The sequence below is a fragment of the Pelobates fuscus genome, chromosome 4, assembly GCF_036172605.1.
Source record: "Pelobates fuscus isolate aPelFus1 chromosome 4, aPelFus1.pri, whole genome shotgun sequence".
Taxonomy (NCBI): Eukaryota; Metazoa; Chordata; class Amphibia; order Anura; family Pelobatidae; genus Pelobates; species Pelobates fuscus.
Window position 1 is genome coordinate 143171977 of NC_086320.1, and position 72089 is coordinate 143244065.

Below are 72089 nucleotides of genomic sequence, written 5' to 3' on the forward strand. Positions count from 1 at the left end.
AGCAATATGGCTGACAACAAGACAATGTCAGCTTCCACATAGTTCTTAATTCTTCTGTTTGCTGGATGTTCACCACAATGCTCTTTGCAACACCCCAATTGTTGAAAGGGTTAATACAGACATAGCGGCATTAGACAGCACTGCACCTTCAGGACTTTCCAAGTCCAGTCTATGTACTCATAAGTAAGCATTTTAGTTTCTTCGGCCAGCATGGATTTTGACCAAACAGATTTAATTGCAAAAAAAGGTAGGTAGGTAGGCAGGTAGGTCAGCCAGAGAGATTGGTGTGTAGTCCCAAATATCAGGCGGCACAAATACTCCAGTATGGTCTCTATAATCATACAAACACAAGGATCAGTACGACATCAATAACTTCATTATCTAGGCTAAACTCAAATTAGAGACTAAAGTTAAATCCTTAACTTGTGTAACATGTACTTCTCTTAGCTTTGCTTATATTTCCTTGCATTGTCCTTTATACAATTGTAATACATAATTTCCCTTTAGAATGCCTTTGCATGGATGAGAGAAGCACTCATTCTATATAAATGCTTGTTGAGTACTAAAACACTAACATATACATATTGGAATAATTCCTAATAAAATACTGTTCTTAAACTTAAACCTTAATTTGATAATCCCAATTAATTACTTTAATAGAATTGGAATGCTGAATTCTGTCAAAAATGTTGTGGACCCAGGTAACATTTTTTTAAACCAAAGCCTTTTATATATCCCGATGTCCAAAAAGCCACCAATTCTGTATGTGTGTGATCATGTTTAATACATGCTGGAACCTCCATAGAGTTATCCCACTTAAACAATATTTTTTTTTTCAGAACAACTAGGAATGAAATAGGAGAAACAAAATGAATTACTGTTGTTGCAAAGTGCTTTGTTTAATACAGAGTTGTCTTGCTTTGCTAAAATTGCAAGTGGCCTCTGATAAGGAAGGGGCAGCAAACTGTAGACATGTGTTATATTAAGTTGCCCTCACTTGTCAGGTCTTGTAAACTCACTTATTTTATTGCAGATGCCTCTATGATACCACGTTACAAATTGACTAAGCATACTTATTATTATCCTATTTTATTTTAGTTATTTCACATTGCGCAGCCTATGCAAACAATGTCTACATCTCAACTTCAGCTTATACTTTCCCTAAGAGCCAGCATTAATACTGTTTTATCTATATATAAAACATTAAGAACATGAACCATCTGTGTACTAGGCTGAGGTTATTGGGTGTGGGTATAGGTTGGAAGCTGTGGTTGGTATTGAGGAACCTGCCAGGGTGGGTCCAGGAGCACCACAGGCACCAGGGAAGCCAGAGGCACCAGGGAAGCCAGGGGCACCAGCAATACCAGGAGTACCAGTGGGGCCAGCTTGACCGGGTTCACCACGAGTACCTTGGGGTGAACCCCTGCTCTCCACAATTAAAACAATTAAAACAGTGCTGAAGTTGCCACCTCTACAAAAGTTAGACCCTTTGATAAAATTCTCTACCTCTGCCTCCAAAACTTGTCTGATTCAATCTCCTATCACCTCCCAAATGTCCTCGTCTCCCCTGCTTAAGATCACAATCCTTTGTGACCGATCCAACATACTTTTCCCTCTTTCTTTATATCAAAACAACCTGCTGTATCTTTCTCATGAAGCATATTCCATTTGCAGGTCGAGATTACCTAACTCACACCCCCTCTTTGTGTACACTTCTTAGTGTACCACACAGATATAATATTAATAAGCTTTTGAAGAATTAGTACATAAACAGTGAAAGCAGAGTCTTCCTACAGGGTTTGCAATACTGACAGTCTGGGTCATAGGTGTAATGCAGTTAGGTACTTTTCTATTGTTAGAATACATTGAAAACATATATTGCAAATATTAAAATCATATTGCATATCAAATATATTGCAAATATTGCAAATATTAAAATCATATTGCAGCCGTTTCCTACACCTATAAGGATATGGTTGTTATACTTCAATTGAGTTCAAATTGAGTATCAAAAGACTAACCACAAAAACTAAACTTTATATGCTTATCAAAAATGAGTTTAACCCCTTAGAGAGTTAATAGGGTGACTTCTTCCCATAGTATGGTTCCTTTTAGAATTATTATATTATTTATTCTCTTCTGGGTCTACAAAATGCTTTCAATATACCAATACAAATATAATACAGTAGTTTAGAATTGCCTCAAAATAAATTGTCTGATCTCTATTAAAAATACCATTTCATCATTTTGCTATAGTCAATGAGGCATATAAGATTAATCTTAATCTGGGAAAAAACTTATCCTATATATCCATTAATTTTTTTCTTGTTAAATAACCATATAACATAACAATTGTTTATGTTAAAGATAACGCTAAATACTCCCCTAATAATATGAAGAATGAGAGATCCACGATTTTGAGAAGCAGATTTTTTCCAGGGGCCCCTTTTTCGTGAGCTGATCAGCATTTAATCTGTTGTAAAAAGACACTAAAAGCTTGCGTTAATGACATGCAAATATTCTTTAAATAGTCTTCATACTCATTGTAATATCACACATGTCCTCTTATAACACAGAACACAACGAATGTAGCAGATATCCAGCAGACATCCCAACACAAAAACCCATTAATGGACAGGCAATTAACTCAATCCAAAATACATTATTAAATGTCACACCCAAAAGAAACACAGACATAATGTAGGTTTCCCTTGTTTGTGCATTCTGCAACTATGCAAGCAGTACTGCTTTAAGATCAGAAAACCTGGCAGCTGGACTAGAAAGTCGAATTTTGGCAAGAAGTCCATTATTACAACAGAATTTTGGAAAACAGCTAAAACTTAGCGTGTTTTTTTTTTCTTTAAGGATTACAACTCATATTGCTCTTGGACTAGTATTCAATAATAAATCAGTTATTTAATAGATTATTAGATTATTACGCTACCATTTCCAGCTGTATCAATACTGAGACAAATTTATTCAAATATAATTTAGAATAGCACAGCAAATTACCCATTAACATACATGACAATCAAACTGCATACTTTAAAATGAGTAACCAAAACACATTTATCACAATCACCATTTACACAGAATAAACTTTTAACAGCTGTATTCAGAACATATTATTGTATATTTTCTTTATTTTTATTTGATTTTATTATTTAGGAGTTCTGGTACCAATGGTTTTCTTATTAAAGAAGGGATCCCGTATGGCCATATAACGCGTTTAACTTAAACATTTGTATAACACTTGCATTAACCAGTTGCAACATATGTACCTTATCAATAGAATTTCTCTCCTATACGCTTATAGAACATTTGGACCAGATTACACAGACATGGTATCACCTGCATTTGTCAGAACTCTCAAACACTCAAAATATTTATACTACTCCATGTTAAAAGCATGGGAAATTTTGACCGGTCAATTTGAGTTCCCAAAAGTCATAAAAACACAGGTAAAAACCTTTGTCCATGGTTTCTGATCCTACATTCTATGACCAAAATTTCAAACCCACTTCTGCACAGGGGGTCCACCATTTGGGTCACAATCAATAAAATCTCTGCATCCCCAGACAACAATTTACAGATTTTCACAATTCTACAGAATACATACAATTTAAAGCATTTACAACATGTCAGGTACCTGTAGCAAGCAAGTTAGTTTACAGCACGAAATGAAGCATGTGCTGAAAATATAAATTTCATATTAATTTATAATCATCTACATTTACAACATGAATTTGTAGACCCCCTTAATGAACCTCTATTTTTTTCTTTTATTTATCATCACCTTTACATGTACTTTTGACATTCCCTCAATTATTTTATTCCCTTAATTCTCATACCTGGTTTGGACACCCTCAGGGCTTCAGAGGAGCTGCCAATCCTTTCTTCCTGGGCAGGTGGTAAAAGGGAGCTTTATGGAGCAGTGGGAACCCCTTGTTCCTGCTTGGGTAGGTCTAACTTATCACAGCAAGGATAGCACCCAAATCATTATTGTCTTTAGGGGACAGGCTGGGTATAATCAGGAGGGAGTAATGGTTTGGAGTTGTTAAAAACAGCCTCATTCCCATTTTATTTATCTTAACCCCCTTATCACAGACTTCATGCTTAAAATCAAAGTTGCACAGTCAAATAAAACAGCACATAAAGTAGCAAGCTTGAGTAATGCCAAACATCCATCATACAGGGTTAAAACCACTTTTTTTTTTTTTTTTTTTTTTTTTCGTTAATAAACTTTCTTTGCAAAAGTGACATGTACATAAACATGTACATAAACTGTTTGCAAAAGTTACATGTACATATACAACAACTCAGTCTGCCAAGACTGAAAACCAGTTTTACAACCTACAAAAGGCAACCCTTACAAAGAGGGACCATGGGACGTCTCCCATACACACTTTTACCACCTGCCAAAGGTGAACCCCTAACAAAGAGGAAAAGTCCAGATAATTGTGCACAAAACCGCCTGCCAAAGGCACTCCTCCTACCAAAGGAGTTAAACAAGTCTACCTGAGACTTAAAAAAACCATGTCTACTAAAGACATTATGCATTGAAAATCCCCTTTAAAAAATTAAAATAGTAAGAAACCCCAATAAATAACAAAGCAATGTGTGGGTGATAGGAGATGCAGGTAAAGAAGGTCTTCAAAGAACCCCTTACCTGACATCTCCACTCCGACCAATTGCCCCCAAAACTTCTGACACCAGTTTGTTGGGGATAAAATCAGCCCGGACCCTTTGTGGATGATGGATATTTGCCAACTCATTCAGAGCTCTGGAAATTGGAAATGAATAGCAGAGACTTGTTCAATAACCAATTCAAAGTTTATTATACAGTCATATGCATTTATACCCCACTCTCATGTCGGTGGGGGCCATGAGCATTAGTGACATAATTTGTTTTTCACAGATTATAAACAGCTGTTTCTAGTTATAATCTTTCGCAATATAACGCAATACATATTTGATTAAAACCAGATATTTACAAAATACCGATATCTTGGACAATTAACAAGAACATTTCGAAATCAGTACTTTTCCCGTAACTAGGATTTTATATAAATCCTATTTCCGAGAATATGAGATAAAATGCCAAACTTAATCTTGGTTCAAATTAACCCTTATATGAACAGCTAGGATAGATATCAAAATGGATATTTGCACCTACACACAGGAGTTCTAAAATTGTTACTGCTTCCTCTATGTTATGCATATCGTATGTTTTAAAATGCACTAACTCTTTGCTCCACTTTCTGTACTGTCTTATCAAATGCCTCAATAAAACAAAGATTGACAAAAAAAAAAAAATATTTACATTTCTGTTGAAATTTGTTAACAAAAAAGATTAAGAAAAATGAATCAGACAAACCAAAAAGGAAAATGGGCCAATCAGTGTAATGGGAAATATATACATACTATAAATATTTTTCGTGCATATATAAATATTATGTATATATTTTACAACACACAGATAAAGACTTTTGTTGTTATTTGCTTCACAGATCAAGAGATAAAAAGTAACCAATAGAGGGAAAAAAGAGGCGGAACAGTATATATTTATTACATATAATATAGAACTATATAAACATAGATTTTTTTTGCTTCTCCTGCTTTTTTCCCTTTAGTCACTTCTCACTTGAACTGTGAATAAAATCAACATTTAGTCACTGCCCCCTAGCCTTCAATTATCTTTTTTTCCCATCATTAATTTCTTTGTTTGACACCATGCATGGAATTAAGAATCACAGATCAAAACGAACATGCTAATCCATTGCGCATTTTGTTTGGCTTGTAATTTGGCTATATTTTGACTTACAGGTCAGGAATTCGACCACCCAAATTCAGATGAATTACAGTTCATAACAAAATTAATCTCCAAGTTTAATGGACATATTATCTGCCAAACACATGAATAAATCAGATTCATTTTAATCTACACCTGAACAAATTATTCATCCAGGAATTACCTGTGGAGTCTTATACCACAGGTAAATCCCAGACGGGTTGATTTATTGTGGTGTAGAAATTGTATTTGTTTGTGCAAGTTGAAAAACATTAATGTACAAGTCTAGTAACTGCTTGCAAACCACACTCATGACATGGATGTGCAGAGTTAGCAACAGCGGCGTACATACCGTGGTCGCAGGAGTCGCAGCTGCGACCGTGCCCGTCACTCCAGGGGGTCCGGCCGCCCTGCGGACCCCCGTGACCGGGTACCAGTTGCCACATTTTGCAGCCCCAGTCTGCGCGATAAACCATCGGGGGCCACATGTTAAAGGGTCCATTGGGTGGCCCATGCTGTTAGGGCCACGGGATGGATATGGATTATCAGAGGTCCCGGTCAGCGCTGGGGCTTTAACAGCGCAACCGGACCCCTTGTGATTACATCACATCTATCAGAGCCTGCGCGGGAGGAAGGAGGAGGAGGTAGTCAGAGTGGGAACTCTGACTCCCATCATGCTGAGCCCCCAATTGACCCCAGGGAAAGTCACAAAAGGTAGGAAACAGGAAACATTTTGTGTATGTGTGTGTCTCTGTATGTGTGTGTGTTTGTCTCTCTTTTATGCGTATCTGTGTCTCTGTATGTATGTGTGTGTGTCTGTGTCTCTGTATGTATCAGTGTGTCTCTGTATGTGTGTGTCTCTGTCTGTATGTGTGCGCGTGTCTCTGTGTGTGTGTGTCTGTATGTGTGTATGTATGTCTGTATGTGTGTATGTATGTGTCTGTCGGGGGGTGTCTGTCTGTGTGTATGTGTTTGTGTCTAAGTATGTGTCGGGGGGGCCCACGGATTAGGGGAGGGAAGGGTAAAGGGGCAGGGAGGGGGTTTTGCACCGGGACCCCATGGATTGTGTGTATGCCACTGGTTACCAAGTAAGGGCAGCGTAAAATGAAAACAAAACTGTGAAGCCTGGAACATCAAGTCCTTAGTGGATTGCATATAAATGTACAATATAATCAATGTATCATAACTATATAAAATTTTGAAGAAATTACATAATTACGATTAGCAATTTTCATTTTCTTACAATAACTGCTTCTATGATAACTCAGTTGGTTACTGTACCAACTATAAAATGTGCCTAATCCCAGAAGCACAGGATATATTATCAGCATGATCTATTCTCCTTGTTATGCTTCTTAGGTTGATAAAAAAAAATGGTACTGTTGAGTAATAATAGCATCTATAGTGCAATCATACTTGAGATTTCAAGGTAATCCTCTGGGCAAATCATCCTGGTTATTTAATATTTGTATTTAAAATTGACATATTTCTTTACATTCTCAGATCCCAGTGATAGAAAAAAAAACATGTTATTCTTATAATGTATATCACGAGTGAGGAGAGACATAATTAAACAAATAAAAGTAAAAACAAAAACTGTAGCAGAAGAAACACAGAAGGCACACTGATAAAGCAAACAGCATCCCAATAAGGTATACAAAGGTGGCACATTTTAACCTATTAATCCAAGTGATAAAGTTCAGCTTTTAGTCATATCTAAGCTGTAGTCAGAGGTAAGGCTGCAGCACAGAATTGTGATTAGGTAATTTGTGTCAATCTCATAATTTACACAATGTTTTTTGTTGTGTAGCAATATTTTCTATAATAAGATTGAGAAGACAATTATTTCATTTCCATTATTCATAATATCTTTAAATGTTTTCTTACTTCAGGCTGACCTTTACCACCCATTATATAGATAAATTAGAGATAGATAAAAAATTTTTTTTTTTAAATAATTTGTATTTTACGTTTAAAAACACCAAAGAAGTTGTTAAGAGACTCTTTATCAACCAGTTTTGGTGTATAGATCATGTCCATGCATTATCACTGCTCACTTCTCTGCCATTTATGAGTTAAATCACTTTGTTATACATCCCTAGTCACTGCCAGGGGAAGACAGACAGAACATTTGGCAATGGGACTGCAGGGGTATAATCTATACACCCAAACTACTCCATGTAGGTAAAGTTGTTTTGATGCTTTGATGCCTATAGTATCCCTTTAAATTAAGCCTACTAGAGCACGGAGAGAAGTCACGGACTGAGGCCCAAGATGGGGCACTCCAAAACCCTGAAAGCACTTCAGCTTGCTGAAGCTACTTATGTGTGAATAGAGCATCCTTTTTTTTTTCATTCTATAAAAAGCTTAGATTTAAATAGAAATTTCCACTTTTATACATTAACCTTGTTTCAATCCCTGTCAAGCGGAGAGCGATCCTGTTACTTCCTTGGAAAACGAGAACAATTCTCCTGCATGCACACATTAAACACATAATGTGTGCACATACACAGACATTCCATATAAATCCATCCTCACATATATTCATACCACCCCAGTTTCAGGGATATTTGCTTATGCATTTTTTCTTACCCCTTCCACCAGGGATCCGGAACAATTTTCATCCCGTATGACACCATAAAATCCATAAAACCATAAACAATATAAATGTGATTATTCAGTGTGGTGATACAGTGGAACCTCGGTTTACAAATTTAATGCGTTCTCCGGGACGTTTTGTACTGCGAAAAATTCGTAATCCGAAATGTGGTTTCCTATAGGAATGCATTGAAAACCAATTCATACGTTCTGGAGGTGAGATAAAAGTTAAAAAAAAAGTATTTTATCTTTATAAAGTGCACTTTAAAGGCATAAATACTTCACAGGGACATGATTAATCAAGCAATAACATTTCAAAAATCCAACTTTTAAAACATGGCATACTGCTGGTAACATAGTACAGTACACTTCAACTGTACATAAATCACATGGAAAATGTAAAACAATTTCAACACTTTTTGGAAGATGAGGAAGGGGGCAATTGGGCAGCACTAGCACAAGCAGGTTCTTCTTCATGTCTAGGCTGTTTTAGTAAGAACCTTTCCATTGTCTGCTGCCTCTGGCGCCTTTTAAGCATCCCTCGGAAAGGGGACATGATGTCTGTGTCAAAACTGATCACAAGTCTCTGGGCTAGAGCCTTATCTGGGTGGTGCTGCTTTACAAAAGACTGTAGGTTTACCCACATTTGGCATGCCTCCTTAATTTCCATGGAAGAGAGCTGTTCCTCACTCATTTCCTCCTCCTCCTCCTCAAGTGAGATCTGCTCCTCCATCGCTTCCTTCTGCAATTCCACCAGATCCTTGGTGGTCAGGTCACGATTGTGTTCCTCCACCAGCTCGTAGACATCCTCCTCAGTCACCTCCAGGCCCATGGTCCTCCCCAAGGAAACAATTTCCTCCAACACGGTTGACTCTGGTACAGGTGCAGAAGCACTGAAGGCAGGTTTCACAACAAAGTCTGACCACAGGTTGCGCCAAGCAGAATTTAGGTTTGTCTGGCTGACCCCGGCCCAGGCAATGGTGATAATCTGCAGACAGCTCACAATGTCCTAATGCTCTCTACAAAATTCATGGAGGGGGAGGCTTGATCGATCTGTCATCTTAAAGCATCGACGGAAAAGCTCCCTTGTGACCCACTTCACAAACAAGTGGCGTGTGACCCAAGCCTTTGGTTAGACTGCCACAAAACGCTCAACTGCTCCTTGTGTTTCTTGAAGGCCCATGGGTTCTCTGAATGGTAGACGAGCAGGGGCTTGATCTTAAGGTCCACACTGGCATTGGCTCAGAACAGGAGGGTGAGACGGTCCTTCATCGGCTTGTGGCCAGGCAATGAGGTCTCCTCTTCTGTGGTGAAGGGACGCTTTGGCATCCTCTTCCAGAAGAGTCCAGTCTCATCACAGTTGAAGACCTGCTGAGGAAGGTAGCCCTCTGAAACCATGACCTCCAGGAACTCCTTGGCAAATTCCTCAGCTGCAGCAACATCGAAACTTGTAGCCTCTCCATGCCTGACCACGCCGTGGATGCCAGATGTGGTCTTGAACCTTTCGAACCATCCCCTGCTGGCCTTGAAGCCTTCTGCATCTGCTGATGTTCCTGGCTGTTGGTTGAGGAGGTCAGCGTGCAAGGCCTTGGCTTTTTCGCAGATGATCGCCTTGGTCACTGAGTCCCCTGCTCGCTGCTTTTGTTCAATCCAGAGCAGAAGCAAATTCTCGACCTCCTCCAGAACAGGTAGCCATTGCTTGGAGACCCTGGTGACTCCCTTGGCTGCATCTCTCCCAGTTATCTTCTCATTCATCTTTAGGATTGTACCGATTGTGGATGCACTCCTTCCATACTCTTTGGCGAGGTCACTCAATTCCATTCCTCCTTCATGCTTCCTGATGATTTCTTTCTTGTCCTCAAGCAGAATCATCTCCTTTTTCCACTTCCCAGCTTCCGCTGCTTTCCTGGGTGCCATGACACCACCGTCAATAAGTGTGCAAAAAATAAAATAAAAATGCTTTACACCCACATGAGCTGGCATGGAAAACAACCCCACAATGCAAAACATACAGTAACCGGCATGCACAGCACATGAACTGTATCAGGCATGCACAGCACATGCGTTGGCATGGAAAACAACCACACAGTGCAAAACACACAGTAACAGGCATGCACAGTACATGAGCTGTATCAGGCATGCGCAGCACATGAGCTGGCATGGAAACCACAGTCAAAGCCATGCACAGCACATGAGCTGGTATGGAAATCACCCCACAATTCAGAACACACAGTAAAAGGCATGCAAACAACTAAGCTCAGCTCCCTACCTTTCCACCTCTTGAGATATGCACCAAAAAGGCTCCAAAACCTGCTGCAAATGGCTCAAAAACCTCTCCAACACCTCCACACTCCACACTCACATGCTACCCAGACTCCAATATGCAAGGGGCGGAGCTATAAACCGGGACACTTGCTTCATATTGCGAAAAAAAAATTGTAAACCAAGGAATTTTTGTTCATGGAATTTCATTCATAAACCAAATTTTTCGTTTGCCGAAGCATTTGTTAACCGAGGTTCCACTGTACTTTAATCTATTAACCATCCAGCTTCTTTCAATTCTATCGATATAATGAATCTAATAAGCGCACGTCTCTAAGGTAGACGCGAGAGTGGTTTTTGGCAAGTTAATAAACAAATATCACTGTGCAGTTGCTTCTATTAGTTTGCACAGCAGTCTCATTCATAACTTTTACATGAACACGTTGCCAGTAGTGCTTTAGTTAGCTTTGACTATGTTCTCTCATTTCCCTTCCTATGCAAAAGATTACCACTTAACCAAAATCATTGCCACTAACACTAAACACTTTTTGGTTAGTGAGGTTGTCACCTTTCACAGCCATTCAGTATGTCTTCTGTGTAACTAATTCATAGGCCATTTTGAGGCCTTCATCCCACCTTTGTTTAAGTTCACTCACCCATTAATGCAACTCATACATATCTTTTAACTTCCTACAACCTATCAATCACTTGCCTTATCAATCTTATTCTACCTTTATGATAACTGTTTTTCTACTTGAGATATGGCAAGATTACCATATCTGGATCGAACAGCATACTTTCATATACGTTCTATACATATGCACATATAGGTTACTTTCCCTCTAAAGTTACTGGACTTTCTTAAAGTATTTTTTGCTCTCTTAAGGCCCAGTTATGTGATCAGTTTATCAAAATCTCAATAACTTCTTATATTGAAATACCCATATGCACGCACCCCCCCCCCTCCACCCTGCCCCTCTTTTTTTTTGTATATTGTATCATGTATTTGTGCATCATTTTTAATGAAACATAAGTACAAGAATTCAACCTTTTATGGCTCAATTCACAACACAGTTAACTTAGTTCCTCATAACCACAGGACTTCTAAGAAGCCAATCTATATTTGGGTTTCTGAACAGGGTCGTTATTTGTTTGCATTTATAGAAACAAATCTCAACATGGCATCATGCAAAACAGATGCTATATCTGAGCCTGTGGCTGCAGCTCACTGCCTGCTTCTTCTTCAGATATCCTACTGCTATGGCAGCTGCTCAATAGGAAGATGTTGTATTCATATCATTTGTCATTGAACCAGAGTCTTAAAGCCAGCTGGCTGCTTCTCATGGGCATCTAGCACAAAAATAACTCCACTTCATTTTAACACTAAAAAATTAAAATATTAATATTTTAGAACCATAAAAGTTAGGAATATTTAGAATCAAAGAGAAACATTATTTTAAGGGCTGTTAAGAATTACGTAAAAACTAACAAAGGCCAACTGATATTGTATAGAGCTAATGACAATTATAATAATCAACTCAACTGTTAACGCTATAGATAGGAATGGCTTAAGTGTAATAACTCTGTACTCACTATTCAACCAAAAACATGCTTTACTCAGTGTTTTAAAAATGAAAAGCTTTTATTAAATGCACATGCATGAAATAATGAGAAATTGAGATCTTCGGTGAAATAGAACTACAATAATAATTTAAATATAATGAAATATTTCTTTTAACCAGTATAGCTACAATTAAGCTAAATAATCTCAGTACCAGCATTAAAAAAATAGCAAAAATAAATGTAATATTGCACAAAAGAAAATAGTATAATCTCAAAACATGGACACAGATCAATCAAATTTTTTTAAAAAAGGGGAGGAGTCACTGATGGAATGTGCTTGCTGGTTCTTCTGGTGTCCATGGTGATTGATTTGCCCCACTTTAGTTTTCCATTTTTAGAACATGTAATTCTCTAGAATAGATAAATATACATCTTCAGAATAGAACAGAACAAATAAAGATAAAGCTTGCCCAATGTATACAAAAATATTACCAATTAAATAATATTATATATATATATATATCAATCAAATAATAAGACTTTCGATGTATAAAATCAAAATCACAAATTAAATATCCATTCCTTAGGTGCACTTTTATGTTTTCCATTCAAAAGATTCTGACTAGTATACTGTTTGATTGGTTAGCTTTTTTTTTTACAACAATCTCTTGTTGGATACGCAGCTCCAAAAGTGCAGTAATTGATATTTTAATTTAAAGTGGAATAAAGTGTATTTTCCATAGTTGATACAATTTTATCGTAAATTGAAGAGAATCATATTCCTTAAATTATAGAGAATAACTGACCTCCTACCATAATATCAATCATTTCACTAGAAAGAAAAAAAAAAAAGAATGCAAACACATATTTTTGTAAAGGGAATTTACACAAAGTAAAGAAAACATTTTTAATCACTTAGAGCATGTGTATCCTTTATTTCATGACATACTCTGGTTTCTTTAAATTTCTATTAAAGATTTAGCTAATGTCATCACAAGTTAAGAACCCAGTTCAGACAAGGTAAAGTCAGGGCAAACATTGCAAATGAAGAGGGGGAATAGAATTTTTTTTTCGAAAATTGTCTCCTCTTCTTTGTATACTTTTCCTATGATGACTGTCAGATGTAAAAATTATATGATTGACAGGGAGGTAAGATGGAGGTTCCCAGTTGCAGGAAAAAGAGGTATGGAACTCTACATTTCATTTTACTATTCCTACCTTACAAATATGTATTTGTTAAAAAATAGAGATTAGTAAACATACTATTAGCTATTAACTCCTTCACAAAGTGTTCTGAAAAAGTAACGTTAAATTCTGTCATTGTTTTGATTGAATTTATTAAAATATTCTACAACGAATCAAAAATGTGATGGTTTTCATCATAGTAAATTCCACCCATTTTTTGTGAAATTTCTATTTCAGTAAAACACCAACTTTCCAGTTGCAGAATACAAAAATAATAAAAAATGAGACAGAACACTGTTCTGTCAAAAAGAAGCGTTAGTAAGATTGATAAATATGTTGTGCCACTGGAAACAAAATAGTGTACATTCAAAAATAGCAGAGGGAAACAGAAGCACTTGCAAAATAGAACAAAAAAAAACTGACATATTTGATACATTGGTCCTTGCCCATATTGCATAGGCCCTTATTCTCATGGCATGGGGCGTTGATGCCCAGATGCTAGATTTAATTGCATTGAGCAGTCGCTGCCTATTTACTGTTTAGTATATATACCTCCAGCTGAGGCATGGCAGGTGAGGGTTCAAAAACTCCCTTATACTAATATGGGGGTCATATTTTATGTATCTATTTGTTAACCGTTAAATGTGGAGCAGGCTAGCAAGTATTGCCTAGCCACCACGTGATTAAGCCTCACTCCGCCATGTTTTTTTTTTTTGGTTTTTTTTACTATTTGCCAACTGGCTGCTTGAGCAGCCAATAGGCATTTCAAAATTAAAATGATTTTTTTTTTTTTAAAGTTATATTAAAAGTTACACAAACTAGTATCTGTAGCAAATTGATTACTATAGCAAAGAAAAGTTAAAAAACATCCAAAAAGAAACACACAAATAGCAACAAGCATTGTATTTATTAGATAGGCTGAGCAATATACACACTGAAGGGCTGGCGTATCACTATAACTGTTGCTACTATTTACACGTCATCTGCGACTTTTAGCGAGCAGTGGCTGTTAAATGTCTGCAAATTTCATAAGTAGCACCAAGGAGTTACAGATAACCAATATTAAAAGCATATAATGAACAGCTCTCTTTGTTTATTAGGAGGAAAAAAACTTAGCAACTGTTTCCAATCACTTTTGCCACTTTTACCAGCTGCCACTAAGTCTCCAACTTGACTAATAATGTGTGTGAAATCTCGATGTTGGTAAAGTCCCTTGTCAGTTTCCCTTTATGAACATATGTGCTGGTCTGGTGTTTCTGATATTGCTGAAACTGAAGAATTTACACCAGGAAAACTAATAGTTATAGCAGTACAATTATTCTACTTTAATCTTCTTCCCAATCATGGCATGATGAAGTCGCCGCAATGCAGTTAGGTGGAGGTAAGTATTTTACTTGCCCACACTACTTAGTAAACCTCCGTTAAGACTGCAATAGCATTTAATGGGATGAAGAAATGAGGAACTGTCGCTTTTGGGAAGGGACAGTTACCCTTTAAATTGCCTCGTCAATTCTGTAACCATGATAAAGTTAAAGGGATTTTCGAGGCACCAAAACAACTTTATCTAGATGAAGTTGTTTTGGTGCCAGTAGGCCCCTAAAGCTACTCTTACCTCAAGTGGTTAGACTGTTCTTGAATGGTTTAACGCCAAAGTTGCCTCCAGAATCATTGTCCACTTGCCCCCTTGCTGCATCCGGCTACTGAATTTTACAATTCAGGAAGCGTTGAGTGTCGCTGAGCAGAAGCAAGGCTGATTGGTTGAGAGCAGACAGCTGATGCTCTCAGCCAGTCAGTGACTCTCTATTCACAAAGCTGGTTCGGAAAGAAACATACCTTTTCCAAGCTAGTTTATAATTGGGGAATCACTGACTGCCTAAGAACATGAGCTGACCACTCTCAGCCAATCAGCAGTGACCCTGCCTGGCGGCACTCAGTGCTAATGATTTGTAAATAAAATTACTTTATATTGTCACATGCAACAAGTAAATTAATTGTACAATGTAGATTTATCATTTACTAATAGTTTAATTTACCAATAATATATACCCAATATAGCATATATTATTTATTTAGTCAAAACCCAGATTTATATATGGATAAATACATTTTATTGCTGTTCTTAAGGACATATGACTACCTTAAATAAGTAATAAAGCTACATGTATAATGTGTATATTAAACAGTATGGAAAAATGTTCACTAAACACTGAATTGCTGTAAATTAGCTGCTGACTTGCAGTCTGTGATTTTTTTACATTCTACTATGTTAGGTACCGTAGTTTACAAAAATGACAGATTGCTGTTAACTCACATCAACACATTGCTTTGTGAATAAATCCCTCTATACACAATATATATTATTAGTTTTAGTTTTTTATTTCTAATGTATTTCTAATACAAGTATACATATCATTGTTTATTTTACTCCCCTTTCATTTCCTTTTTTTTTTTTTTCAAAATATGCTATATCACAAAGGCTTGCATTTTATATAATGCTCAGTCTCAATACAATTACAGGTGACTATAAAACAGCTAATTTTAAGTAAAACGTTGGTGTGTTACATTTATTTAAATCCTTGATGAGGTTTTACAATATGAATGGGGTCAATCAAGTGAGAAGTGAAAAATGTATTTGGATCAGGACTAGAGTGTCACTGGGATCATGAGATACAGATGACAATAAATCCATAGCCGGGTAGAGAGCTGACAGGGTGGAAAACAAGAGGCCCCGATGCTGAGTCTTTCTGCTCAGACGTCCAGAACGTAATTTCACAGCAATTATTACCCCAGCTGGCTCAAGTGCATATGAGCTACGGACCTGGTCTTGATACTGAATACACAGAACGTACATATATATATATATATATATATATATATATATAATTGGTTTGGTAAATGATTTCTGATAGGTACGTTCTGTGTATTCAGTATCAAGAATATATATATATATATATATATATATATATATATATATATATATATATATATATATATATATATATTACATGATATGATGAGATCCATGCAATAAGTTTCCAAAATGATAATATGATAATATGGGATAATTGTATGGGATAATTGTAATAACGCACAGATCACCTCTGGGAGTCTGCCCCGTGATTAATGGGAGTCATGTCACAGGCTGCCTGAGATTAGTGGCAGTTACTCTCTTGAGCAGCACTTCTCATTATTTTAATGGTGGCAGTCAAATAACATTTCAGCTGAGAATGTAACTCCCACTAACCTCAGACAGGACTGGAACATGTACATAAAGACCCAGAGTGCCGATATGAATTAGATTTTTATAAATAATATATTTTAGAAAACACATGACCACTTCCTGGATGCCTATCTTTAGCTTCACTCCAATCACCCTCAATCGTCTCCTGACTGAGGATGATAGCAGTTCATTAGAAAGTTTCATGAAATATGAAAAGCAACTGACCACTAGTTGAGCACGAAGTTGAAGAACGAGAAAATAATCATCATTATGTTAACTGCGAAAAAAAAAAATAATCAGCAAACAAGCAATAGGAAAAGCAGAGTTTTACTATACAGCATTAAACATAGAAGGAAATTAAAAGAGATTTTTATAGCAGGATGATTTTTTTTTCTTGTTTGTTGTTCACATGTTAAGTGCACTCTGTGGACCAGAGTGATGAGGGTCCCATTTCCAGCACAGCATGGAGTTGGTGATCTCCTCAACTGTAAAATGAAGCCATCAGAGCACAGCATGAAAATGTATTAGCAACAGTTAGATAAGGGAGACCTCAGCAAGGCGTATATACTTTAAATTGGTAAAATAATGCCTGTACAAATTGTTTTTGGTACATTAAGTACTTTTCACAGCCAAAATTACAAAAAAAATGAAAAAAAGGAGAAGAGGAAAAAAAAAACTGTTTTAAATGTTTGCACACAGGCTGATGTCAGTTTGAATGTAAAATAATCTTTTCTTACAGAAAGTCATATTATTACATTCTTCACATTAAAATAGTTTTGAATGAGTTGACAGAAATTGTGTACAATGATGAATGGCAAAACACTTCATAGGCTGTCATTGCATGCTGAGGAAAATCTCTAAAGGACCTGTCCTGTGATAATAAATATGCATTTATCTGAACTGAAGGTATTTGTAGCTGGTAAGCACAGTGGTCTAGCAAAACAGTACTAAACAGCAGCGAAGTGAAACTGAGAAAAGATTTATATGTTTGTACTAATCTGCCTGCACAGTGTTAGCTATGATAGAATGACAGGGAAACAAGGGATATGAAAAATGATCTGACAATATGCAACTGAATCTACGAATTTCACCACCATGACAAGCATTAACGTGCCAAAGCTGAGTGACTGGATAACTGACGGCCTTGATAAAACAAATACAAAATACATATGGAAATTACATGTTTATTGATAAATCACAGAAATGCAATGCTGCCAATTTAAAGAACAAACAAAAAAAAATTATCCTTAGATGTCTATTTTATTTTCTATTTTTTTAAAAAAAATCTATTCTAATTATATAGGTATCACACTTTGATTCCTCTCACAATTTACTTTACCAGACTTAAGCAGAGCAAAAAAAAAATGTGGTTTGGTCAATATGTGCCCCATTTTACTGTAAGGGAGGTATGTAAACCTTATATATGCCGGTACCAGTCATGCCATGGGTGGATGAATGTCTACTAAACAGTAGCCAGCAGTTGTTCACTTTAATAACACTATTGCTATTGCTGCCTAGTCACTAATAAATTACTTGGGGTTATGTCAATGATACTCATGGGCATTAGGTGGGTGCAGAAATTAAATAATGAGGGCTGGACAGCTGATTATCCACCCCTCTGCACTCACCCATGGTCTGCAGGTGGGGATACTTGCTAAAGTCCCTTCAACTCCTCCTGTGGGTAGAAGATGGAGCTAATAAAAGAAAAATAGAAGGACATACCATTGCTCACCTCTTTCCCCACCTGTGGATGTTGGGTGGAGCTATTATTTTATATTATTAGAGATAACATCCCGTCCGGCCCACAGTTACCACCCACAGGTAGCCGTTGGGGGCTATGTAAATATCAATTGGGGGTAGAGATTAACAGATTTTTTTCAGTTTACTTTTATACACACTGCATTTTATGTTCCCAATGTAAGTAATTTTGTTACATTGAGAACATAAAATACAGCTTGTATAAAAAAAATAAAAAAAAATGTTTAGCTCTTTTTGGCAGGGCCTTCTTCATCTAGTATTCCCATATATCAAACATGTTTTGTTTGAATGAATTGTTTGTCCTATTTCACCTATTATACAGCACTGCTATATATGTTCCTGCTATATAAATCATTGTGATTGTTACCGGCGGTAGTTCCGCCTCTGCCGTGAAGTAACACAGAATAGAAAGGAGGACAGATCAATATGGTATCTAGTGAGCCAAGGCTAATGAGATTAAAGAGAAATATTTGAATGTAAGATCTGATAGAACCCTGGAGTTGACCCAATTAACACTACCACTTGAAAGGTGCAAGAAGATACTCAATATAAACACCTTCCTGCTTGGACTGAACACAATTAAATACTGTATACCTCAGCATATATATACCTACTTTACTACCAAAGTATAAGAAACTGTTATAAATAGTCCAAAAATGTAAAAACTAATAAAGCTAAAGCTATTGTCTGGTTCTTACGTAACCAGCTCAAAATCCAACCATGCAACACCTACTCTTGTACTCAGTATGAAAGCTTCTAATCTGATACTTTGGCACATGGCAGCTGTGACAGAAATGCCTCTGCTACGTGTTCCTGGAGGGGCCTGCTGGCTAGCCTCCTGCCCAAAGACTATGGGCCCTGCAAAAAGCCTATTAAAAGACTGTGTTGCCATTTTTCTATGCTGTTCGGGAACCGAACAGGTGCACAAACCATGGACCACCCGGGAGCTTGTTAAACCCTATCATCACCTCTTAGCAATTCTAACTGTAGTGTTCTAATTGTTCATCTGGGTGGCCGCAATTCATATGAACGACCACGAGGTGGTGGCCATCTTGTTCGCATGAACGGAGGCAGCGGAGTTTTGTCATCAAGTTCATGGAACTCAAATTGGACACGGAAACTCCCGAACACCGCTGGACTTCCATCATCGTATGCATTCAAATTATACACCACCTCGAAGGGCCCTGTTCAGTGGAATTGTTCATCTAGATGAGGAGAACAAGCTCCATTGTATGACTATTGACTATGTTTGTTTATTTTTAAGCTACCGAACTTGACCAACCGTTAGCACTGATTTCATTGAACTGTTTTGGGCATAGGACCATGTGCACTGTCGGTCAAATTATGACTTCCATAGAAATCCTGAACCTCTAAACCGATCAGGGTGATTTTTGGACATGTTGGTCACCCAGATTGGGGCTATCAGGGGATATAACTTTTGTGGGGTTTTCATGTGTTTTGGGGGTATTTTTGGATGTTTTTCTGTACCTGGAAATAATTGAGTTTTTACAGTTCCTGACTCAATTATCTCTCAGGCACAGGGGAGGAGTGTGTGACTTGTGTACATTCTGTGGCTGTGCTCCCATTAAACAGACTACATCCCAGCATTAAGCCTTGGCTCATTATGTGAAGGGAATTACTATACTGCTCTTTGGATTACTATACCTGCTATACTCTCTTGGAGGAGAGGTCTTCCCACTGGGAGCTAGATCTAGGTTTTGGTCCAGGGTGGGAAGGGATGGCGAGACCCAGGGGAGGGCTGGCAGCCTTAGACCTGGGGGGCAAAACCAGTCAAGTGGCCCATTGCACCACCAAATCAGTGCACCATCCATGCCCACCTTTTCCTGGTTTTATAATGGATATTGATGTTATGCTAATCAGTAGCTCTTTGCCATACCCACTCCTTCACGGCTCTGACTTTCAATGTTGTCAGAGCACAGGCTGAGAATCTCTGAGCCTGTGCTCTGACTTATTAACTGAGCGCCGGAACCACGAGGGAGAGGATATGATCTGACTGCACCTACTGCTGGTGCGCACCAGTGGACCACCAGCGAATCGTTTCAATTGAATATGCTGGTGTCCCCAACTTGTGAGCTGTGTTGGCTACCGGGCGCCTCTGTTGCCATGGCACCCTGCGTGACCGCACAGCTTGCCCACCACAACGGCTGGCCCTGCTGACACACACTGACGTTACTACTTAGACATCCCTCAATATTAATACAGACATCAGAGTAAACACCGATAAACTGTGGAATCAGAGCTGATCCCTCCAAATTTATAAAGGTTTTTCTTAGAGGATTTATTGTAAGATTAAATCATGCCTCCTCCTCACTCTCTCCCATGCGCTGCTCTGTAGGCTGGGAGGAAGTGAAGAGTAATCACAGTCTCCCAGCACAACGTCACCTGTGGCTGTATGGGGAACAGCTGTTTAATGTAATGCTTGCAGGACGGCCAGCTGCCGCAGAACCTTTTTGTTCCCGTCTCTGCAAAGGGCTCCAGGCACTGCTTGCTGTGAGTGTGAGCCACTGTAAATTAGGGGCAGAGGGCACTTTTACTGCGGTAAAAACGGATCTGGGCAGGAGGAGAGTGCTGTGCAATCAGTGCACTCCCCTCCTGTGGGTCACCAGTAGACTGATGCACCTGCCCAGGATTTTTGCCGCCCTAGGCAAAGGAAAAATTTGCCGCCCCCCCCCCCATGTGACATCACAATGCCCCACCTATATGATCTGCCATATGAACTAATTCCAATGCTGCACACAGTGTGTGTTTACATTAAAAAGCCTGCAGGGACAGGCTATAGACACCAGAACCACTTCATTAAGCTGAAGTGGTTCTGGGGACTATAGTGTCCCTTTAATGTGAGGTAAATTATAGATTAGTGTCACTAATAATATCCTGGATTGCCTACTTACAATCAGATGAGGATGGTGATGGGCTGTAGTTTGGCTCCACTGGTCTGGTGTAGAACAGGATCTCTGGAGGCTGCTTGTAACTGTAGTCACAAAATTCAAAGTTCTAGTAGAATGGGAAGCAGCTCCATTTTTGGGGGGCCCCTTACACAGCTCAAGGTCTGGGCCCCAGGGCCTGACAGTGAGTATGCCCATAAGGCCCACCTAAAAGTCCACCTACATGTTCCACCCATGAGTTCGCTCACAGGGAGTGGAGTGTGTAGGGGATGTGTTATGTGTTATTGTAGAGGATCTAATATGTGTGCTTATGGTAGGTAGTGTATAGGGATACCAGTTTGTGTAGGTAATGCAGTGTATTTGTTTGTAGTGGAAGCAGTGTGTGTTTGTGTATAAGGGATGTATTGTGTGAATCTGTGTTTGTATGCATAAGGGATGCAAGGTGTGTGTCTGTAAGTGTGTGCATTGAGTGTGTGTAAGAAATGCATTGTGTTTCTGTGTATATGTAAGAGAAGCAGTGTGTGTGTTTGCATGTGTGTGTAAGGGTTTGCATTGTGTGTTTCTGTGTATGTGTGCAAAGGATGCATTGTCCTTGTGTGTAATGGATGCATTGTGTTTCTCTGTGTGTAAGGGAAGCATATTGTGTTTCTGTGTGTGTAGGGATGCATTGTGTGTTTCTGTGTACGAATAGGGATGCATTGTGTGTGTGTGTGCGCGTAGTGTGAAAGAGCTCCCTGTCCTGCCCCCTGTCCTATAGAGCTCTCCCCTGCCCCTTAGTGGTCTCTCCACCCCCCTCTCCACCCCCCTCTCCCCTAGCAGTCACTTTTCACACTCATCCACCCTCCCTGTGCTCTTCTCACCCCCCAACCTCCGGTGTTCTTTCCCCCCCCTCCCTCCCTGTGTTCTTCTCACTCCCCCCTCCATGTGTTCTCCTCACTCCCCTCCCGTTCTCCTCACTCCCCTCCGGTTCTCCTCACCTCCCCCCCATGTGATCTTACTCACTCCCCCCCAGTTTTCTACTCACTCCCCCCACCGTCCCTGTGTTCTTCTCACTCCCCCAACCTCCCTGTGTTCCCTCCTACTCCCCCACCCTCTCCCTGTGTTCTGCTCACTCCCCCACCCTCCCTGTGTTCTTCTTACTCTCCCCCCTCCTCTCTGTGTTCTTCTTACCCCCTGTGTTCTTCTTACTCCCCCCCGTTCTTCTTAATCCCCCTGTTCTTCTTAATCCCCCTGTTCTTCTTAATTCCCCCCCCTGTTCTTCTTAATCCCCCACCCCCCTGTTCTTCTTAATCCCCCACCCCCTGTTCTTCTTCTTAATCTCCCCACTCCCCCGGTTCTTCTTAATCTCCCCACTCCCCCTGTTCTTCTTAATCCCCCCACACTCCCTGTTCGTCTTAATACCCCCACCCCCCCTGTTCTTCTTAATCACCCCTCCCTGTTCTTCTTAATCACCCCCCGTTCTTCTTGATCCCCCACCCCCTGTTCTTCTTAATCCCTCCACCCTCCCCCACTGTTCTTCTTAATCCCCCCACCCCTCCTTCTTCTTAATCCCACCCACCCCTCCTTCTTAATTACCCCTCTTCTTATTAATCTCCCACCCCTCCCCCTTCTTCTTAATTCCCCCCTTCTTCTTAATCCCCCACCCTCCCCCCTTCTTAATCCCCCACCTCTCCCCCTTCTTCTTAATTCCCCTCTCTTCTTATTAATCCCCAACCCTCCCCGTTCTTCTTAATCCCCCTTCTTCTTAATCCCCCACCCTCCCCCTTCTTCTTAATCTCTCCCCCTTCTTCTTAATCTCTCCCCCTTCTTCTTAATTCCCCCCTCTTCTTCTTAATCCCCCACCCCTCCCCCTTCTTATTATTAATCCCCCACTCTCCCTCCTTCTTCTTAATTCCCCATCCCTCCCCTTCTTCTTAATCCCTCCCCTTCTTCTTAATCCCCCACCCCTCCCCCTTCTTCTTAATTCCCCCCTCTTCTTATTAATCCCCCACCCTCCCTCCTTCTTCTTAATTCCCCAACCCTCCCTCCTTCTTCTTAATTCCCCCCCTCTTCTTATTAATCCCCCACCCTCCCTCCTTCTTCTTAATTCCCCAACCCTCCCTCCTTCTTCTTAATTCCCCCCTCTTCTTATTAATCCCCCACCCTCCCTCCTTCTTTTTAATTCCCCACCCCTCCCTCCTTCTTCTTAATTCCCCCCCTCTTCTTATTAATCCCCCACCCTCCCTCCTTCTTCTTAATTCCCCACCCCTCCCCCTTCTTCTTAATTCCCCACCCCTCCCCCTTCTTCTTAACCCCCCCTCACCTCCCCTCCCCTGTAGCGTGGCCGAGCTCCTCTCCGGTCCGCGGTGGCCGGCCGGAGTGATAGGAAAGTTCACACTCAGTGTGCACCTTCCTGTCATTCCGGCCGGTTACAGGAAACAGAAACTCCTGTTCCGCGCGGAACAGGAGTTTCTGTTTCCTGTAACCGGCCGGACTGACAGGAAGGTGCACACTGAGTGTGAACTTTCCTATCACTCCGGCCGGCCACCGCACCGGAGAGGAGCTCGGCCACGCTACAGGGGAGGGGAGAAGATGTGCTGCAGCATTTAAAGGGCCGGCCCTGCAGCGGCCGGTCTTAAAATGGTTTGGGGCGGCCTGGGGGGCAATTGCCTCCCTGCCCCCCGGCCCAGCCCGCCCCTGGCGAGACCCCAGCCAAGCTGCGGCTGCTAGAGGGACTACAGTTGTTAATGTTGTCTGGTGCACTGCTTATGGTACTCAGTGAGCACTAGAAAGCATGATTGGCAGAGGTACCCAGTCGGGGTGCCACGTGGTCCACCCCAACAGCTATTCCAGATGCCTACATGATCCAAATTATGAGTGTCACCCTGAGTGTAATACCTCCTTTTGGCCAGCGCTGCTCCAGTCCCATTGTTCATGCTGTCGCAAGCTCTCCTCTACCGCAGTGTGCCGATGATAAATCAACATTGCACATGCACGCACCCGCACGCAGTGACAAGATAGGGGGCATGCGCCTTCATTGTCTTTGGGCCCTTTAAGGGGAAGTAACATATTTTACATCTGGGATAGCACTCAATATTTATCTGTTCAATTATTACCATAATTAGTTCCCTAGCCTATCAGCTCTCACTTAACCCTATTTATGCCTCCCTCTTACATCACTTGCCCTGTCGTGGTCTTTTGCAGCATGAGAGTGCTTTACTTTAGTGTGTCTTTTGTTGTATCTGGCTTCGGCTTGTTTCCTGTTTATCTGCTCTTCTGGTATCCTTGACCCTTGGCTTTGTCGAGGTTTTGTTACAATGCTTTTGAAGCCACTTGATTAATATGAAACCAATCCTAGTTTGTCATGTAATTGCAGGGATGTACCAAAGTCAGGGCATCATGGCCAACATAATGGTCAACCACCTACCTCATAATTAAGGTCATGTAACTATGAATATGCTAGCAAAAGGAAGATCAAGGTAGGGGCTAACAATGTTTAATCCCACCCTTAGTACATTACTATTGGTTACTGAATTGGAAGTTAAATAAAGTAACTGGAAGCTAAGCTTGGGTATGGGTAGGGCAGGTTGGACTATAGTATGCCCATTCTCTGAAGTGTCATTAATACACTCCACTTAATGTACCTCCACAGATGCTAGACAATGTAGCTGGTGAAAGGGGCCAGGTACAGAATGTTAAATCATGTTACTCTTTTTGTAAAGCCTAGCTGAACATTTAAATAGTCAGAATAGGAGCCACTTACCACAAACCTCAAACACATGTAAAAAATGGGAGATACACGAACAACCAAAATGAAGTGCTGTTATGTTTTTAGTCAAAAGCAAGACAGATAAGTCATCATCTGAAGTACTGATAATTCTGTACATGTGTCAGATATCTTACTGCTTAATACTAATTTATAAACAAGCATTCATACTTTACAATAAATTGCATGCATGTATATTTATGTGTATAATAAATGTATAAAAATATCAGTCGGTAAAAGAATATATCCAAAATTAACAACAATATTATTTTGTTTATTTTGTATATATTCTTTTGTGCACTTTGATATTTTATATATTGTTGGGATTGTCTGTGTTTTTTGAGCAAACTGTTTCTTTAAAGTGCTGCATGTACAGAATCTGCATGCACGCTATTGTACATTTTTCCCGAAGTGCCACTGAACTGCAAAATTATTTTTGTAAATGTATGAAAAAAATCAGAAATATTACAAATGGTTGACCTGACTGGCTAATTAAATGAAAATATAAAAGGTTTTGGGTTTGCTATTTTTTCAGATGCAAGAATACATTTCAATTCATTTCCTAGAAAGACATGTGAATTTGTATAAATGAAGGACTCCCTTTGTTGGAGTCATATCATATTTACAATTTCCGTGATACTATTAAACCTGTGTGCTATTTTAAGGAAAAAAACAACATTGTTCAGACAGAAGGGCTGTGGTTTTAACTCTAACTCTAATTTCATGAACTATTTGAAGATTTCTATAGGGATAAACATTAAGGAAAATTATTTTTCATAGTATAATAAATAAAAAAATAATTTAAGGCTCCATCTATTTTGGATTAGTATTTAGATAACTACACCATAAAATAGTGTTTGGTGCATGTAACCATTGCACTATGGAGATCTTGGAAAGTATTACTGAACTTAAAAAATTATATATGTTTTGAAACGTAAAGTTATTAATTATTTAAAACTTGGAATTTGGTATTGCTGTCATTTGTCTTTGCAACGTGGATCTCTTTTTTTTTTTAAATTCTTTATTTTTGCACCGTCAGACAGGTAGTATATCAATAAAGAGGGCTTACGCAGAAGCCAAATTACTAACTGTTTGCATAGGTTGGGTTACAGAAAGGAAGGTTGGATAGTTAGTAGGTAGAACATACAGTGTTGTTGTTACATTTGGTGGCTTGGGCAAAAGCCATCAATCACAGTGGGGTCACACGCTGTCTGGCAGAGTTTTTGTTTTTAAGTACTGTGGATATGACAGCATACATGGGGTTCATGCAGAGACAGGAGCGATGCGTAAGTACATTTGATGATACAGTGAAGGTTTCCATACATACAAAACATGGGCATGTTACCTTGTACCTTTTTAGCAGCTAGAATACATACAGATCTTAATGTGCTATTAGTTGTTCTCGTGGTGCAATCTAAGAGTGACCTAAGTTGGGGTCTGTGATTATCCTTCGTTATGACTATGTCTCGCCATTATTTGTTGCGTCTGGCAAGCACCTTTTTTTTTTTTTTTTACTGGCACGTCTATGTATTCAATATGTCTATATGTTTAGTAGAGAAGAGAGAGGAACAGTAAAGATAGTAGGAGGAAAAACTAGAGGGAGAAGGGGTAAAGAGAGGGGGTGGGTGTGTCCCCTGAGGAGGAGAGGAGTGCTGTTGTCTCGTTGTTTGTACGTCGGATGTCCGGGGTTAACTGTTTTGGTCGTGTGTGTCCGGGGTTTTCAGCGGTTGGTATAATCTTCCCATGGTTCCCAAGTTTTGAGGAATAGCTGATAAGTGTCTCTAAGTTGCGCAGTCAGTTTGTCCATTAAGTGGGTGTCTTTTATGTAGTGTATGACCATCTCTATGTTTGGCATGTCAGCGTGTAGCCATGTTTTTGCCATGGCCCTTCTGGCAGCTAGGTTTATTTTGTTAAGCAGTTTTTGTTCTCTATGTGTGAGGTTGTCCAGTGGTCTAGCTATGAGGCATGTCCAGGGGTCTGGATGGATACGTTTGTGTTGCACGTCTGTTACGTGGATCTCTTTTTGACAGTTGACACTCCACTGACCAAATACAAAAAAATGAATGTTTAGTAGATATACCCCCAATGAAATCATGCATGTATTTAATTATGCATTTTTTTCATTGGATACATACATAAATCCAGCTTGTAAAAGCTGCAATTCTTTTGTCTGCTGCCTTTGCGAGCTCTCTCTTCGGACCCCACCCAGTCTTTCTGTGGCTGTCCAATCACAGGCTTCCCAATGCAGCTCAAAGAGAAGTCTTTGCAAGGCAGGTGCTTTGGGCAATTGTTGCCTTATGAGTTTAGCTCCACTGAGTTAACCAAACCAGGAAGTAACATGACCTGTCGTCTGATTGACAGCCACGGGGGTGTAAAAAGGTTAATTTATAAAAGTTTATATTTCTATTGAAATCTGCACTTTTTGTAAAATTTAAAATGAGGATTAAAGCACTTGAGCATGTTACACATAAAGCACTTGAGCATGTTAAGGTGTTTTAGTGGTCCATTGTTTCCCTTTAACTAAGAAATCTAAGAAAGCTCCTGAAAATGCAGGTCTCCAGATTCACTACTTTTGATTCCCCCTAAGGCAGTGGTTCTGAAACCAGTCCTCATGGCCCTCCAACAGTCCAAGATGTATGTATTTCCATGTTTTATTCCAATGGAGATACTAACAAAACCTGGACTGTTGGTGGGTCTTGAGGACTGGTTTGAGAAATGCTGCCTTAAGGCCTTGCGACATATTGGAAATCTTGACAATAAAAGACAGTGGTATTTAAAAATGGTTATGATGTGCATCAAATATTCACTGGAATATTTGGGTGACTGACGTTTCTTTATTTTTATGGTTAGTTTCCATATTTTTCAAATGTGACCATGGTCATTGAGGTGTAATATATGTCATTCTTGGGCAAAATGATCATTTAAAAACATCTGTGAAAACAAATGATCCATTCATCTAGTGGTGATTGCTTCAAATGTGCATCAACATTGCTGAAGATTGCTATATTTAATCCTTTTACATGCACAAATATCAAGATTTATGCATTAAATAGGTATGACTAAAAACATAATTGTTGCCAAACAGATTTTTAGAATTGCATCTTATTAGATGGCAATGCTATATAAAAGTATCCCTTTATTCAACTAAAGACAAAGGAAGGAGGTTATCGAAGAGACAATCCTTTATTTGCTCCCGAGCACACTTTTACAACTGGCAATTAAATAAAAAACAACAATTCATTAAAAAGTTAATTCCAAAATAGCGTAACAATTGAACTGACTTGCTTTCTCTAAAAGCTGAGGATTCTGGTAGCAAATCAACATCAGATGTTTGAACCACATTAAAGTTTGCTCAGTAGAACCTGTTCTGCTTTAAATTTTAGAGATTTAGAAAATATTTAATTCAGACTAGAACCCTAAAGAGACAAGTTCTCCAAACTTGAACTGAAATAGATACAAAGCTGTCTCTCACAGCTTCCTTGTGACCCCACTCCCACTATTCCTGATCCACTTATCAGTATTTTATTATATTTGGACTCTGCCAACTGATATATTGCTTCTTTATTTATGGTACTGGCTCATAGTATATTATTATATATAGCACCAGCTTATTCCACAGCAGTTCTACAAGCGTAAGTTAGCAGTATAGGTATAAATTGGTTAGAGCTTTCTAAATAAGAGTTAATATCTTGAGTTGAGTCCTACAGATTTACTAACACAAGCATCTCATACATTTAAAAAAATAAAATAAATAAAGGACAAAATTTAAATTGTTTCTTTGTAATGGTCAGTATAGGATAAAGAAAGCGAACCATGCAAAACAACAGAATGTCTAGGTAAGGACTTGTTTCTTATCTTTGAGATTATCTGTGTCTTTAGCCCTAGCATTGGCACTCATTAAGGGTCAAAGAGATTGGGCATGGCACAGCATATTCCAATGTCTAGGATGTACCTTATTTTATTATTTTACATACAAAGATGTCAAGATATACACATAAAATAGGTGGGCCTGAAAAAATCATTGTTGCCATACAGACTCTAAAGGTATCAGTACTAACATGAACAGAGGGAAACCCTTGGGATTAGATGGCTGACATTATTCAGGGGTGATACTAAACCATGGCAATGCAGGTTCTAGAGATCATAGGTTAGGGTTTACATAACAATGAGGGGTGGTACTGGAGGTGCACAAAAAGTTATATCTTAATGTAGTGATTTTTATGAATGATTTATGTCATATATAAAGCATAGAGATGTCCCGAACAGTTCGCTGGGAACTATTCGCTGGTGAACATAGCTTGTTCGCGGTAGCCGCGGCGGGCGAACATATGCGATGTTCAGTCCGCCACCCAATTCGCCATCATTGAGTAAACTTTGACCCTATACCTCACAGTCAGCAGACACATTCCAGCCAATCCCAGACCCTCCCACCTCCATGACGAATAGGGGGCGGACCGAACATCGCATATGTTCGCCCGCCGCGGCGACCGCGAACAAGCCATGTTCGCTGGCGAACAGTTCCCGGCGAACTGTTCGGGACATCTCTAATAAAGCATAATAATGTTAATGCTTTGGAAAAGGGTTCTCAAAGCTTTGGCCCTTCAGATGGTCCTGAACTACAACTCCCATTGTTCTCTGGATATTTCATTCAAAGAATCATGGGAGTTGTAGTTCAGTAACATCTGGAGGGCCAAAGTTTGGCAAACCCTGCTTTAGAGGGACCACTAGCATGGGCATCCGCAGGAGGGAGCAAGGGGGGGCAAGAATCAGAAGGATATAAAGGTAAAGAAGGGGAAGGAGCAGGAAGGGACAGCAAGGTGCTGGAAAGAGCAGCAAGGAGCAGAAAGGGGCAGCAAGGAGCAGGATGGGACAGAAGCAGGGCCAGACTGGCCCACCGGGATAACGGGAAATTTCCCGGTGGGCCGCAGCACCTGGGGCTGGACTGACAGCCCTAATCATCCTGCTCAGGCTCCTGTGATCCCGGCTGGCTATGTGTGAGGTGTGTGGCCACAGAGGACCCCATAGGAGCAGGGGAGAGCCAGGTGGCCGGCACACCTCACACATGGCCGTCCGGGATCATTAAAAAAATAAATACATTTGCGGTGGGGGCGGAGCTAGCACGCGACGGGGGCGTGGCTTAGCTTGTGGCAGGGGCGGAGCTTACAGTGCGGCGGCGGCCTGGATGACTGCAGCATGGAAAGCAGGAAGGAGTCTCTGCTTCCCCAACAACCCGCCTTAAGGAGCTCCAAGGGATGTAGAGGTAAGAAGCAGGTCAGTGTGTCTGTGTGTGTGTGTGACTGTGTGTGTGACTGTGTGTGTGTGACTATGTGTGTGTGTGACTGTGTGTGACTGTGTGTGTGTGACTCTGTGTGAATGTGTGTGTGACTGTGTGTGACTGTCTGCCTGTGTGTGACTGTGTGTGTGACTGCCTGTGTGCGACTGCCTGTGTGTGTGACTGCCTGTGTGACTGTCTGTGTGACTGTCTGCGTGTGTCTGACTGTCTGCGTGTGTCTGACTGTCTGCGAGTGTGTGACTGTCTGCGTGTGACTGCGTGTGTGACTGTATGCCTGTGTGTGTGTGACTGTCTCCATGTGTGTGACTGTCTGCGTGTGTGTGTGACTGTCTGCATGTGTGTGTGACTGTCTACGTGTGTGTGTGACTGTGTGTGTGTGTGACTGCCTGTGTGTGTGTGTGACTGTCTGCTGTGTGTGTGACTGCCTGTGTGTGTGACTGTCTGTGTGTGTGACTGTCTGCGTGTGTGTGACTGTCCATGTGTGACTGTCTGCGTGTGGCTGTCTGTGTGTGTGTGTGACTGTCTGTGTGGGACTGTCTGCCTGTCTGTGTGGGACTGTCTGCCTGTGTGTGTGGGACTGTCTGCCTGTGTGTGTGACTGTCTGTGTGTGACTGTCTGCGTGCGTGTGACGGTCTGCCTGTCTCTGTATGTGTGGATGTTTGCCTCAGTGTCAGTGACTGTCTGCCTGTCTCTGCATGTGTGGATGTTTACCTTGGTGTCAGTGACTGTCTGCCTGCCTCTGTATGTGTGGATGTTTGCCTCGGTGTCAGTGACTGTCTGCCTGTCTCTGTATGTGTAGATGTTTGCCTCGGTGTCAGTGACTGTCTGCCTTTGTGTGTGTGCATCTGCTAGTGAGTGAGCGAGCGAGCATCTGTGTGTGTGTGTGGACGTGCGCATCTGCTAGTAAGGGAGCCTCTGTGTGTGCGCGCCTGCTAGTGAGTTTGTGTGTGTCAGTGAACTTGTCTGAAGTGAATCTGTGTGTTAGTGAGCTCCACTGTAGGGAGCTTGTGTGTCGATGGGCTTGTCTGTAGGGAGAGTGTGTGCGCATCAGTGAGCTTGTCTGTAGTGAGCGTGTGTGTGTGACAGTGAGCTTGTCTGTAGTAAGCTTGTGTGTGTATCAGAGTTTGTCTGTACTAAATTTGTGTGTGTGCCAGTAACCTTGCCTGTGTGTGCCATTGAGATTGTCTGTCAATGAGCCTATTTGTGTGCATCAGTAAGATTGTCTGTGCCTGCATGTGCGTATGCTTTACTGTATAATTTAATTACCCTGAAATAATTAATATTTGGAATTAGAAGAAGAAATGTATCAATATATATAAAAGCTGTTGTACCTTGCACTCAGGCTTCAAAGTTGTGTGACCAGGTGCATTACCAGGGCTCCAGTATCCAAGCAATTGAAACAGTTGGCTGCACTCTCAGATTTCCTTAAAACATTACTTTTATTGAAATATTTAAGAGAAGATCAACGTTTCAGTCCCTCTTGTGGACTTTCATCATGATCCTGATGAAAGTCCACAAGAGTGGATGAAACGTTGATCTTCTCTTAAATATTTCAATAAAAGTTACGTTTTAAGGAAATCCGAGAGTGCAGCCAACTATTTCAATTGCATATATATGAAAAAACAATACATGTGTCTTGATCCTGAGGAAAGTCCACAAGCTGGACTGAAACGTCGATCTATTTTTTAATGAAAGAAATAAAGCATTGAAGATTTTAATCTCCAACCGTGAGAGCAGCTACATGTATTGTTTTTTCCTGGATAATTGAACCTTGGCTAGCACCCGGCAATGCACTTTTTGTTAATATTCTGCTTGTGTGCAAGGACTCTTTTTCTTATATATATATATATATATATATATATATATATATATATATATATATATATATATATACATATATATATACACCCTACATAGCACAATGACACAATGGGCTGTCACATAGATTGTCACACAATGACACATAGATTTTTTTCCAAGGCTGCTTCGTATCCCCAGTCTGGCCCTGGACAGAAGGAGCACAAAGGTAAAGGAACAGAAAGAATCAGAAGGATCACAAAGGTAAAGTAGGGAAAGGAGCAGGAAGGGACAGCAAGATGCTGGAAAGAGCAGCAAGGAGCAGAAAGAGGCAGTAAGGAGCAGGGCAGGACAGAAGGAGCACAAAGGTAAAGGAACATAAAGAATCAGAAGGAGCACAAAGGTAAAGTAGGAGAGAGCATAAAGGGTCAGCAAGGAGCTGGAAGGGGCAGAAGGAGGATAAAGGTAAAGTAGGAGAAGGAGCAGAGAGGAACAGAAATGAGCAGAAATGGTCTGCAAGCAGAAAAAATGGTCAGCAAGGAGCAGGAAGGGACAGAAGGAGCACAAAGGTAAAGGAGCAGAAAGAATCAGAAGGAGCACAAAGGTAAAGGAACAGAAATGAGCAGGAATGGTCAATAAGGATCAGAAAGGGTCTGCAAGAAGCAGAAAGGGGCAGCAAGGAGCAGGAGGGGACAGAAGGAGCACAAAGGTAAAGTAAGAGAAGGAACAGAAATGAGCAGAACAGGTCATCAAAGAGCTGGAAGGGGCAGACGGAGCACAAAGGTAAAGTAGGAGAAGGAATAGAGAGGAACAAAAATGAGCAGGAAGGGTCAACAAAGAGCAGAAAGGGCCTGCAAGAAGCAGAAAGGGGTAGAAAGGAGCAGGAGGGGACAGAAGGAGCACAAAGGTAAAGTAGGAGAAGGAATAAAAATGAGCAGAACAGGTCATCAAAGAGCTGGAAGGGGCAGACAGAGCACAAAGGTAAAGTAGGAGAAGCAATAGATATGAACAGAAATGAGCAGGAAGGGTCAACAAGGATCAGAAAGGGTCTGCAAGAAGCAGAAATGGGTAGAAAGGAGCAGGAGGGGACAGAAGGAGCACAAAGGTAAAGTAGGAGAAGGAATAAAAATGAGAAGGAACAGAAATGAGCCGGAAGGGACATCAAGGAGCAGAATGGTTAGCAATGAGCAGGAAGGTGCAGCAGGAGCACAAAGGTAAAGTAGGATATGGAGCACAAAGGAACAGAAATGAGCAGGAAGTATCTGCAAAGAGCAGAAAAGGGAAGCAAGGAGCAGGATGGGACAGCAGGAGCACAAAGGTAAAGAAGCAGAAAGAATCAGAAGGAGCACAAAGGTAAAGTAGGAGAGAGCACAAAGGGTCAACAAGAAAGGGCAGCAAGGAGCAGAAAGGTGCAGCAAGGATCTGGAAAGGGCAAAAGGAGGACTCAGGTAAAGTAGGAGAAGGAGCAGAAATGAACAGAAATGAGCGGGTAGGGTCAGCAAGGAACAGAAAGGGTCTGCAGGCAGCTGGAAAGGGCAACAAGGAGCAGGGAGGGATGGAAGGAGCACAAAAGTAAAGGAGCAGAACGAATCAGAAGGTAAAGTAGGAGAAGGAGAAGAAATGAGAAATGAGAAACAGAAATTATTAGAAAGGGGCAGCAATGAGCTGGAAGGGGTAGACGGAGCACAAAGGTAAAATAGGAGAAGGAGCAGAAAGGAACAGAAATGAGCAGGAAGGGTCAACATGGAGCAGAAAGGGTCTGCAAGCGGCAAAAAGGGGCAGCAAGGAGCAGGAAGGGACAGAAGAAGCACATAGGTAAAGAAGCAGAAAGAATCAGAAGGTGCACAAAGGTAAAGTAGGAGAAGGAGTAGAAAGCAACAGAAATGAGCAGGAAGGGTCAGCAATGAGCAGAAAGGGTCTGCAAGGAGCAGAAATCGTCTGAAGGAGCAGAAGGGAAGGAAAGGAGCCATGGAGGAGAGAAGACAGTGTCAGAAGATAAAGAAGACTGTGTCAAATAAAGGAGAAGAAAAGGAGACTGTAGCAGGAAGGACAAGTGAAATGATCCCTCCACTTCATTCAGGACACCACATTATAAGGCTTTGGTACCTGGGCCTGGCAGGGAAACAGGCAATGAAAATATCAGTGTTAATGTGTTCACTTTTATTTACTGAGTGTCAGGAAGTGTGCCACTGGGTAGGGGTGGCACTGATTGGCTAGAGCGGTCAGCTGGCACTCTAAGCCAATCAGTAGCTCCCCATTCATAAAAAAGTAAAACATTTTTCACTCACCGATCTTCATTCGCGTCTTACCAAGCCACACACTACCTAGCACTATGCACAGTGCTAAAAACCCAGTGATGTGGGTTAATGAGCACCCTTCCCCCTCATATCCTGTGTCACACCACACAAATGATTGAGTAATGTCAGTGTAGCGGAGTAGAGGTATTATCCAAGGTATCTCCGCTGGTAGACAGGAAAGGCAATCCAAACAGGTACAAGACAGGTAGCGTAGTTACAATCCCTTCCCTCCGAGAACACATAGCTTGGAGGTCAACTGAGGCTTTAATCACACACTTCCAGTATTTATGGGATTTCCCATGCAAGGGGTCTCCCTACAGACAATTCAGGGGTTATACAGTAGGGGACTACATGGGAAACTGAACAATCTGGATATTTCCCCCAGCAGCCCCTGCTGCACATGAAGGATACTCCCACTAAAATATACAGTTAAGTGGATTATCCCTCGGTGCAGCAGAACATACAATTTACAATAAAATGCATAACTTTTATAATATTCGTCTGATTTAAATGAATAGGCATTCGGCAGATAGCTGGGGTCTGAGCGCACATTTCGTGAAAGTCCCGCTCAGATCCCAGCATAAATAACCGAACGCCGCAAGAAATCAACATTACATTCAAGTTACATCCAAACTACCGATTAACTGTAGGGAACCACTTACCGAAAGACCGGGGCTCCCGAACGGCTTGGAAGTCCAGCGGTATTCGTGCTGCCGAGTAGCCGATTTTAGTTCCAGGCGCTCGACGACCAAATACCGCTGGGCTAACAAAGGATCCAAGATGGCCGACCGCCGCGTGGTCGGTAGCCGAACGACGGCCACCCTGAATCCTCCTAATTTACCTATTGCAACAATGTTGCAATCCTTAATGAGAGCCACACGACCTCCTGAGGGTGGTCTCCCTTCGGCAGTTTGTTCGTTTCACGAACAGAGATGGAATTCACTGTTCGTGGAACGATTACATGAATGCTGACGGGTTTTTATACCACCGGCATGCGAACGCCATAGACCTGAAACACATATTACACACGCATACCCTTGGTTCTTAAAGTAGTACATACATTTTCAAGAAAATACAGTTTTAAAGTGGCTGCTGCTGCCACAGTCAGGATGCTGGCCTTTGATCCTGATTTGTATCTTTGTTTTGTTCCTCCCAGTCCCTTATATCCTGTTAACACCTTATCTTTATGACTGTTGGAAAGTGTTTGAAGTTCTTTGAAGATGCATTTCAATGGACATGACTATATGTATGTAAAATCTATTGTATTGCGTGAAGACAACCCCTTTTTGGATAAGTAAAGAATTGGATATAAGAGCTGTGTCTTCTCCCATTAAATCAGGAGCAGTATTCTGCCATACATTTGTGTGGATGAATACTGCCCTCCGAGCTCATATTTCTGCTGTGTTCATTCCTTGTCTTCATACCTGAGAGAAAACATTGCTATCTGCTGAATTTAAACCGCACCACCCAGGGTGTTAATCAAGCAAACACTAAGGAGGCTGGAATGCCTGAGACAGCACTACAATGATACCAACATTCCCAGATTGCACATTTTCTTTCCTCCAACTTACTCAGAGGACGGAGACAACTTACCATATTTGAAAATCACTGTGCCTCCAGTGACATAAAAACAAAACACTTGTCTACCATGTATAAACTAATGATAAAAGAAAACTTGCACTCCCTACCCAAATACACAGGTCCTTGGGTATCTGAAGTGAACCTTCAACTGACACACATATTCCTCAACATTCACAAGACCTGTGTTAGTACACATTCTCAAGAAGGTGATTTAAAACATTTGTCCAGGTGGCAAGTAACGCCATCTAAATTACATAAGGTTTTTCCTAACACCCCCGAATCTTGTTGGAGATGCAAGCTCCCTAAGGGCACGCCGGGTCATATCTGGTGGAACTGCCCGATCATCACGGAATACTGGTGTAAAATACTCAGAATGATCCATTTGGTAACAAATATCAACCTGCCCACCAATAGTGATCTGGCAAACTGTTCGCCAGGAACCGTTCGCCGGCAAACATAGCTTGTTCGTGGCGAACGCGGCGGGCGAACATATGCGATGGTCGGTCCGCCCCCTATTCGTCATGGAGGTAGGAGGGTCTGGGAGAGAGGGTCTGCTGCTGATTGGCTGGAATGAGTCTGCTTACTGTGAGGTACAGGGTCAAAGTTTACTCAATGATGACGAATAGGGGCAGACCGACCATCGCATATGTTCGCCCGCCGCGTTCGCCACGAACAAGCTATGTTCATCAGCGAACGGTTCCCGGTGAACAGTTCGGGACATCACTACCCACCAAGCCTGAAACGGTACTCTTCTTCCATTTCCCCGAACCAATCCCCAAACCTACAAAATCATTGATCACACACGTGTTGACAGCGGCAAACACGCTTATCCCAATGCTCTGGAAACAACCAAGAGCCCCTACAGTTAGGGAATGGAGTCCATCCGCTTAATGAAAGACACCCATTATTCCTTGACACACAAATATGGACTACACGTCACCACATGGGGTCCTTGGATCCATTTTGTGAATGCAGACGGACAGGTGGGCACACAACTGACAGAGCGGATAGGAAGATACAGGGACATCACCCCTATACATGTATTGGTACGAACACATATATATCACTGGTTCCTTAGGCAGGATAAATTCTCAGTTCTTCTCTTCTTTTGATGTATGTTTTATTTATTCCAAAAGTGAAGTCATGTTACTTAGCCAGGGGTAGTTACCCCACACAAAAGATGCATGGCATCCTGAATATCCTTTGTATACTGTGTAATCCGATAATCCCCATATAATATCAATTGATGCTTTGCGTCAAAGAAACATTGTACTGTAATGGTAACATACTTGTAACTTCTGTTGAAATTCAATAAAAATGATTTAAAAATTAAAATTAAAAAATAAAATTAAAATAAAGTGCTGCATTTAGAATATATCTAAAGTCAGTGTATTTCCCAAGCTCTTGATGATGGAGCTGGGTAAGAGATGTCTGTGTATATTCTGTGCATCTCTATGTTTTGTAAATGTTTAATATTGTATATTGAGTTATCAAATCAAATAAAAATAAAAGGAAACAACAAAATAAGTAAAAAAATTTTATGAACTGGGAACTAGCGATTGGCTTAGAGCGTCAGCTGACACTCTAGTCCATCAGCGGCATCCATGCCTGATGTCAATCTGCACTTCCTGACACTCCGTTTCAGAAGCCGAATACCACTGAGCGACCTGGAGCTGGGGGAAGCCTTTGGGGTTAAACCATTTGATAGTGGTTTAACCCCTTAAGGAAAAGAGAGCGCTCAGGGGCCTCCTGGCATCATAGCATTTTCATTTAGATTAAGTTGTTATGGTGACCAGAATATCCCTTTAATTTGCTTAAGGAACACTATAGAGTCAGGAATACAAACATGTTGTGAAAACACTAATTACATATCCCTCCCCCCTCCCCCTTAACGCTATTTACCTTACTTCCAGCGTCATGCCTATCTCTCCATTTCCTTTCCTAATGGGTATCCTGGTTTTTTATTTCCAAAATCTTGTCACCCTGGCTTTATGTGATAATTGTCACATCATGCCATGTTCTGCGGAGATGTCTGGCTTTGGCTTCTGGTATCCAGTACTCTTTTTACATTTCTTGTTTAGTTTTTCTTGGTTTTTCTGGTTTTCTATTCTATGTTTAATTTTCTTCAAGCTGGGTTTTTCTGGGTTCATTCCTGTAATCCGTCCCTGGAATTCCCAGTATCCAGGTTTCCTCTAAATGTTTGTTTTATGTTGCCACACCTGTTTGTTTTCCATCATTCCTTTTGTTTCAGTGTCCTGCAGGCAGCTGCTCAAGCCTTCTGCCCTTTCTTGCAGGTAAGTGCTATATATGTGTGTTTCTTATGGTTCTTTTAGTATACATTAGGCAGAGTATGACCTGCCACATATGGGGTACATTGGCGTTGTTGGCAGGCTTATGCAATGTATGATCATATAATGTGACTAAATCCCCATGATTTTCATATATAGTACTTAGTTATTTCTCCTCTTGTTTTGCCTATCATATCTTGTCTTGTTTTAGTTTGTATTCCCAGTCCATGTACGGTCCAGTCCTGTCCTGCCCCTGTTTAGTTAATGTTCCCTTATGTATTGTGTACATGTTCTGGGTTTAGCTTACTATCCTTCTCTGGTTCTGGGTTCTATTAGTTCTGTCTTGTTTTCATGTTTGGTGTCTGTCCTAGCCTTGCCTTGTTTCTGTACAGGATACATTCTTGCTGCAGAGCCTCCCTATTCAGCTCCTGGGAGGTCTGCTTAATTCCAAGCTCCTAGTTCCTGGGATCCGCTGTAGCTGAATCAGGGTTCTGGTATGTGGCTGCACAAACGCTGGTGCTCAACACCAGAGGGTGTGTGGTTGCCCTGCACCAGGCCCTGATAATACACCTCCACGCTGAAGACTCCTACTTATCATCAGGCACTCAGGGGTTCTGGTTTCCGTACAGCCACCCTCGACAGATGGCCGTAGGCCCTTGGAGTTCGTGGAGTTGACTTTGCAGCTTTCCTGTTCTGTCTGTCGTGTCGTGCCTGGTTCTTCTGCATGCAAGAGATCCTGTATCTGGACCAGTCTGGAGATGGCTTCCTTATTTTTTTCGTGGAGGAGGTCGATCTGCTAAGCTGTACGGTGGTTGCTTCAGGTGTTCTCTTGTGATGCTTGGTTCCTGTTTCGTGGCAGTGCTCCTATTCTGGAGTGGATCTCAGTCCTGGCTGGTGGTTCCTTTGCAGGAGACCTTTCCAAAGGAAGTAAAGTAGTTCGGAATGGCATTGTGAGCCGCAAACTACTTTCCTGCTGTGTCAGGGAATCCTTGCCTCCGGTAAGTCTTGAGGACTTAGTTGCTGGATCCTCGCTTCTTTCCTGGTCTCTGCCTGAGAGCTGCTTGTCACGCCCGGAGGTCGCTCCTTAAGAGGAGAGTTATGTCACATCATGCCATGTTCTGCGGAGATGTCTGGCTTTGGCTGCTGGTATCCAGTACTCTTTTTACATTTCTTGTTTAGTTTTTCTTGGTTTTTCTGGTTTTCTATTCTATGTCTAATGTTCTTTAAGCTGGGTTTTTCTGGGTTCATTCCTGTAATCCGTCCCTGGAATTCCCAGTGTCCAGGTTTCCTTTAAATGTTTGTTTTATATTGCCACACCTGTTTGTTTTCCAGCATTCCTTTTGTTTCAGTGTCCTGCAGGCAGCTGCTCAAGCCTTCTGCCCTTTCTTGCAGGTAAGTGCTATATATGTGTTTCTTATGGTTCTTTTAGTATACATTAGGCAGAGTAGGACCTGCCAGATATGGGGTACATTGGCGTGTTGGCAGGCTTATGCAATGTATGATCATATAATGTGACTAAATCCCCATGATTTTCATATATAGTACTTAGTTATTTCTCCTCTTGTTTTGCCTATCATATCTTGTCTTGTTTTAGTTTGTATTCCTAGTCCATGTACAGTCCAGTCCTGTCCTGCCCCTGTTTAGTTAATGTTCCCTTATGTATTGTGTACATGTTCTGGGTTTAGCTTACTATCCTTCTCTGGTTCTGGGTTCTATTAGTTCTGTCTTGTTTTCATGTTTGGTGTCTGTCCTAACCTTGCCTTGTTTCTGTACTGGTTACATTCTTGCCGCAGAGCCTCCCTATTCAGCTCCTGGGAGGTCTGCTTAATTCCAAGCTCCTGGTTCCTGGGAACCCGCTGTAGCTGCATCAGGGTTATGGTATGTGGCCGTACAAATGCTGGTGCTCAACACCAGAGGGCGTGTGGTTGCCCTGCACCAGGCCCTGATAATCCACTTCCACGCTGAAGACTCCTACTTATCATCAGGCACTCAGGGGTTCCGGTTTCCGTACCGCCACCCGTGACAATAATGAATATGCCCCTCCTCTTCATGACACTGTAAAAAAAAGGGCCAGGCATGGATGTCATTACATGTATGTCCCTCTGGAAATATTCCTGCGGACGCCCATGTCCACTAGGTGCAATATGTAGAATTAATTTCCATGTGCTTCTGGCAGAGACATCACAGGCCTACAGTAGCACACAGACTACTATAGGAAAGATACCTTCCATAAAGCATCTCACTGGGCATAAAAATAAGAGGTAGTAGATATTCAGTCTCTTTCCATTGCTCAGGATAAAGGCCATCAGCATTCTCTCTTCTTAGTTATATGTTGTGGTTTGTTAATTTTCTCTATTATATTTATTGTAATTCATTGTTACTGCTATGATTTGTTATAGCCTGTTACTTGCTATAATGTATTGTAGTAAACTGAAATATAATATTAGGTTTCCTGTATTTTCTATCGACCATAATACCAAGAAATATAAAACAATATTAATTTTGTAACTTATTACTCTCACTAATGAATTATAAGAAAAGTGTTTGTATCAGAAGAAACTGATATAATAGTCTTCCCAAACATGTGGCCAAATCATCTCTTGCCTGCTTATTTTGTATGTAGGAAACTTGGTACAGGGTATTAAACCATAGAGTAACTACAATTTTAAGTAATAGGTGCAATATCTCTATTCTGTTCTCCAAGACACACAAAATATCTTACATCAATAGCTTAGTAATTAGCACTATCGCCCACTGGCATACATATAGGGGTCGCAGGGGTCACAGCGCTTTAACAGCACGACCGGGCCCCCTGTGATAACCTCACTGCTGGGAGGAAGTGACTGCCCATGTGGGAGGAAGGACAGGGAGTCAGAGTGGGAACTCTGACTCCTACCAGCCTGAGCCACTACTGGACCCCAGGGAATGTCACCCTCCTGCACCTAAAAGATAGGAAACAGGAGGGTGACTAAATTATTTTGTATATGTGTGTTTGTTTGTTTGTTTGTATGTATGTGTGTGTGTCTGTCTGTCTGTCTGTATGCGTGTGTCTGTCTGTCTGTATGTGTGCCTGCCTGTTTGTATGTATGTATGTATGTATGTGTCTTTGTATGTGTGTGTGTGTCTTGTGTGTCTGTGTCTGTATGTGTGTATGTGTCTGTGTGTATGTCTGTCTGTATGTACCTGTGTGTATGTATGTATGTGTCTTTGTATGTGTGTGTGTGTGTGTCTGTCTTTCTGTCTGTATGTGTGCGTGTCTGTTTGTATGTATGTGTCTTTGTATGTTTGTGTGTCTTGTGTGTGTCTGTATGTGTATTTGTCTGTGTGTATGTCTGTCTGTATGTATGTGCCTGTGTGTATGTATGTGTCTTTGTATGTGTGTGTGTGTGTGTCTGTCTGTCTGTGTGTGTGTATGTATGTGTGTCTATGTGTATGTGTGTGACTATGTATGTGTCTATCTGTCTGTATGTGTCTCTCTGTGTGTGTGTGTGTGTGTGTGTGTATGTATGTGTGTCTATGTGTATGTGTGTGACTATGTATGTGTCTATCTGTCTGTATGTGTCTCTCTGTGTGTGTGTGTGTGTGTGTGTGTGTCTGTATGTATGTATGTATGTGTCTTTGTATGTATGTGTGTCTTGTGTGTGTCTGTCTGTGTGTATGTATATGTGTATGTGTCTGTATGTATCTGTCTCTCTGTATGTGTCTATGTGTGTGTGTCTCTATGTATGTATCTGTCTGTATGCATGTGTCTGTGTGTATGTATGTGTGTCTGTATGTCTGTATGTATGTGTGTGTGCCTGTCGGAGGGAGGGGAGGCAGAGAAGGGGGTAGGGAGGGAGGAGGGAGGGGCCACATTGATCAGTTTTGCACCGGGGCCCCATGGATTGTGTGTACATTAAACAAAAATACATGAATTGGGATATATCCTAATAGAGCTCAAACTGAAGCAAGCAGTCTCTTCAAGGAGAATAAACCTATCACATACAATCAAAGCATTTGAAACTACAATGAGCCAATATTAAGTTAACTACAATGAAAACAAGCACCTATGAAAATTGCCCAAACAACCTCTTGTCAAACATTTTGGAGGGAAATAATCCTTAGAGGTGTTTAGGAAATGGAATATTCTAAAAATATGGCAAGACTCATCAGAGAAAAGTGATGTCATATGGTGCAGGGGACACAGATCAGTATCAGACAAAGATCATGTTTTCTTTATTTCAATTGTTTTTATGAATTAAATATGGCAGGTATGTGCTAATGTCCTAGAAATGGTGTTGGCCTTTTTGTCTGACACACACAGTTTTTCTTTCCAGTATGAACAGAGCTAAATTTTATGGTCTGACAAAGACAAACTGTGACTTACAGTTTGATAAAGAACGATCTAGGTGTTACAGTTTGATACAGACATACTTGTTTATTACACCCTTTATAGGCAGACATATGTGTAGCAGCCAGGTAGAGACACATGTGCATATTATAGTCATATGTAGACAAGAATTTATAATAGTAGTCAAAGTATTTCAGTAGAACATATACAATGAGTATGTTCTTATTTTTTCGTAGGGTCTTTAGAACAGATATACACAACATCAATAGTATTAATTTTATTTACATCAGAAGGATAAAAGACTACATTTACTCTTCCTGGAATATAAACTACAACCCTGATGTTTGAACAGAATCTACAGTTGCTGCATGATATAGGGCAAATACAACAATTTTTTTTTAATTATCATATATTTCCCTATACAAGGGGTAGGCAACTTTTGGCACTCCAGATGTTGTGGACTAAATCACCCATAATGCTCTTACACCCATAATGCTGGCAAAGCATCATAGGAGGTGGAGTCCACAACATCTGAAGTGCCGAAGGTTGCCTATGCCTGCGGCCTATACCATAAGAGCACAAACCTGAATTGAATTTTGTTATCATTACTATTTACTAAAGTTAAGTGCTATAAATTTTATAAACCCATGATGCAGAATTTGAAGTATAGTTGAAATGGTCCGTTTCCCTAGTCAATGATGACAACAGAAGCAAATGTTGAAAACGGCCTAATGCAAACCATTAGGAGCTATTACAACGTATTAATTATTAGAAATGCTCTGTACTTTTGCAATTGAATTTGGATAGACAATGGACTAGATGTTCCCAATATCACGGATAATTTAGCAGCTGACTTGCCACTTTCTCTGACTCTCAACGCACCATGTCATATTATTTCCCAGTAACTAACCAGAGTGTGTAAAATAAATTGCTGCTACAGTTCATGATGTTATATGAAGAGGTTATTCAAGTGAAGCAAAATCAACATTTACTAAATGAGATATTCATTAAAATGTGATTATTTTGTTCCTTGAATAGATGTATTCATAGATCACCCCCGCCAATAAAGGATTTTTTTTTCTTATGAAAATTTTCTACTTCAAGCATATCATCATTTTTAGAATACATTTTTCCAATTCTTCATTTTGTAGAACCAGGATTTAACATTGATCAATGTAGAAAAACTGCATATTTGATCCAAAATTGTATTTATTTAAAAAATTAAACATCTCTTATCTAAAAGCAGGCATAGTTTTTTGCATTTTCTTTTTGTGCAGGCTTCAGTTAACAATTTAAGTGAATGTGTTACGCTTATAAATGCTTTAAGCCTGAGCAACACAAAAGACACCAAATGCTGTTGTGTTGGTCGTGTTCCCAATCTTTTATTCACTTAGTGAAGCAAATTGTCAATTGAAACCCCTTAATTATCATGCAGGCTTATGGACCTATAGACTGTACTACGGACTCAAATAGAGAAATAACATCTTTCTCCTAGAGAATCGAATAAGGTTATTAAAGGGACAGATTTATTGTCTCTTTCATAGTTAGCTTGTCAAATCAGTACAAATCAAATCAAACAATCATGCATACATATGAGTACATTTTAAATATAAATTTGCTAAATGCAGCTGGAAAATGTTATAAAATAAACAAAACAGAGTGTGAAAAATGTGTTTGGCCGTCTTCTGAGAATTAATAAAACCATTGCATATGGATTCATATTTATATTTCTTTGCTTGTCGCTAACTGTTAAGGTATATTAAAACTTGTCAAATTGGTAGGGTGTTTTTTACCTTTTTGTTTTGTAACACACTCAGAATAAATCCATCTTAATAATCTTCCGATTATAGGTGTTGAAAATGCATTGAACTCATGTTTTAACAAACAAACATATAAATAATAGTAGAATTGCATGAGCTGGTTTACAGTGTGTATCACACACTGCTGATGTTATTTCTCCCGTGAGGCTTTTCCTGTGTAAGAGTTGTTACATGGGACGTGATCCCTTCCTCTTCCTGTATAGACTCACAAAGACACTGGAGGAGCTGGGTTAGGAATAACTATTTCTGCAGATGTATTATCAAGCATAAGAGACTGACTGGACTACATGGGACAGTAGTCAAGTCTCCAGGTACTTATCTCTCCAGTGGCGTACATACCAGGGTCGCAGGGGTCGCGGCTGCGACCGGGCCCGGCCCACCAGGGGGCCCGGCCGCCCCTGCGACCCGGTATGTACGCTCTGGGCCAGCCTCTTCTCCTGGGGGGCCCAGGAGCCGGCCACCTCCGGGCCCCCCGAGGCTGGCCCTGCTTACACCCGGCGGCCGGCTGGTGCGCGAGGGAGCACTCTCCCCTGAGTGCTTCCTCTTCAGCTCCCTCGCGCACCGCACTGATACCGGAGCCGGAAGATGATGTCATCTTCCGGCGCCGGTATCAGTACGCGGCGCGCGAGGGAGCTGAAGAGGAAGCACTCAGGGGAGAGTGCTCCCTCGCGCGCCCGCAGGACTAGCCAGCCCGCCGGGTGACCGGCCCCCCCAGGAGCCCAGCAGCACCACTGGACCCCAGGGAATCCCCTCAGCACTCCAAAAGGTAAGGAGGCTGGGGGGATTAAATTAAAAAAAAAACATGTGTAAGTGTGTGTGAGTGTGTGTGTGAGCGTGTGAGTGTGTGTGTGTGTGTGTGTTAGTGTGTGTGTGTGTGTGTGTGTGTGTTAGTGTGTGTGTGTGTGTGTGTTAGTGTGTGTGTGTTAGTGTGTGTGTGTGTGTTAGTGTGTGTGTGTTAGTGTGTGTGTTAGTGTTTGTGTTAGAGTGTGTGTCTGCTAGTGAGTGTCAGTGAGTGTGTTACTGTGTGTGTCTGTTACTGAGTGTGTGTGTGTTAGTGAGTCTGTTTGATGTCTGTTAGTGAGTGTGTGTTTGTCAGTGAGAGTGTATGTTTTGTAAGTGAGTGTGTATGTATGTCTGCTGCTGAGTGTGTCTTTGTCAGTAAATGTGTGTCTGTTAGCTAGTGTGTATGCATTTGTTCGTGAGAGTGTGTGTGTGTCTTCAGCACTTACCTTTCTCCAGCGCCGGACTCCCATGGCTTTGGGGATCCCTCCGCCTCTCAGCTCCGAATGCGCATGCACGGCAAGAGCCGCGCACGCATTCAAACCGCCCATAGGAAAGCATTACTCAATGCTTTCCTATGGACGTTCAGTGTCTTAAAATGGCGGAAGCGCCTCTAGCGGCTGTCAGTGAGACAGCCACTAGAGGCTGGATTAACCCTCAGTGAAACATAACAGTTTCTCTGAAACTGCTATGCTTTCAGCTGCAGGGTTAAAACTAGAGGGACCTGACACCCAGACCACTTCATTGAGCTGATGTGATCTGGGTGTCTGTAGTGGTCCTTTAAGTGTGTGTGCATCTGCATGCAGTGGCGTACATACCGCGGTCGCAACCCCTGCGACCAGGTGCCCGCCGCCATGTGTTGCTGCCCCGGCCCGCGCAGAGTAAGCGCGAGGGGGGGGGCCCACGGATCAATTTTCGCACCGGGGCCCCATGGGTCATGTGTACGCCACTGTATCTCTCCTTACCAGTTCACTTTAGCTCCTGAAAAAGCATGTTATAAGGGCCAACACCGGCATCCCTATAAGACATTTGCCTAATAAATAATCCAGCTCTGATGGCATACATTGACAATTTACTCTTCATATTGTTTAATCAATGTGCATCTCTTTCGCACCTCACATAAATTAAAGAACTATTTGATAAATCATAGATTCTTGATATATATCTCATACATGCTTAAGTAGATGCTCAGTCACATACATCACTATAAAATAGTGTTCAAACAAATCCAAGTGTATGGGTGTCACGGTTCTCACTGTGACATCCATACGTGGTCGTCCCAGAAGGCATTTGAACCTTGGTACTGGGCCTGCTTTACTGCCTCTAAGCCACAGCAGCTACTATTCCTCTTAGTATTTCTAGCCATGTTCTACCTGGCTATGTCTCCAGCACTAGGGGGATGGACTTTCCTGTGACTGCTCCTGTCTATCTCAGTCCACCTAAAGCAGATGCCAAATCAGCCAGGTATAAAACACTGCCACTCTCTGAGCAGGTAAGCAAGAGGGAGGCAAAGCAAAAAATATTTTAATTCTGTGTGTTTTCCCCTCACTCTGTCACACAAACCCTCCAACCCCCTAACCCTGTCTCTCTAACCATCTAACCCTGTCTCACTAACCCCATAACCCTGTCTCTCTAACCCCGTAACCCTGTCTCTCTATCCCCCCAACCTGGTCTTACTAGCCCCCCTAACCTTGTCTTACTAGTCCCCCTAACTGTGTCTTATAACTCCCTAACCTTGTCTTACTAACTCCCTAACCTTGTCTCTCTAGCTCCCTAACCTTGTCTCTAACTCCCTAACCCTGTCTCACCAGCCCCTCTAAACCTGTCTCACTAGCCCCCTAACCCTGTCTTACTAGCCCTTCTAACCATATCTCACTAGCTCCCCAAGCCTATCTCACTAGTCCTCAGTCCTGTCTCACTAGCCCCCTAGCCCTGTCTTACTAACCCTGTCACACTAACCACCCCTAACCCTGTTACACTCATCACCCTCCCACAATCACTTAGAAACCCTCACTCTGTCACACTGACCCATCCCCAACACGCACATCCAAACCCCCAACACTGTCACGCTCACTCCCTAACTGTGGTATGCTCACCCACCCTCACACCTACTCCCCAAACCCTATCACACTTATCCAATGGATGTCTGTGTATCAATGTGTGTAAGTACCAGTGGGTGTATCTCTGTGTATGTGTCAGTCTGTGTAGGTTTGTGTCTGTGTATTTGCATGTATGTTGCTGTGTGTGTCTGTGTATCTGTATGTAGTTGCTGGGTGTGTATCTGTCTGTGAATCTACATGTGTCAGTGTTTGTATCTGTGTATCTGCATGTGTCTATGTATGTATGTCAGTGTGTATCTGTATTTTGTCATTGTGTGTATTTATGTATCTATATGTAGTTAGTGTATGTGTTTGTATGTGTGTCAGTGTGTATCTGTATATCTGCATGTGTCTGCATGTGTGTCAAGTTGTGTGTCTGTGTGTCAGTGTATCTGTATGTTGTCATTGTGTGTACCTGCATGTGTGTCAGTGTGTATATTTGTGTCTGTGTAACTGCAATATCAAGTTGTATGTATGTGTGTATGTATCTGTCAGTGTATTTCTGCATATCTGCATTTGTATCAGTGTGTGTGCATCATGATGTCTGTGTGTGGCAGTGTATGTGTATACATCTCAGCATTCAAACACAAACACTATTCATAAATACATTCAAACTTCAACACTACATACAAACACACTCCTGCATTGAAATATTAACACTACATACAAACACACCTCGGTGTTGAACACCAACATTAAATATAAACACACCCCTGCATTCAAAATCAAGCACTACATCCCTACATTCACACAAACATACTCCATACAAACACATGCTTACATTCAAACATACAAACACTGCTCGGTGCTAAATACAACCTTGCAAGCAAAGGTAAATGGTAGAGCACTAGTTGTCAAAGCATTGTTGGAGTTGCATAACAGATGAGGATCTACCTTTTTGCCACCATTGCAATGGCGGGGCCCAAAAAAAGTCTTGCACCAGTGCCCTCTCTACTTTAGTTCTGCCATTGCGTTGCAGTGGAGGGTGTAATTGCATGCCACGGAGTGGGGAGGCAGGGTCCAGGGGGCCGAAGCAAATGCTTGCCCAGGATCCAACCATTATTAAAGACGGCCCTGATCATACTATATATCATATACTATGTAAGAATTAAATCTACTTTGATTTGCAGAAATATGTACATTTACATCTAATTGTAGTGGTTTTGGTTCATAGATACTGTCCATTATTTCTAGCAAAAGAAACAACAATGTTTATATTTTGCCAACAACACGAATCTGGTTGAATTTTTTTTATATGTAATCACAAGGGTTTCTGATCAGTCTAGGACAGTTAACATCAATAACTTAAGGGTGTCCATGCCTTCACAAAAATAAATTAGGATTTATGCGTATTCCAGAGATCAAGTTAGCAATAACAAAGCCACATAACCAAGGTGGATATTTCTACTAAAGCAGATGTACAGTGCTATATATGTGAATATTTTTTGTAGCCCTAAATAGCCCTAAATAGCCATCTATCCGTATTGCATTGTTATGTTTCATACTTTCCTTCCTTGTACATCTATCATTGCTGTAATGTTCAGTCAAACAATGACAGACTGTGCTATCAATCAAAAATGGTATCCTGAACTGCTTAGTATGTCGTATTTCAGAATAGAATATTTTTGAGAATTTGTGATAGATTCAACTAAAATTGACAAAAGGTAGAATTTAGGTATTATTTTCATTTAGTAAAAATAAAAAATAAGTATAGAATACTTTTAGCATTTTTCAGGAAGTGCTATGAAGCAAAAAAACAGGAGTTTCCACCACAAACATACGCATCAAATATGTGTCAATCTGGAATAAAAATAAATTTGTTTGCATTTTTCACAAGGTTAAGAAGAATTTTGCAATAATATAAATATAAAATGTTATACAAAGACTGAAAGTTCCTGTCTATCCTTGGAAATAATAAGTAACTCAGTATCTTTATTTAAGCTAAAATTCTTGAACCATTTATATATGTCAGAATGGAACAAATTCAATTGATATATAAATATATTTTATGGCAATGGTTCATTGTTTAAGAAATCTAAATCACTATAGCTTTGAACAGTGACTATTGTTCTGTATGGGGATGGGAATTTTCCTGGTTTAAATTGAAACCATGGTGATCACAGAACATTAAAGCTTTTGAGTCAGTAATAGATAAGACACAATTAGTTCTCAGCAGGCACAGTGTAATGTTTGCAAATACTGAACAGATTAGTTAATTGGTAAATTAAATTTAGTGCAGTGCACCTTGGATTATTTTTATTTTCTTGCAAAGGTAAGGCGATCTCAAAGAAAGAAAATATACACTTATACACACACACACAAACATAGATACATAGGTCCTCTGGGTTTGTACTAGATGGAGCACGGAAAAGGGGGAAAGGCATAAGCTCCCCGGTTCAGCTTTGCATTCCTGATCCGGTAGCCAGCGGAAGAACCTGGGAAGTTGACAGTTGGTCCATGAGACGAAGAGGTTGATGATCAGGGGCCCCCGATTTAGTTTTTGGAAAATCAACTCATGGAGATGCCAGTGGCTTCCATCTCTCCAGTGTCGGGAGTACCAGTCTGCCATGAGGTTGGAAATTCCTGGCAGGTATTCCGCATGTAGTGTGATATTGCGTTCTGATAGCGTTTAATATTGAGCTCCTCCTAGGTGATTGATGTATTGGACCGCAGAGATGTTGTTCATGCGTAGTAAGATGCAACAGTTGGACATGTGGCTGGTCAGGCTGCGAATGGCAAACAAGCCTGCTATCAGTTCCAAACAATTTATGTGTAAATCCTTCTTCTCGGTTGACCAAGGTCCTACTGTGAGTGACTCCATGCAGTGTGCTCCCCAACCCCATAGACTGGCATCCGATTCCACTACAAAATCTGGTGTGTGGGACCAAATATGGCTTTCCCATTCCAGGCTTGAATGTGGAGGAGCCACCATTGGAGTTCCATTCGTACCTCTGTTGTGAGAGGTACTATCTGTCCATAAGAGTGACCTGACCTTAGGTAGTGTTCCTTCAATCACTGCATGACCCGATAATGTAGAGAACCCGGATAAATGACTTGAATGGATGCCAAGAGGAGACCCACAGTCTGAGCGAGGAGGCGTAGAGGGATGTGGTCCATGTCCAGCACTGTCCAAATTTCTTTCCGTGTAGCCGCTATCTTCTTGAAGAGGTAAGCGGAGTAATCAGGAATTGGACAACTTGAAAGGGTTCCAGTGCTGATTTTTCGTGATTCACCATGAATCCCAATGACTCGGGAAATTCTATAAAAAATTTGCGTCTGAGAGTGTAGTCTCAAAATGATGATGAGAAATTTGGTTTGGAGACTTAGTTACAAAAACAGCTGGTTGCTTGGCTCCTCTGCCGACCAGCCCTCCCAAAAACACTACATCCGGACCCAGCTCTGAATACCTGTCTCATTGAGGACTGCACCTTGTTGAGAGTTGTGAATATGGCTACATGTTTCTTGAGTACCATGATAAAGAAGTCTCCGAATAGTAGACCATTGGCTGATGGTCCAAGTTCTTTATTGGCCATGTTCATTAGCTTGCAGTCTATGCGGATAAGAGTAGCTCTGCATCGTTCTGTGCACAGGGCTGTATTGGCATTACCCTGCATACATATACAGCACTGGGCCCATTCTCTTATGGCGTTGGGGTCTAGTTGCGTACCCTGGGAGAGTGCTAGGTCCATAAAATATAAAATCTTGGCGATGGGGCCCCGTAGATCCAACAGTTTGTCTTGGGATGCTTTGAGTCCCTTCACTACCCCTTTCCGTGAGTCACGTCCCATCTGGGACATGAAGACTATCACCGTCTGATCAAATTCAGGGGTAAAGGCAATTTTGTCTGGAAGTGTGTGTTGTGGGCATTCGACTCTAAGGCTTGTGCGCACCCCCTGATCCAGTGGTACCTTGGTTGTGTAGGAAAAAACCCATCGACTTCCGTTATGAAGGAGCCTAGTGCATCCTGAGAGACCGAGTCTCCAGCGTACGATTTCTTGACATATTTTAAATCTATAAGTAGATCTTGCCAATCATCCTCACCATCCGATTCGGAGGCATCTGCCCGCCATTCATCTATGACATCCAGGGTCGGAGGATAAACCTCATTCTCTTCTGAGGATATCACTGGCGGGGGTAGTTCGTGTCTTGATAACTGCTTGCTGCATTTAGCAGGAGTCTTCCCTTTTGCCCGAGCATGTGGCGTTGTAAGGCCGGCTCTTTGGCATTTGGTAAGGGAGTTTAGGTCCTTGGAAGGAACCTCTGAGCCCATATCAGCCTCTGCAATATGCGGTGTTGGACCCTAGCTTGGGTGAAAATCTCTGGTGGTACCTAAGATAATATCTTTGTCATTGCTTTTTCCATAGAAGCTGAGGTAGCAGCATTAATCATCACTTGTAGCTCTTGGCTTTGTTGTGGGGAGTCCGACATGGTAGTATATGTTTTCCTGTGTAGTAGAGGACATATGTGGTAGCCCACTTGCCTATTTGAGGCCTGGTGGCTAGACCCTTTGCTCAGTGCAATCGGAGGTAGCCTGGCATGTGGGTGGATATCCCTTTAAATCCCCACAATATATTGATATGAGGGCTTAAGTATAACGCCTGTCATTTGAGCGGCTGGTACATAAGGGAGCGAAACCCTTGTAAATAGAGGGAGGTGGTAAGAACCTCAAATAGCCAGAGGGATAACCCCTAAGTCCCCACTCCGTTGGGCAGGTACCATTTGTACGTGGATTTGGTAAATATGTGACCTCATGTGATGAATCCTAAGATTTGTTAAAGGACCACTATAGGCACGCAGACCACTTCAGCTTATTGAAGTGGTCTGGGTGCCAGGTCCCTCTAGTTTTATCACTGCAGCTGCAAACATAGCATTTTTAGAGAAACTGCTATGTTTACACACAGGGTTAATCAGGCCTCTAGTGGCTGTCTCACTGACAGCCACTAGAGGCCGCTTCCGCAATTCTCACTGTGAAAATCACAGTGAGAAGACGCTGACGACCATTGGAAAGCATTGAGCAAAAGGTAGAGTGACCTTTTATTGTGGCCAGACTAAGGCACACCTGTGCAATAATCATGCTGTCTAATCAGCATCTTGATATGGCACACCTGTGAGATGGATGGATTATCTCTGCAAAGATAGATCTGTGAGAGAAGTGCTCACTAACACAGATTTAGACAGATTTGTAAACAATATTTGAGAGAAATAGGTGAGTGTACATAGAAAAAGTCTTAGCCCCCACACCCCACATTCCACTCCCCACCAATGATCCAGGATACGACAAAATCCCTCATAATAAATAATAATAATAATAATAATAATAATAAAAAAATAAAAATAAAAAAAACATTGATTTTCTCTTCCAGACTCCTAAATATTACATGCACATTACATTCAGGTGGATCTTGCTACCTCAAGTTGGTATATTGCATTGCTCCCAAATAGTTCCTCTCATGCACAAAAAAAGAACTCAAACCGAATCAAGTTTTTTGTTGCTTCCCAGTTGGTAGAACATTATTTTAACCCAAACACTTGGGGCTTATCATTCTCTATTATAGGTGAGCACCACCCTCCCGTTCTTATTAATTATTCCTTCAAGACATACGCTCACTATGAAGCGTTACTAGGATAAACAGTAAGAATATTGTATACATTGTAGGTGTCTCCCCACACCGCTAGTCGGTATACATACCTCTGCCATTATCCAGTATTTATATTATCTTCAAATCATTTAAGTTTGTTATTGCCATTGGACAAGTGTTCTTTTGAACTTTGTGGTACGCAGCATAAGTTTACATCTTAATGACAACACTTCACACACCTGTACATCACACATTCACACCATGACATCACATATTTGCGAGGGGATTGAACACCCCAGAAAAAAGATCTCTACACTTGCAAACTTCCACAGGCACAAAGTTGAGGTGGTGTTCATCCAGGAAACACACTTCCGTAAAGACTCAGCCCCATCCCTGAGAAATTGCAGATACCCCACCGGCTACTTTAGCCACTATATAGGGACAAAATCTAGAGGGGTGGCGATACTGATAGGGAATCAGGTCCCATTCCACTTTACAGAACAATCGGCAGATGATGCTGGACGTTACTTATTCGTTAAAGGGAATCTAGGGAACACGCAAGTTACGTTTGCAAATCTCTATCTCCCAAATAGGAAGCAATGTCATACATTAGGGACGATTTTGCACAACTTTCTATATTTCAAGAGGTTATTCTTATTTTAGAGGGTGACATGAACATAACTTTAGATGGTGACTTAGACACATCTTCCTCTCATTCTAGCTCGTACACCCTTCAATATCCTCCATGAAGCCCAACTATATGATAGCTGGAGGATTCTGCATCCGACCAAGAAAGACTATTCTTTCTTTTCACCTCCAACAGGCAGCTATACTTGAATAAATATGATATTCCTGCAACACAGGCACCTGTCCCTTCTCAGGGGGGCCTTTTATCTCTCAATCTCGTGGTCAGACCACGCTCCGCTAACATTGGATCTGGCGATCCCATCCCTGCCACATCCATCCCCCCCAGTGGAGACTTAATGATCTCCTGCTCAATAACTCAGATTCAGTGTCTAGATTGAAGGAGAATTTTCAGAGCTACTTTACAGAAAATGCCCACCCAGATACATCCCCTGCCATGCTATGGGAAGCGCATAAGTGTGTCGTGAAAGGGGACTTAATAAAAATAGCCTCTGAACAAAAACTCCTAAGGGAAAAGAGAGCTTGAGCCCTGATCCAAGAGATTAAAAAGCTAGAACAACAACACTCCAAAGATAAATCACTAACAACGTATAAGACTCTATTAGCGAAACGCACCAAACTCACAACCACTCTGAACCTCCACGTTAAGCGAAAGCTCCACTTACATCCAGGGTCAGAAAAGCGGATGGCTAATGGCTCAAGCACTGAGACAAAACAGACAGTCGACCTTTGTGTCTACCATTAAGCTCCAGGATGGGGGACACACTAGGTGGATGCCAGACATTATGAAGGCCTTTACTAAATATTACACGGAGCTATACAATTTGATACCCCACTCACTCCCAATAACATACACAGCTTTCTTCAAAAGAGGATGAAACACACCATACCAACACATGCGTTGGAATACTTAGAGAGTCCCATATCAGCTGAAGAATTTCACCACTCAATCAAACAGATGCCTGTAGGGAAAAGTAGTGAAAAGATTCACGGGCAAATATAATAAGACCATGTCCCAGGTCCTGGCACAACCCTTCCTTAATGCCTTTAATGCCAAAAACCTGCAAAACGTCATCCCTCAATCCGCTTTAGAAGCAACTATAGCCCTGATACTTAAAGTGGGTTAGGACCCTACCAACTGTGGCAGCTACAGGCCCATTTCACTAATTAATATAGACATCAAGCTTTTCACTACAATATTGGCCACTAGACTGAAACCTCTTCTCTCTGGACTTATATCAGTCTGAGTTCATCCCAGGTAGAGAGGCAAAAGATAATACCACCAAGATCATCAACCTAATGTATTGGGTGACAACGAACAGCAGTCCTAGTATCCAACTCGCAATCGACGCCGAAAAGGCGTTCGATAGAGTGGACTGGTCCCTAATGTTAGCCACAATGAGATGCCTAGGTTTTGGGACACGATGGTTGGACTGGTTTGGAGTTATCTACTTTTCCCCTACGGCTAGACTGCACATCAATGGGCAATTATCCGATCCGGTACCAATAAGTAGTGATGTCCCGAACGGTTCGCTGGCGAATAGTTCCTGGCGAACATCGCTTGTTCGCGTTCGCCACGTACGGCGAACATATGCGCTGTTCGGTCCGCCCCCTATTCGTCATCATTGAGTAAACTTTGACCCTGTCCCTCACAGTCGGCAGACACATTCCAGTCAATCAGCAGCAGACCCTCCCTCCCAGACCCTCCCACCTCCTGGACAGCATCCATTTTACATTCATTGTGAAGCTGCATTCTTAGTGAGAGGAGGGACAGTGTAGCTGCTGCTGATTTGATAGGGAAATCGATAGCTAGGCTAGTGTATTCAGTGTCCACTACAGTCCTGAAGGACTCATTTGATCTCTGCTGTAAGGACAGCACCCCAAAAACCCTTTTTAGGGCTAGAACATCAGTCTGCTTTTTTTTTTCTGTGTAATGTAATTGCAGTTGCCTGCCTGCCAGCCTGTGTGTCAGGCTCACAGCATATACTGTGCCCACTTGCTCAGTGCCACCACTCACTCACTGGTGTCACAATAGCTTGCATTTAAAAAAACAAAAAACTTTTTTGACTGTAATATAATAGCAGTCAGTTTCCTTCACGCGTGTGCGTTTCAGGGCCTGCCAGGGCACAATGTCACACCAGTGCAACTCATATCTGGTGTAACAGTAGTGTACATTTTAAAAAAAATAAAATATTGACTGTAATAGATTGAATAGCTGTTAGTTGTCTGCCAGCATGTGTGTCAGGCTCACAGCGTATACTGTGCCCACTTGCCCAGTGCCACCACTCATAGCAGTCAGTTTCCTTCACGAGTGTGCGTTTCAGGGCCTGCCCTGTGCCACCACTCACTCACTGGTGTCCCAATAGCTTGCATTTAAAAAAAACAAAACTTTTTTTACAGTAATATAATAGCAGTCAGTTTCCTTCACGAGTGTGAGTTTCAGGGCCTGCCCAGTGCCACTACTCACTCACTGGTGTCCCAATAGCTTGCATGTAAAAAAAACAAAACTTTTTTGACTGTAATATAATAGCAGTCAGTTTCCTTCACGCGTGTGCGTTTCAGGGCCTGCCAGGGCACAGTGTCACACCAGTGCAACTCATATCTGGTGTAACTGTAGTGTACACTTAAAAAATAAAACATTTTTTTGACTGTAATAGATTGAATAGCAGTTAGTTGTCTGCAAGTGTGTGTGTCAGGCCTACAGCGTCTACTCTGCCAACTTCTGCCACTGCACAGTGCCACTCATATCTGTTGTCACAGTAGCTTGCACGCATAGTACCACTAATCGAAAAAAAAATGACAGGCAGAGGCAGGCCACCCCGCAGGGGCCGTCGTGGTCGTGGTGCTGTGATTCCCTTTGGCTCTAGAATAATGCCCAGTGTTCAGAGGCCACGTACCCTGAACTTGAGGACATGAGGACATAGTTGACTGGCTAACACAGGACACCCAATCTTCTACAGCTTCCGCTCGGAACCTTGACGCACCATCCTCCTCCAGCTTAGCGTCGGGCACCTCTCAAGTTACCACTCGCCCGCCTGCCGCCACCACCAACACTAGCACCACAGCCGCTTCACTTGGTATGTCAGAGGAGTTATTTACACATCATTTGGAAGAAATGTGTGATGCGCAAGCATTATTGACAGAGGATGTAGATAACAGGGATATGTCTCAGTCAGGCAGCATTACACACATGGAAGTACGGTGTGATGATGATGTTGTACCCGCTGCTGCTTCCTTTGCTGAGTTGTCAGATACAAGTGAAGTGGTTGATGATGACGATGCGTCCGTGGATGTCACGTGGGTGCCCGCTAGAAGAGAAGAAGAACAGGGGGAAAGTTTAGATGGGGAGACAGAGAGGAGGAGGAGGAGACGAGTTGGAAGCAGGGGGAGGTCGTCGCAAGGAGCTAGTGGCACAGTCAGACAGCATGCATCGGCACCCGGGGTCAGCCAGACAGCACGCCAATAAACGCATGCTGTTGCCACCACCAGAATGCCGTCATTGCAGAGCTCAGCAGTGTGGCATTTTTTTGTGTGTCTGCCTCTGACAACAGCGATGCCATTTGCAACCTGTGCCAAAAGAAAGTCCAACACCCACCTAGGTACAACTGCTTTGCGAAGGCACATGATCTCACATCACAACGCCTATGGGAGTACAAGCAGCACACAAACCCAATGCCGCCATCCTCCTCCTGGTCCAGCATCTTCAGCCACATTAACCACTGCTGTCCTCCTTGCCCCCTCTCAACCCTCCGCCCCTCCATCTCTCGCCTTGAGCAGTTCCTGCTCATCTGCCCACCGTCAGGTGTCTGTCAAGGACATGTTTGGGCGTAAGAAGCCAATGTCACAAAGTCACCCGCTTGCCCGGCGTCTGACAGCTTGCTTGACTGAACTCTTAGCCCGCCAGCTTTTACCATATAAGCTGGTGGAGTCTGAGGCGTTCAAATAATTTGTAACTATTGGGACACCGCAGTGGAAGGTACCCGGCCGAAATTTCTTTGCACAAAAGGCAATCCCCAACCTGTACTCGATTGTGCAAAAGGAAGTAATGGCATGTCTGGCACACAGTGTTGGGGCAATGATCCATCTGTCCACTGATACCTGCTTTGCAAAGCATGGTCAGGGCAGGTATATCACCTACACTGTGCATTGGGTAAACCTGCTGACGGCTGCCAAGCATGGAATGCGTGGCTCTGCAGAGGAGTTGGTGACACCGCCACGACTTGCAGGCAGGCCTGCTGCCACCTCCTCTACTCCTCCTACTCCATCCTCTTCCATAACCTCCTTGGCTGAGTCCTCTTCTGCTGCTGCATCTTGCTCCACATCAACGGCACCCCCCCAGCTCCCCAGGTACTATTCCACATCCCGGATACGGCAGTGTCACGCCGTCTTGGGGTTGACTTGCCTGAAAGCAGAGTCACACCGGACCAGCACTCCTGTCCTCCCTGAACACACAGGTGGATCAGTGGCTGACTCCGCACAAACTGGAGATCGGCAAATCGACAAAGAAATTTGTTGGCGGCATTGCATTTGGGCAAGTTGACACATGTGCCGTGCATGGCACATGTGTGTAATCTCATCGTACAATGCTTTGTGCATAAGTACCCAGGCTTACAGGACGTCCTTAAGCAGGCCAGGAAGGTGTGTGGCCATTTCAGGCATTCCTACACGGCCATGGCGCACTTTTCCGATATCCAGTGGCGAAAAAACATGTCAGTGAGGCGCTTGATTTGCGACAGCCCGACACGTTGGAATTCAACACTCCTAATGTTCGACCGCCTGCTCCAACAAGAAAAAGCCGTTAACGACTATTTGTATGACCGGGGTGCTAGGACAGCCTCTGCAGAGCTGGGATTTTTTTTGCCACGTTACTGGACGCTCATGCGCAATGCCTGTAGGCTCATGCGTCCTTTTGAGGAGCTGACAAACCTATTCAGTCACACCGAAGGCACCATCAGCGACATCATACCATTTGTTTTCTTCCTGGAGCGTGCCCTGCGAAGAGTGCTGGATCAGGCCATAGATGAGGAAGAGTTGTGGTCACCATCACCACCAGAAACAGCCTTATCAGCATCGCTTGCTGGACCTGCGGCAATGCTGGAAGAGGATTGTGAGGAAGAGGAGTCAGAGGAGGAATGTGGCTTTGAGGAGGAGGAGGAAGACCAACCACAACAGGCATGCCAGGGTGCTCGTTGTCACCTATCTGGTACCCGTGGTGTTGTACGTGGCTGGGGGGAAGAACATACCTTCAGTGAGATCACTGAGGATGAGGAACAGGACATGAGTAGCTCGGCATCCAACATTGTGCAAATGGGGTCTTTCATGCAGTCATGCCTGTTGAGGTACCCTCGTATAAAAAGGCTGAAGGAGAACGACCTGTACCGGTATAAGCAGAAAGTGCCTGAAATGTTACCAAATTACGGCAAGTCGGAAAGGATGCAGCAGTTCCAAAATCAATAAAAAAGTATGCTTTACACAGCGTATAACTGTGATGTCACAGCACAACGGGAATCTAACAGGGGAAGAGGTGAAAGTAATCCTCCTCCTCCCAGAACCACGCCGGCAAGGACAGGACGCTTTACAGACGTGTTGTTGACGGAGGACATGCAGAGCTTTTTAAGTCCTACGCATCGCCACAGCCCTTCGGGGTCCACCCTCAGAGAACGGCTCGACCGACAGGTAGCAGACTACCTCGCCTTAACTGCAGATATCGACACTCTGAGGAGCGATGAACCCCTTGACTACTGGGTGTGCAGGCTTGACCTGTGGCCTGAGCTATCCCAATTTGCGATAGAACTTCTGGCCTGCCCCGCTTCAAGTGTCCTGTCAGAAAGGACCTTCAGTGCAGCATGAGGTATTGTCACTGAGAAGAGAAGTCGCCTAGGTCAAAAAAGTCTAGATTACCTCACCTTTATTAAGATGAATGAGGGATGGATCCCGAAGGGACTGACAGTGGGCGATACATTCGACCAAAAAAGGCCTGATGAGGGGTACGTAACAGGGTGTTGCGGCTGCCAGCCCGCCGCATGATATTTAAATCCCTAGCTCACCCCAGTACCTTGCCCTGACGTGGTTTCCTGTTCCTGGTTTCCTGAGAGTGCTTTATCATTGTGAATCTGATTTCCTGGTATCCTGATCTTGGCTTTTCCCTGGTTATTCTGAATTCTGGTTTCCCTGACTTGGCTTGTGTAAACGGTATTATGTATTTTCTTGCTTCCTTGACCTCGGCTTTCCCTTTGATCATTCTCTTTCTCTAGCGTATTAGTCCGGCCATTCTAAGGTCCGGTTTACGCTCTGTCCTTTTATTTTCCTTTTCTTGCCTATGTATATGTTTACATAGTTTCTGCGTGCTGGACCACACTAGTAGTCGTGACATTGGGATTAAACTGATAAGAATAGTACTACTTAACACACCACTACTATCTGGTGGCACATTAGATTGCACGCGCAGTGCCCCAAATTTGAAGTAGGAGGACCGATCAAGCATCTTTTTCCATCTCCCGGTTCCTAAAATCGATGCCTTATATACACGTCCCCTGATAGGGGACGTAACAGGGATTAAACTGATAAGAATAGTACTACTTAGCACACCTTATAATAATGCAGAGAGAGGCAATGCAAAGGGAGAAGAGTCTGAAGAAGAGGAGTCAGAGGAGGAAGGTGGCTTTGAGGAGGTGGAAGACCAAACACAGCAGGCGTCCCAGGGGGCTTGTTGTCACCTTTCAGGGACCCTTGGTGTTGTACGTGGCTGGGTGGAGGAAGAGACCTTCAATTACATCAGTGAGGACAAGGAACGGGACATGGCTAGCTTGGTATCCAACCTTGTGCAAATGGGGAGTTTGCGGTTGTGCAAATGGACTGTTTGCGGTTGTTTGCGGTGCGTTAAACGGGGAGTTTGGTCTGTCACTGTGAAGCGGGCGTAACCCTTACACTACCTGATCGATACAACATCATTCTTGATGTTTTAAATCACGTTATTCCAAACAATTTAGGAATGTTAGGTGATTTATGCCCTTTATGGATTAAAACCAGACTCTGCATCAACTATGTAATTTTCCATGGGAGTTTTGCAATGGATCCCCCTCCGGCATGCCACAGTCCAGGTGTTAGTCCCCTTGAAACAACTTTTCCATCACTATTGTGGCCAGAAAGAGTCCCTGTGGGTTTTAAAATTCGCCTGCCTATTGAAGTCTATGATGGTTCGCCGGGTTCGCCCGTTCGCGAACATTTGCGGAAGTTCGCGTTCGCCGTTCGCGAAACGAAAATGTTATGTTCGCGACATCACTACCAATAAGCAATGGTACATGGCAAGGGTGCCCTCTCTCCCCCTTGATATTCATTATGGTACTGGAACCATTCCTACAGGGACTCAGGGACAATCAACAGATCTGGGGCTTTATCATCAATAAGGTGGAAACAAAATTTCGGCCTTCGCCGATGACCTTATGTTTATGGTCGCAGACCCAATAAATTCTCTCCCCCATATACTTGATGAAATGTCGGACTACAGTAGGATTTCAAATTTCCAGGCCAACCTCTCCAAGTGCAAGATGCTTCCCCTACACACCACCCCTGAATTAGAAAGACACCTCAAAAGTTTATTCGAATTCCGCTGGTCCAGCAAATCCATCAAATACTTGGGGGTACAACTACCTCATAAATAAGGACGTCTCTATGAATTACATTTTCCCCCAATATTAATTGCTGTTTCCAAAGACTTGACAAGTTGGCATAGACAGGGGTTCAGTTGGTTCTGTAGAATAAATATAATTATAAAGAAAAAAGAGGGATGGAACAGAGCTATCCAAACTGATCACAATGGGGAGGGGGAGGTTGCACATCTGAAAGGAAGGGTAACCCTCAAAACCCTTCAAAGGACTGGAAAAACAGAAAACAACAAGTACAGGGAGCACCAAGAACAAAGTGAATAAATACAATAAATAATAGGAAAAAAAATACCAGGGAAACAGGCAAATTAAAGTCTCTAATTCACAGATATATTCTTCAGAAATTCTCAAGACGTCTTGGGTCAAATCCTCATCAGCATATATGAAAGAAAAAAAAAACACACAGAGGGGACCAACTAAAGTAACTTAAAGGATTATGGCCACAGACAACAATGGGGTTAAGAAATATTATATTAACGATCTTGTACACTGATATTTTGGAAGATATTGGACAGAGAGGAAGTGACTATTGATTGTAATTGTATGCTAAATCTTTCTCTGCATTGTTTTTACAAATGTTATTACCTCTACGCAAATGTTTATACAAAACCAAATAAGAAATGATTAAATATGTATATCTTTTAAATAAATAAATACCAAAAAAAAATACAAAGTCTTAGATCTTTGAGTTCAGCTCATGAAAAATGGGGGCAAAAACTAAATTGTTGCGTTTATAATTTTGTTCAGTGTATATATAGCAAGGGGCTCACCCCTGCGTGCATCTTAAAAGCAGTCTGCACACCAGGCATATCATACACATATACAGTATAATTGTTCAAGGTAAATGGTCCACTGATTGAAATATCAACAGTCAGACATGTACAGTAGGTATAAGCACCTTTTATGAAATCCTAGTTTTCTTATAGTATTTATAGTATATTAGTATATATAGTATTATAGTATGTATAGTATATTTCTGTTAGAGGGTAAATACCATTGGTGCTCATTGTAGGTCATCACTGGGTGCCTGCAATGTAAAAAACAAAATGGCCGCAGTGAATATCGCGTTCACGCGAGATCCAAAATGGAAGGTAGGGGAAGGGAAGGTAAGAAAAATTAGTAAAAGGTCCCTGTCAGCCCCAGCACCATGTAGTAAAATTAAATATATTTGGGCTAAGTCCCCCCTAGCGCCGAGACCTGCGACCGTGGTCAGGCAGCAGAATCAGGTAGGACTGAGGAGGGCTGACAGGTAAACCATAGAGAACAGTAAAAGTTAGCTAACACTGGAAAAGTATGAAAAACTATGTTAGAAAACCACTAGAACAGTACAGTAAGTGTGATAAAGGAAATAACCTAAGGAGTATAGTATAAAAAGGCTATACAATGTAAATAATTAGGTAGGAAGCAAATACTCTGACCTGTGACTATGGACTCAGGAGCAGCAAAGAAAGAGGAAGAGTTGGGGACTGTCCTTACTTATATATGTTATGACTGCTTGTTCTTGATTGGTTAAAGTTTTTTTTGTTTTGTTTTTTTACCTGTTTTGCTGCTTGAGTTTTAAAGTAAAGAAAGTCAATGCAAAATATGAAGCCTCCTGTCGTGGTAAAATCACACCAGATACAATGGTTCAATTAGATCTGTACAGATCTGTATATCATTTTTGTTGGAGCAGATGCAATGGATTAATACAAGTTACCATAAACAATTCAGTCCTGTGATATCAAGGATATCAAGGAGGGATCCTGGCACACCTTTTGGGATGCACAGTTGATAGTGAGCATAACATATCAGGCAAATTTTAATGCAAAATATTTTATGAATTTATAGGGTTGAAAATGTATATATTATATGTATCTTGAGCTTATTAAATACGCTATTGTAAAAAAAAACTATTCATATAACTCTATATAGCAGTAAATAGCGTATATACTCCAACAAAGATATACTTGTGCTGTTTTTTTTTTGTTTTTTTTTTAATCAACAAGAAAGATCCATGAGAAAAAAAATCACAACATGCTAATCATTAAAGGGCAAGAAACTAATTCATTGAATTATTATCACCAAACCAAATCTCTGCATTTGTGAAAGAGTTGTACCTTAGTTTCACAAGTGTTACAACCCCTTACTTTAAGATGGTAGATGTTCAGTTATGGACTGTTCAGTTACATGCGTTAGTGAAGAACTAATCATCTAGGAGTGAATATATAGTCATATAGAATATATAGATATAATGTCCTCCAAAATCAAATAAACACCACTGGTTTCCTAACACCTGCAGGGAAGATCCATACTTATTTTTGAGTCCCTGTTGCAGGTTACAAGGTATAGTAGAAACCAAGGAGAAGGAAATAGGACACTGCGTGATGCTGAATTGATGTTGGTGCTCTACTGCCAGGGCAACAGCATCACACTTATATGTCGCTGTGATTGTCCTCACACTTCTGTCAGGGCTACGATTTGTGCCCCTAAGCTGATGCAAACTGTCTGCATGGCCAGTAGTTTTTATCATCTCTTTACTGCACAGTCAGCCCTCCAAACACAGGGAACATTAAATGTAACCTGAAAATCTGACCACACAACTTTCACCTGTTTGCCATTTAAGCCTCATTTGCCAACTATATGAACATTACCTAGCTAGCATACAAGGGGCTAACGTCCTTTTGCAATCATTATCACAGAGTGCATTTTGTTAAGATCTGCATATGTGTTTCTAAATAATGTGATATGATGTACAACTCAATGTTGTAAAGGCGATAGAGGTTTCAAATTGTGCTCTTTAAAGATTTCAATATATAAGGTTTCCAATTACATTCTCATTGCAACATAGCCACATAAGCATTAGTAGTATTGAACATACTACTGTGTCTCTGCCCATTCAAAATAAATACTTTATGGTAATATATGATATGTAGGTATTGAGAACAACAATTTTTAATTCTACTCACTATTTACATGAACCTTGATAGTGGATAATGCAATATACTGTATACAATCAATAAAGAATAAGTATTTTCTATCTGACCATAACTAATCATTGCTCTTTGAAAGATACTGATCCACTGTCCCATTAGGTCTATGAGGGTTAAATTATATATTGTTTTTACTGTTGTTTCATTTTGCAAAACTGCAAAAATCCAGGCAACATTTTGTCAGAAAAAAACAATAAAGAATATGAAAAGCCCATCTTCACAGAACATTGGACATTGCAAAACAACCTACAGCTATTATCGGATATATCAAAACTGACAAGTAAAACTTTGGCTGTTGATTGAACAATATTTCACATGGACAGCACAAGCTCGTCCGCATTCACTTTTAAATGGAGCTGCTTATCCTGGAGAACTATGGGTAGGAAGTTTATGAGCTTAATTGAATTGGTGGTATTTGGGTGATTGAAGAAAATTGGTGACATTGGAAAAACTGTATGTTACATTTTCAGGAACATTGCAAAATACTCTTTTCCAGCTTTAACACCTTACATTTTAAATATTTTATGTGTGGGATATAGATAGATATATAGATAGATAGATAGATACTCTGATATGTATATATATATATATATATATATATATCTATATATACACACACACATATATACATATACAAAAACATATCCTCACAGCTATTTGATGCAATGAAGTATTCATGGATTCAATATTTTGATTTCTGATAAATTTCTTTAAAGCATATTGAAGGTTTCTTCAAAACCATTTTGTACCATCTTCACATTAGTTTTATATACATATATTAGTAGTGACATAATTATTATTTATTTATGTAACAAATAACTCCCAGTTTAATTCTCATCATTTGTATTACCATATTTAATACTCACTTATGCTACACAGTTCAGGCTTGATAAAATAATGCTATACTTGTACTGGTTTCAGAGGAATAACTACAAACCACTGGACCCTGGTGCAAAAAGATTATTTTCCTCAGCTCTTCCATGTGTATCATCCCTCACAGTCCCCCCATATGTCTCATCCCCTCATGTGTCTCATTTCCCCCTCAGCCCCTCCATATCTCATCCCTCTCTCAGCCCCTCTGTGTGTTTCATTCTTTCCCCTAGCTCTTCCATGTGTCTCATCCCCCACAGCCGCTCCATACCTTATCCCTCCCAGCTCCTCCGTGTGTCTCATTCCCCCCCCCAATTCCCTCCATGTGTCTCTTTCACCCTTTTTTTTATACTGTACTTCTCGAAATAAACCTACGTTTCTATGAAAAGTAAAGTTTTTGTTTTTTTGTGGCCCACATCAACTTAAACCTTGTTTATTTGGCCCGTGTTAGCCTTTGAGTTTGACATGCTTGATGTAGAACATTAGCCCTCTGGTACAATTTCCTGTTGGGTAAGGGATATAACTTAAATAAAAAACATACAATACTCATAACAAAAATCATAAAATAAACTACACACTGAAGAACTGTTTAGTTGTTTGTCTCAGTTGTGGTAATTGTGTATTTCCTGTCTGTACCAGGTGGCTATATGGCTTTTAGAGTAAAGAAGGGTCTTCTTCCCTACGTTGTATCATGGGTGATCCCCCTTTTATATGTCTGCCATAGGTCCGTGACTTTTTTCTGTACTGTCCATGTGTAGATATAGTGCATGGCTATCTGTTCGTATCCACATTTGTGGAGATGAGGTCTAACAATCCTGTTTTTGATGGTACCTCTGTAGATCTCCAGTTTCAAGCTATTAATGTAGTTGTCGCTGTCAGGGTCAGAAACACCCGTTTGTGCACTGGTTTGGAGAGAGCTTTAGGTAAAATAAACAGCAAGTAACTTTCTGGTGAGGCTGGTATCCGTGTACCTATGCATTCTTTTATTAATTTGTCTACTTCTGCCCAAAGTGGGAGAAGGTCTGGGCATGTCCACCAGATGTGGAGGGTATTCCCTCTGTCTTTCTGACATCTCCAGCATCTATCATCAATCATGTGGTGTATTTTGGCCACCTTGTCTGGTGTCAGGTACCATCTATACAAACGCTTCCTTGCTATTTCTAAATGTGAGGCACATGATGACATGCCCCTAAAAGACATAAATGCCTGTTCCCACATCTTTTTTGGCAGCTCTTCCCAAAATCCCTATTCCATTCCCTTTGGAATGCCCATAAGGGTTGTTCATGTTCTGCTGTGTAGCAAAAATATATAGTTTTTTTTCTGCTGGTAGTTATTTATACACAGGTTTTAAAACTGGGTAATTTGTGGTCTATTTGGTGTTGTGTAGTTTTCAGCAAGTGTTATACTTGGACCCATTCTCTTTAATATTTTTATTAGTGATATTGCAGAAGGTCTTGATGGTAAGGTAAGGTATGTATTTTGCTGATGATACTAAGATATGTAACAGGGTTGATGTTCCCGGAGGGATAAGCCAAATGGCAAATGATTTAGGTAAACTTGAAAAATGTTCAGAGTTGTGGCAACTGACATTTAATGTGGATAAGTGCAAGATAATGCAAGGGCGGAGTACAGAATATTTGATAGAGTCCTAACCTCAACATCTGAGGAAAGGGATTTAGGGGTGATTATTTCTGATGACTGAAAGGTAGGTAGACAATGTAATAGAGCAGCAGGAAATGCTAGCATAATGCTTGGTTGTATAAGGAGAGGTGTTAGCAGTAGAAAGAGGGAAGTGCTCATGCCATCGTACAGAACACTGGTGAGACCTCACTTGGAGTATTGTACGCAGTACTGGAGACCGTATCTTCAGAAGGATATTGATACTTTAGAGAGAATTCAGAGAAGGACTACTAAACTGGTTATGGATTGATGGATAAAACTTACCAGGAAAGGTTAAAGGATCTTTACATGTATAGCTTGGAGGAAAGACGAGACAGGGGGGAAATCATAGAAACGTTTAAATACATAAAGGGAATCAACACAGTAAAGGAGGAGACCATATTTAAAAGAAGAAAAACTACCACAACAAGAGGACATAGTCTTAAATTAGAGGGGCAAAGGTTTTAAAATAACATCAGGAAGTATTACTTTACTGAAAGGGTAGTGGATGCATGGAATACCTTTCCAGCTGAAGTGGTAGTGGTTAACACACTAAAGGAGTTTAAGCATGCATGGGATAGGCATAAGGCTATCCTAACTATAAGATAAGGCCAGGGACTAATGAAAGTATTTAGATAATTGGGCAGACTAGATGGGCCGAATGGTTCTTATCTGTCATCACATTTTATGTTTCAATGTTTCTATGTTGGAGTTGTATGTAAGAAAAAAGTGTTGTGTTTGGTAGTTGGAAAGCCATCTGCAAGTCCCTAAAGCTTCTTGTGTTTCCCTGGTTAGACACTTGGTATATATGCGTCACTTTGTGTTTTGCCCATATCTTAAAATCAAATGAGGGGTTGAACATGTATGAGGCTTTTAATGGAGCCACTGTTGCATATAGGTCTGTGGAGCAAAGTTTATCTCTGTTCGAGTCTAGTTTGGTTGTAGGAAGTAGGATTTTAGTTTTGGGTATGAGCCCCTTCGGTATCCATAGACAATTCATGAAGCGTGAGCCTGCTATCTGCTGTGACTCCAGGTCTACCCATTGCGGTATATATATGACCCGGAATGGCATGTGAGTATATTGGCTACATGTGTTGTCCTGTAATATTCTCTCAGGTTGGGGAATCCTAGGCCACCCTCTTGCACCTTACGTGTCAGGAGTCTCCATGGAACTCTCAGTTTCTTATTGTTCCATCCGAATTTCACTAGTATGGTTTGTAATGATTTAAGAAACTTAATTGGGACGTGTATGTGCAGTGATCGAAAAATGTAGAGGATTTTTGGCAGGATTAACATTTTTATTGCTGCACATCTACCCACCCATGATAAATATTTCCCTTTCCATTTCTTAAGCGTTTCTTCTATGTTCGTTTTGAGTTTGTGGTAGTTAGTTGGAAATAGTGAATGTGGGGATTTCATCAGTTTAATAACTAAGAACGTGAGTTAGTCCTGCCTACAGTAAAAGTTAAAAGCTTGTTTGAGTCTCTCTAATGTGCTATCCCTGATCCCTATTCCCATTGCTTGAGGTTTGGAGATGTTAAGTTTGTAGTACGATTGGGAGCTGTATCGTTGGAGCTCTTTTTTGTAGGTTTGGTAGGGATATGAGAGGTTGGGAGAGAGTCAAAAGGACGTCATCACCAAATAAGTTAAGTTTATATTCTTTATTTCCGATCTGTATGCCGTGTTTACTAATGTTGCTTCTAATGGCCTCCGCCAGCAGTTCCAGCACTAGAACGTAGAGAAGCATCGACAAGGGGCACCCCTGTCTGGTACCGTTTGTCATTTTAAAGGGATCTGACAGGAACCCTGAGGTCGTTACTGATGCATTTGGGGAGCTGTATAACGCTTTTATGGCTGTCATATAGTCATGTGAAAAGTCTAAATTTTTAAGTAGTTCCTCAAGGAATTGCCAATTCAGTCGATCAAATGCTTTCTCAGCGTCCAGTGAGTTAAATAGTCCTTGTGATTGGTCTGTATGTATGGAGTGTAGGATGTCCCTGCACAAATCCTACTTGGTCGTCTGATACTAGTGTTGGTAGGAGTGATTTTTGTTGATTAGCGATTATTTTAGAAAAAAAATTGGTGTCAGAATTTAACAGTGATATGGGGCAAACATTTTGACAGTGGGTGGGGTGTTTTCACGGAGTGTGATCACTCGCGCTGTCAGAAATTCTGGGGCGAAAGTTCCTGTGTGTATCGTGTGGTTAAAGATGTTAGTCAGGTGTGGCATCAAGATGTGTTTAAATCTTGTGTAGTATGTGTTTGTGTAGCTGTCTGGGCCTGGAGCTCTTCCTTTGTGTAATGTGTTAATGCATTCCAATATTTTTTTCTTCTAATATGGGGGTGGCTAATATATGTTTCTGATCTTCTGATAGGGTAGGTAGGGGAATTTCTGATAGGTAGTTTTGAATACCTGTTGCAGTCAGGTGATTGGCTTCTGGGCCATCTTTGAGATTGTATAGTTGACCATAGTATTGCACAAATTCATTGCAGATGTGTACTTTACGACTATTCCCATTTATTATAAAGGCGATCCTCGTCTGAGCGTGTGTGTCCCTAAGGCGTTGAGCTAGTAGTTTACTCGTTCTGTTTCCCTGAACATATGATGTGGTCTAAGCGTATTAACATAAATTCAAATTTAGCTAGATGCATCTCTTTTATTTTGGATTGTAGTGTGTTTATTTGGTTACATGTTTCTAGGGAGAGCGACACTTGGTTAATTTTGTGTAGTTTGCCAAGGTGTAGATTCCATCGGTTAATGTTATGTGTTGTACGCTTTTTGAAGTACGAAGCACTTCGTATTAGTGAACCCCTTATCACCGCCTGGTGTGCTAGCCATAGCATACATGGGCTCTGAACTAAATTGTCATTTGTCTCAAAGTATTGTTTTGATAGTCTGACTCTAATGTGTTGCAGAAATGTGGGTCTGCCAGCAGACTCTCATTGAGGTGCCATGGGATCCTGTTATTATATTTGTAGTTATTTTTTAACGTTAGGATAACCGGGTTATGGTCTGACCAATCTGTAGGTGTGATTGTGCAGTCAAACACCTGAGTTACCTGAGTTAGTGAGGAGTCGTGTAGAAGAAAGCCATCAATTCTTTAGTAGGTGTTGTGAACTCTTGAATGGTGTTTGTATTCTCGTTCGGTTGGATGTAATGCTCTCCAAATGTCATGTAGCCCATGGGATGTTGTTAGAGTAGTAAGAGCACTGCTTTGTTTTTTGAGTTAAGCATTGTTGGGAGTTGAAGGGGTCTGGTGGAATCTAGTGATGGGTTAAAGATATGGTTAAAGTCACCACATATGAGTATCCCTGACATCGTTTTTTCTACCTTTGATAGGACTTTGTGTAAAAAGTTTTTAACAATAGATTTTATTAGAACATTTTCAGATCACAAACACCCCCCCCCCTCCTCCCCCTCACTCTCCCCCCAGATCTATGGTCTGTTCCAGTGTGCGCATTCCCAGATCTTTACTTAGAAGTAAAGAAACTCCTTTGGATTTTTAATTCCTTGAATAGAACATGTCTCTTAAAGGGGATATTTAGCCCTTGTACATTATGGGAGAATACTTTCATAGTGGGTTAATAATTGGATGTTCCACGTTGAGTTATGTTTTGCCCTGCCGTAAGCTGGGGCCGGATATTATTCTTTTCATTGGTGTCCCCATTTTGGGTCTAATGGGTTGGAAAGCCACTCTGTTGACTGTTGTTGTTCTGTGAGTTATCTCGTCTATTTGACAATTTATTAGAGGTCTGGTATGCCCCATTGTCACCCCTCTCTTTGGGGGCCTGTAGACAGTACAGTGTTATGGTTTCACTTGAGACATAGTCATACATGTTTGTAAAAACAAGAAGAACAACAAACATAATTTTAACATGAGTTAACTTAATGTATTGGAACCTAGTGGTCCCTTCTAGCATTCCTGCTATATTTTTCTTACTCACTAGTACTAGTGCTAACACAATGTGTGGGGGTAAGGGAGGCTGGTAAAGCCAAGCTGATGCAGAGCCAAACCATGACCCCCCCCGCCTTCGGCTCCCCTATCTATGTTCTGACATGTGAACTTTTACCTCCTAAATTGGTAAACTTGTATGTAACATGGGTGTTTGAACTTCCCCAAAACGGGGTCCGACCACACCATGGCATGTATCTTTTTTTTCCGGTCCAAGCGGGATAGGGATTTCAGTGTATTGTGGGGTGTTCTATTTCTCACCGTAACCCTTGATCCCCTGATTGGGCTAAGCAGCCTGACCTGTGGGACAGGCCCTAGACTTTTTAGGTGGTGTCATCCCGCAATACCCCCTTGTGGCAGTGAGGCCAGAGACGTATCAGCCGCGAGGCAAACAAGGGTGGAACTTTCCAGGGGTAGGCAAAAAAAGCCACCCTGAAATGCCCAGGCAAATGTCTTGTTAGCCTGGCGGCTAACTAAAATTCTGGTTGTGTGGGCGGCGCTGGCGAGGGAGCACTTTCCCCTGAGCTCTCTGCTCAGCTCCCTTGTGCTCCGCAGAGTGATGCTGGGATGACATATTCTGGCTCCCAGCATCACTCTCCGGCGCGCGAGGGAGCGGAGCAGAGAGCTCACTAATCAGTGCTCCCTTGCCAGCGCCGCCTATCCGTCTGCCCAGCAGCCCCACTGGACCCCAGGGAAAGGGAGCATTCCCAAAGGTAAGGAGGCTGGGGGGATTGAATTTAAAAAAAAAGTGAGTGTGTTAATGTGAGTGTGTGTGTCTGTTTGTGTGTGTGTGTGTGTGTGTGTGTTAGTGAGTGTGTGTTTCTGTTAGTGAGTGTGTGTGTCTGTTAGTGAGTGTGTGTGTGTGTGTGTGTGTCTGTTAGTGAGTGTGTGTGTCTGTTAGTGAGTGTGTGTCTGTTAGTGAGTGTGTGTCTGTTAGTGTGTATGTGTTAGTGAGTGTGTGTGTGTGTGTCTGTTAGTAAGTGTGTGTCTGTTTGTTAGTGTGTGTGTTTATTTCTGTTAGTGAGTAAGTGTGTGTGTGTCTGTTAGTGTGTGTGTGTGTCTGTTTGTGAGTGGGTGTGTGTGTCTGTTAATGAGTGAGTGTGTGTGTCTGTTTGTGTGCGTGTGTGTGTGTGTGTGTCTGTTAGTGAGTGTGTGTGTGTGTCTGTTTGTGAGTGTGTTTCTGTTAGTGAGTGTGTGTATGTCAGGGAGTGTGTCTGTTAGGGAGTGTGTTACTATGTGTGTGTCTTTTAGTGAGAGTGTATGCATGTCTGTTAGTGAATGTGTGTGTCTGCTAGTGACTGTATGTGTCTGTTAGTGAGTGTGTATGTCTGTTAGCTAGTGTATGTGTGTCTGTCAGTAAATGTGTGTGTGTGTGTATTTAGAAGGCGGGGTAGGGGGGAAGAAGGGGGAGCCTAAATGTTATCATTCCTAGGGCAG